The sequence below is a fragment of the Natrix helvetica genome (genome assembly GCF_964273705.1).
Source record: "Natrix helvetica genome assembly, chromosome: 2".
Taxonomy (NCBI): Eukaryota; Metazoa; Chordata; class Lepidosauria; order Squamata; family Natricidae; genus Natrix; species Natrix helvetica.
The window spans coordinates 136,983,411-137,055,499 of record NC_138552.1 but is presented as its reverse complement, the minus strand read 5'-3'; the positions used below and the strand labels follow the sequence as shown (position 1 = coordinate 137,055,499).

The 72,089-nt window shown below is 39.6% G+C and overlaps 2 protein-coding genes across 4 annotated transcripts in view; both read right to left on the bottom strand.

Annotated features, from left to right (window-relative positions):
* Nucleotides 1-4,162, bottom strand: part of RANBP17 (RAN binding protein 17) — a 195,032-nt gene extending 190,870 nt beyond the window's left edge. Inside the window, exon 1 of one of the 3 annotated variants that reach the window (XM_081944687.1) lies at nucleotides 3,980-4,162. Coding sequence is in view for 2 of the 3 variants with exons in the window: in XM_081944686.1 (XP_081800812.1) it covers nucleotides 3,628-3,645 (18 nt within the window). In the remaining variant the exon portion in view is untranslated. The other 2 variants (XM_081944686.1, XM_081944685.1) reach the window with 2 other exon arrangements.
* Nucleotides 4,163-22,051: 17,889 nt separating this feature from the next.
* Nucleotides 22,052-54,741, bottom strand: GABRP (gamma-aminobutyric acid type A receptor subunit pi). The gene is made up of 10 exons (XM_081943868.1): nucleotides 54,623-54,741; nucleotides 48,926-49,025; nucleotides 41,038-41,153; nucleotides 39,199-39,266; nucleotides 34,469-34,686; nucleotides 32,997-33,079; nucleotides 27,774-27,911; nucleotides 26,810-26,962; nucleotides 25,221-25,414; nucleotides 22,052-23,445 (listed from the first exon to the last, which is right to left on the bottom strand). Exons 2-10 carry the CDS (start codon nucleotides 48,979-48,981, stop codon nucleotides 23,140-23,142), a joined length of 1,332 nt encoding a protein of 443 aa, XP_081799994.1. The 5' UTR covers nucleotides 48,982-49,025; nucleotides 54,623-54,741; the 3' UTR covers nucleotides 22,052-23,139.
* Nucleotides 54,742-72,089: the final 17,348 nt, after the last annotated feature.

The window sequence follows — 72,089 nt, the reverse complement described above, 5'->3', positions numbered from 1 at the left end:
ATGCAGTATTTATGTAAATATTGATAATTAATGTAAATATTGATAATTAAGCACACCAAGGCATTAAGGCAAAACTAATTAATTGTAATTGCAATTGTTTCAACATAGTTAAAATTAAGTTACATTTACTAAGCTGCTCCTGACGAAAGACCTCCACTGCGGTTGTGAAGTTAGTGTAGTGATTAAAAGGATCTGGCTTCCGCGTTGACTATGGTTTTCAGAAAGTTGCAAAAGATGTTCACATGACCACAGGACAATACAATCATCATAAATACATGCCAGTTGCCAAGCATCCACATCTAACTGAACTTTTTAGGACAATAAAAATAAAAATGAACAATAACGTGGTTGCATAAGTGTGCGCACCCTTAAAACTTGGTTGAAACACCTTTTGTTTTTATGATAGCATTCTGTTTTTTGGGGTAGGAGCCTATCTGCATGGCACATCTTGCCTTGGGAATCTTTGCTCACTCTTCCTTTCAAAAGCGCTTCAAATCTGTCAGATTGCCAGGGCATCTCCTGTGATCAGCCTTCTTCAAGTCACCTCACAGATTTTCAATTGGATTCAGGTCTGGACTCCATCTGGGTTATTCAAAAACTTTAATTTTGTTGGTGAAGCCATTCTTTTGTTGTATGCTTTAGGACCGCCACACCTTGCAGTTTGGGCTTGTGCACGCACTTTGGGCACTTGGTGCCTAAAAGATTCGCCATCACTGCTTAGGGCTTTCTTGTGTTGAAAGGTGAAATTCCTCTTCATCGTCAGCATTTTCGCAGACTTTGTGCCAAAATTGATTGGTATTTGGAACTGTTCATAATTCCTTCCACCTTGACTAAAGCCCCAGTTGCATCTGAAGCAAAGCAGCCCCAAAGCATAATGCTGCCACTACCATGTTCCACTGTGAGTATGGTGTACTATTGGTGAAGCACAATGTTGTTTTTGCACCAAACATACTTTTTGGAATCATGGCCAAAAAATTCAACCTTGGTCTCTCATCAGACCGTAACACATTTTTCCACATGCTTTCATCAGACTTGATATAGGATTTTGCAAAATATAACCGAGCTTGGATGGTTTTCTTTGTAAGAAAGGCTTGCCACCTACCCCATAGCCCAGATATATGAATACAGGAGAGTGTTGTCACAAGTACTACACAGACAGTACTTGCCAGAAATTCCTGCAGCTCTTTTAATGTTGCTGTAGGCCTCTTTGCAGCCTTTCAGACCAATTTCCTTCTTGTTTTTTTCATCAATTTTGGAGGGTCCAGTCCAGACAATGTGCCATATTTTCTCCACTCGTTGATGACTGTCTTCACTGTGTTGCATGATATACCCAATGTCCTGGAAATTTATTTGTACCCTTCTCCTGGCTGATATCTTCCAACAATGAGATTGCTTTGTAAGCTCTTTGCAAACCATGGTTTTTGCTGTAAGGGGCAACTGAGTAAATGCCAGAAAAATCCTACAAGAACAGTTGAACTTAATATGAGCTTAATACTGATGGCAAGTGTATACTGACTATTTAAAATCAGATTTAATGATTAATTTTGAACAAAGTCTCATCCCTGCTTATAAGAGGGTATGCACATTTATTAAACCATATTATTGTACATTATTGTTATAGCCCCTTAAAAGGTTTCAGTTTCTTTTGCAATTAAATTGTACAGCTTATATGTTATATTAAAATGGGGGGGGACCCGAAATGATTTACCGTTGCCTGATTTTTTTACATCTCAAAACCCTTTTCACAGGGATGTGTAGATTTTTTTATAGCCACTGTACATTTTTATTTTGACCAAAATATCCATTTTTTCAAATAGAAAACTAGATTTTCTTTTATTGCTTGAAAATGTTCAGGATATTTTTTACCACTAATTATTTATATTGTGTAAAATGAACTCTCCTGAAAGTATGTAGAAAATTATGCCGTCTGAAAGACCCGATGTAATATGATCTGTCCTTTAGCAAATCTCAAATCCCAGATAAAATGGATTTCATCTCCTATCACAAATCTATACCAGAGAGCAGATGAAAGATAACATACACGTGAACATTTCATTTGACATATCAAATGCCTTCTTATGTCTCCTTCTTATGAATTTCCCTATTATTCTTATTTATTTAGCATAAAGAGCTTTTGCACCTTGGTCCTATAATATCAACCATTTAGTCTAATTCCTCTTTCAAAAAATTACCTACAATTTAAAAAAACACCTGGTTATATTACTAAAATTTCCTTACAGAATTCATAGGAAGCCATCAGACCCAACTTTTAAAGGGGGAAAAAACTTTTATTTCCGCTAAGGTAAAATAACAAGATGATCTATGGGCAATGGAAGAATAATTATTAACTGCTATGCTTCTTTCCATAAACTCGGATCAGATGGTCACCCTGAGTAACACAAACCAATCAACTACGTATATTTTAGCTTACTTTTTTGATGCATGCCCTGGCCATGTGGTCAACTGTCATGAAGAATCAGAAAGCCAGGCTAAGCACTAACAAAACATCTCTCACTTATACATGTGGTGCAAATCCAATTTGGGTTGTTGTGTTAGCCATACCATAAATCAACTAGCAGATATTAATTTATCTTCTTCCCCACCTATCATAGCATCCAAATCCTTGAAAAAAAAAGTCTAAATTTGACTACAAATTCAATAGATATTTATTCTCTGGATTATGTTCTCTATAGCAGATGACGGACACATGCTGTCTGTTCATGGCACTAAAAAATTGGAATTTTTTTTTTTTTTTTTAGGAATTCTTAACAATTTATTTCAGCATTTTGGGGAAGAAAAAAACACATAACCATCCATGGATGTTATGAACACAGCAATAGGTCCTCGAGGTTGCACTTATTCAGGAAAGAGGGATTATTTAAGAAATGGAGTTTTATCTAATCTAAGATGAAGAAGTCCCTCAGGCAGCTGAATCTCCACAAATATACTATAAAATCTTTTTCACCGTACATGGCACCTATATATTCACATTCTGCCTCAGTCACTCCCAGTTTCTACAACAAAATTTTCCACCTGCTCTACAGTGATGCAGAGCAAAAAGCCTTGCCTGGGTTTGAAGAAACCGTTTTGGGGGTTTGCAGGCAGGTTTTTGGGGTTGGTGTAGCTTGAACCTCTATAACTCCACTCTCCTCTTTTACTATTGCAGACATCCTCTACCTCTGGGACTGCTGCCCAAAAGCAAACACTTTCTTAAAGACCCATCACTTTTCTAAACACCTCCTCGGGTGATCACCACTACCACCCCACCTATTTTGCCACCTCTCAAAAACGAGAAAGAGGGATGGGGGGGGTGAGTGACCCCCGCCCAGTCCCCAAGGTCTGACTTCCCTCTGCTTCCACCCTCCTCTCTGCAAAGCCTCGATTGGAGGGAAGAGAGGCGGGGAGGTGGAGACGGCGGGGAGGGAGAGCCACTTCTCACCTCTCCTCCAAACACAGCCCCCCTGGAGGCACTGCCTGCCCAGGAGGAATGCGCTACCTACCCTCCCAACGCCCCGTTCCCCGGCCGCCTTTCCATCCCTTCCCGCCCTGTCTCTTCTCCCGGCCTATCCGCCCAACGGCCCGCCTAAGGCGCCCAACGCCCACCGCCCCGTTTCTAGGCACACCAACCTGGCCGCCCAGCGCCATCTTCCAGGCAGGAGGGTGACGCCGAGAGGAGCCGAAGCGGGGGAGGTGCAGGCTGCTGCGGTGCCCGGGCGGGCGGGCGAGCTGGGAGGAGCGAAGCGGAGGGCAGCGGGGCCCCGCCGGCAGGAAATGTTCGCGCCGGCAGCGGCTTGGGGCAAGCGGAGGAGGGAGGCAGGGCGCGAGCGAGTTTAGGCGGGAAAAGGGAAGCGATTGCAGGGGAGCCCGGTGAAAGGAGGAGGCCGAGCCGAACCTGCCCCGCCGCTTTCCTTCCGCTTTGTTTTAACTTTATGCGGAGGGAAGGTAGCGCGAAACCCGGTGCAAACGCTGCCCGACTTACGATGCCAGTGCACAAGGTGGTGGCCCGGGGTTGAGTGCAACGCCGTCAGAATCGGCCACAATTGCTTGCATCCCGCAACGCCGAGCAATAATGCATTGCTTGCAGTCGCGGCGGTTTGGTTCAAGTAAACGCTGCACCAAAATCCCATTATGGCTAAGCGCGGGGCATCAGACCAGTCTCAGCCATCGGAAGAAGCATATCCATAGGAAGAAGCAGGAATAGAAAGAGAGGGGAGGACGAAATACCTGGGCTTTTAGCAGTTTGCAGTAGCAAAGTACTCCTCGGAAGTAAGCAGTCTCAAAATAAATGCCATACGGGTGCACAGAGTTGGATTCTTCTTTCTTTACTATCTCCTGAATTGCTTTATGCCAGGGCCTCTGGAGACCTATTTATTTTTCTCCTGCCTTGATTTTTGAGTCAGGTCAAGGCCGCATACATACAGAACTTAGTGCTCCCTCCTATTATCCTCACAACAACAACTCTGAGAGGTGGATTTTGCTGAGAGAGACTGGCCCAAAGTCACTCACCCAGTTCTTGTGCATCAAACTGACATACACCTGTGTGGGCTCCGTATACCCCAACCAGGAGGTGATGGAGCATAGCAGTTAAGTGTTAAAGAGTATAGGAAGGGGGAGTAAGTTTAAGCCTCCCATCCCTAAGAAGCACCCTGGCGACTTAGAAGCTGTCACTTGCTCTCTGCTCAACCTACTTCGCAGGTTTGTTGGGAATAATTCAGAAGCTAGGAATGTGGGTGCTGCCTTGCACTGACCAAAGGCAAGTAGAAAATAAATAATTTTCTGAATTAACCTATTTTATATAACAAAGTAAACTCAAATAACCATAAATGCACGTCATACTAGAGTAAAATGTGGCTCACAAAGCGACACTTTTACTCCCACAACTCTGTAGGTACAGGTTAGACTAAAACCAGAGGCTGTCCCAAAGTCTCACTGTGAAATGAATGAAGGTTAAATCTGCATGTAACCCATCCTCATTAAAAAACTGCCCATTACTGTAGATCAAAGCTGCCTAGGTTACTTTGGCACATCAGGATAAAATCATGCAAGCACTTCTTCCTGTCAGGAAAAATACAGCAATTAATTACATGCTGCTCTTTCACTTAATTTCTGTTACCTGAAGTGAGGGCCTTAACGTCCTAGCAGATTCTGTTGCCTGCCTATAAGAATCCCTGTTGCTGATGTTGCATATGAAAAACATGAATGCCTGTACATTTTTATTTATTTTATTTAGCATATGGCATCTACAGTGGTCATACAGTCGCTGATATCGTGCGTGTGGACGCACACACACATACACTAAGATAAAACCATAATAAAATCATAATATGGAGCCATAGAATTGCAATGGGATAAATCTTACAATTCAATGTCTATGAAAGTTAAGTATCTAATTGTGGCTGCATCCTAGGTGCCCTGAAATTTCCCAAATAGACATTCATGAACTACACATGTTACAGTTTTTTTTCAGAGCACCAACGATTGCATTGCAGGTTCACAACCATTCCCCACTTAAAGAGCTTAATGCCTTTGCATGAGGGAGGGAGAAAATATGGTTGATTTTTGACTTGTATATTTCTTAATTTAAACCTGGGGGTCACCTGAAGATGGTAATTACTGTAAGAATGTGTTCATAAAAGGATGTTCATACTATCCTTAACAATTTAATGGATTTATTTATGTATTTATTTATTTGACATGTATGTTGCCCACCTCGTCTACGGGCAACTCTGGGCAGCTTACAAACATTCAAAGCCAATAAACAGTAAAAATAATAACAACAACAAATTTATAATTAGAAGATGGGGAGCAAAGGTGCAAGATGCATATAGATAAAGGTGGGTTCTTTTCTTAATCCAATAGCCACCTCCAAAGTGATGCACCTTCCCTTGGAGCCCCAGGCCAGCTGAAAGAGCCAGATCTTAAGCTCTTGCAGAAAGTCAGTAGGGTGGGTGAAGATCTGATCTCAGGGGGCACAAAGTCTTTTCTCCTGGACCCTGCCAGCTGAAATTCCTTGACCAATAGGATCCACAACATTAATTATCAATAATATTTCCTTTTAGTTCCTCCCGACATTAAAGCTGTTCCCATGAGCTATTAATCTTTTGTAATGCAGTCCCAGGATGCCAGTTTAAGAATGCTCAACCCAAAGAAAATTGCTTATTATTGCACTGACGGCCAATCAATCATGTTTAGCACCCTGTGTAAAGCCAATCAAGGGCATCCAAATCTTCCTAAATATAAGAAGGCATTATATTCTTTCAATCACAGACTGAGCTACAATTGGCATGGTTAACTAATGGTGATTTCTATTCCCTTATCAGTTCCAACTGAAGCTGATAGATTATTATGCCATTTGACATCAACATAGGAAGACTAAATTACATTGGCTTTCTAAAACCAGCCTTCTATTTTGGCATTGGACAAAGTCATGAAATTATTTGATGGAAAGATATGATAAAAAGGAAAGTGGCAAAAATGAGGACCAGAAAAATGAAGAATCAATGCCTTTGGGGGAAAATGGGAAAAGTAACAGAATGATGCTGTGTCCCAAAATACAAAGTATTTTGTATTTTGTAATAAGCTGAAATTGCAATATTGTAAGTTGTGGTATTAGAACAATAAACATACAAGGAGTAAATGTTAAGAAAATGTTGTGAAACAGAATTGAAAGGCATCATTCAGAGGTTTGTATGGAATAATTTCCTTGAGAGCATAAATACATTCTATTAAATTCAATATGTCCACACATCTCTATATCACCTGAAACTTAGATAGTCATGGCCTAATTGCTCTGTTATCAGAAAAAGCCAGCAAACATTTTTGGACAGCAAGAAAAAGGGGAGGGGGTAGGAGGGGAAATATATTGATTTAAGTGATTATATTGCTAGTGACAAACAATAACCTGTAGTTGGATGAAGCTAATATGGGAAGATCCTAAATATTTATAGTGGTGAAATGAAGTAAGCATAGCTCCTACAAAAACAATAAATGGTCCAGGATAAAAACTTTATAGAATTCAGTTATTGAGCCTAACATTAAATTTGGATCATATACCAAGGTAACTTCTCATCTTCTCTTCTTCAGAGTATAAAGACTTTTAAAAATAGATTAAAACATTTCTTGGATTCATTCCTGGGAGGCAGGTTGCATATAAATTTAATAAATTATTCCTTAAAATCAAGTAACTTTCTTTCCAGTTATCCTCTTTGCTTTGTCCCAAGTTGAGTCAAATCAATGCTTTCCGTAATTTGACAAATCCCAGAGTTTAAATATATAATTTAACTTGAGATCTTAATATGTAATATTTCACCACATAATTATACTATTTTTAATCTGAAACAATACAATGCAGAACAAGACCAAATCAAGTGAGTTAAAGAATCTTTGCATTTCTTCTGCTGCCAAGTTAAGAAACCTAATGTCCATCTGTTTTAAATATTCTCTGAGGAATCCAATAAACTCAAAATAATATTTTCAGATGAATTAGTAGCCACTACCCTTCCATCACTAACCTGCTTTCTGAGTATACCGTAATTTTCTGCTACAGTTTTAAAATATTCTTTTCAACCTTATATCATCTTTAGCATTCTTGTGTATTTTGGCTAGTGTGCTTTATTTTAGTACAGCCCCAACCTAGCACTTCATTGCTTACTTGACTGACTCATATTCAATCTTGCAATATTCTTAGAGATTCCTGAAAATGTTTTTTCCCTGTCGCTTGAAGTAGAAGATAGAAGTATTTCATACCCTCTCCCAAATGCGACCACTGTATCCTGTGAACCATGAATACAGAATCCTTGTCAGCTTCTTGTACATGTAGGAACCTTCCTGTACATATGAAGGCTTTCACATGAATTGAAATCCCAATGCTACTCAATTATAGCTTGTGAAGTTGGTCATGTGTACACCAAGGAAAGGCTCCTCATGTAGAATATGGTACTATACCCATGACTTACTAGGTACAGAAGTTCACTAATCTCACAAGCAAAGCTTGGAAACTGTTCCTCATCAGATAAACGTGACACTCAAAGGCATTTCCTAAATTGAGTTCCAGTGTCCCAACAAAGGTATAGTTTCTCCTATTGGCTCTGAAGAACCTATCAAGTGAAAATGTTCCATCTTTAATAAAAAAAAGCAAAAAGAAAGGAAGGTGAAGATTCCATTGAGCTATTTGATCCACAACCTCACTCGGCCTCTTTCTTTGAAGCAGGCCATTCTCCAAGACCAGAAAAGGAAGGGACTTGACTGTTCAGCAACTGTCTATTCAAAGAGAAGACAAGAAAAAAATGGGGACCCAGAAGAGGGTGCACATTTAACATTAACATAATTTATCTTTCCCCAATCTCGTTTAAGTAATGAGGCTTCTTTAATGCTTCAAAAAGAGTTCCTTCTTAAGCATTCCTTCTTGTAAGAGCTTTGTATTGCCTATTCTTCTTGTGTATGTGCAAATCTGTTAATTGTTATTAACTCAACCAGAAATAAAAATGTCTTAAGCAGATTCCAACAAAGTACCTTGTGGTGACTCCATCTGGGTAAAAGTGCACAGGCAAACAACAAGCTACAAGGCTCTTGTCACCTTTTATTTACAGCCTATACCCCAGAACTTATTTTTTGTGAAAGTATCATAAACAATTATATTATGGCAATTGTTATTTTAATAGCACAAGTTCTGGCTATGTAGCCTAAGCTCATCATGCCTTTTCTTTAAGGAACCCAGAATATAGGTAACCTCATAATATGTCTGTTGTGACTCAAACTGATGGATAATATGAGGGAGATGAGGATTTTGATATTCATGAATTGAGTTTGGAATCTGAAATGAAACTGAGTGTGCCATCAATTCAACATCCTTTTGCCACAGCATGACCAGCTTCATTTTTAAAAACTTTTTTTCCTCAGAAACATTGTTTTCGTTCTTGTTACCTCTGTTCTGCATAATGAAGCAAAACATCCCATCTGTTTCCAAGCATGCTTAGATCTTTTATTCTCCCCCCCCCCCCAAATGATGGCTGTTAATTTTGAACTCAGCATGAAGGACAGTTATAACTGTAAACTGTGTGATTTGCTGCAATTCCGCTTGGGCACTAAATTCTATTTTATAACTTTCATTTTGATCAAGCTATTAAAATCATTATGTTTGGGGAGGACACATTTTAATTTAATCACTATGCAGATTTCAATCACACTTTCAGATTAAATGTGTAAAAGACTGGGCCACTGCAATCGGGACTATGGAAAAATAAAAAGAATATTTTATAGGAATATTTTTCCTTTGAATATTTACAAAATCTATCCTCTAGGGCAAGACTGTCAAACTCTCGGCCCGCGGGCCGGGTGCGTCACACTCGCCATGCCCACGCCCGGTTTAGCAAAGGGGGGGGGAGTCACAATATTTTTTTATTGTTGTAAATTTAAGTTCATATTGATTAATGGAGGTCTCCAGATAAGTGCATAAAGAACATTCGTGACATGGCTTCAATATTTAAATGATATTTCCAGAGGATTGTCTATCTCATGCTGCAAGCAACTCGTGGTTTCTCCAAATATTTAGTAACTCCCGGTAGTGGTCCTTCAGGAGTAGAGATTAGAGACTATATGCCATGGAGAAAATCTGTATTTCTATTAAAATGTGACACCGATTTGATAGCATATAACCAGTCAACCAACCAATCAATCAATCAATCAATCAGTAAGTCAAGTCAGTCAGTCAACCAGAATATTGTTTCAAGAAATGGGTTCTCTGACAGGTATTTATTCTTTGTGGGGGAGGGTCATGTTAGGCTAAATAACCCACCCCCATGTATCCTGACAACCACTCCTCCAATTAACAAGTAATGAGATTCACTCTCAAGCATGTCATATATAAGATAGTTTCCAGAGTCTATTACTTGAATAACTTAGCTCTGTGAGGCTCACTGCTGCAGAAATGTGTATTTTCTTTGAACTGCTTTGGAATTGCTGGAATTTGAGAGCCTTGGGGGAAGGAAAGACATCTTTCCTTTTTTTTTTCTTGGACTCAGAATGAGGGAATATCATCCTGTATCTCTATGTCTAAGCAGGCGATAGAGGTAGAAAAAGTAGGACTATTCAGAAGCATTGGGGAGAGAGAGCAGGAGTGGTCTTCTCTGGAAATCTAACATGGGGTCTAGTCCCATTCTCCCCTTTGCCTTTTTTCTACTGAAGGCCAAAGTCAAACAGGTAAATGCTGTCTCTGGAACATTTTAGGGCTAAAAAAAAAGAATATTGGGTCTCTTCCTGCCCCGTAACTAGATTCACGCTATGATGAAGGAGAAGCTATTGGACCCCCATTTATGAAGGGGCCAATTCCTAAGCTATAATTAAGAAAATCAAAGGTTAGCATGCTGAGATAGCCAAGCTAAAAGAATAGGACAAAAGCCATGTGATGAATTGAGGCATTCCTTGCTAGGCCAATAACCATCTATAAACATATATGAAAATGTGTGTGTGTGTGTGTATGTTCCAGCATAACTCTGGAATGCCTCCAGCAATTTCAACCTAACTTGGTGCACAGATAACTTACTCTCTGGAAAAAATACTGTGGGAGTAAGGCACCCCTAACACCCCCGGGGTGTGTGTTCTGTTAAGATACAGCCTGTTGTGCCTTAAAATGGCTTCTACTATACAGCACAGTGGAGTTGCCATGGTAACGGCTTCAAAGTACTCACGGGGTGGGGCTCCCTCTGGTAAGGGGGGAAATTAGAAATTATATTTGGTCCGGACATTTCCCCCCTATAAATAAATACCCAGGCAACGCCAGGTTATCAGCTAGTACTAGATAAAACAAGAATGACTTTATTTGGTTAAAAGAAAAAAAAACCTTGCAAATCCTGGTGATCATATGCCATTGTGTGTGACTAATTATGTGATTGCTGCTGTTTCTGATTTTTTAAAATAATCCGATAAACTTACTGTTCATTGTCCTATGTATTGCCCAGGGTTCTCAAGCATAAGACTCCAAATGCTTCTGAGTCTGAGACCTTGTATAGTTATATCACCTTCTGTCCTAATAATTTTTTTTATAAAGAACATTGATGGAAGAAATTGGGCAAAACATTGGAAAATTAAAAATAGAAGGTAATATTCTCTATTCTGACAACTTTGGGCACTTCTACATAATTTGTTGGCTAGGTGACTTTGGGCTAGTCAGTCTCTTACAACCCAACCTATCTTACAGAGTGGCTATTGTAGGGAAAATAAAAGGAATAGGTATGTTCACTGCCTTTACTTATTTATAAAAACAATAAAAGCAGGACATAAATAAACAAACAAACAAATACACACACACACCACACACATACACACACACACACTGTTTTTTCCATTTCTACTCAGATTGATCAGGATGAGCTGAACTGTTTTAGTTGCTTGCAGAGAACTATAACCACTCACCCTTCTTAACCAAGGATAGCACAGGAGGCTGTCAATCAGTCATGGGTCTTCTTTTTGTGCCGTATCCGTCATCAGACATTGGCGATCATGTTGGCAATCCTATTTTTATCAACAGCCGACGAAAAAGTGCTGTTGAGTTTTGTCCAAATCAGTCCCTTAGATGTTGAAGCCATGATGTTCTTCTTCTGCCTGGACCTCATTTGTCTTCAATCATTCCTTGGAGGATTAAGTGAAGGATGCTGTATTTTTCTGGATGTCGCATCACATGTCCCAAATATTCTAACTTTCAGTTTTTTATGGGTTTAATCATTTCCCTTGGCTTTCCCAGGTGGCTTATCACCTCCTCATTTCTGATTTTGTCAACCCAACTTATACGTTACAGTCTCCTGTAAATTCACATTTCAAATGCTTCTAGTCTCTTCAAATCATGGTTGAGCCACTGGAATACTGTAACTAATGTTTCCTGCCTTCTCAGTGTTTCACTCAAGTGTCCTTTTCCTTGCTTTTTTTTTTTTTTTAAAGGTAATGAAATACGGGAAATGCTGATGTGGCCAGTTGTGTTCAAAACGCCTTATTCTGGCACAGCAGCTGTTTCTTGAACAAGCCATTGGGACTCCAGGAGCTGATTATAGATGCCCTTTGGAACTCCAAGCAGTGAAGCATTGACATTTGCCATAGCAGAAGATTTCTTCATTGGAAGCTAAATTGCAATTTGTCATGATTGTCTAAGCCCCACAATCTTTCTAAAACTTGCTTCTAAGTTACATTTTTCAGTTTACAGGAAGGGGAAAATATTAGTCTTGGGGTAACCATAGTAAATTGGTATTTATTTTTTTGCCCTGACCACACAATTTCTTCCAATGTAATCTCAAATGACCAAAGTCTAAGTGGGTTGTTTCTCTCAAAAGCTCATATACTTGTTACATCCTAAGAGAAATAGTGCAATTAAGTAAGATTTACTCTTTACAGTTTTTATCTGCATGAAGATAAGATCCTTTAGATAGTCTTGCTGCCTTTACTTACTTCAAAATGTGTGAAAGTAGCCGATCATTTTTACATTCCTCCTTCTCTTAAATCATGCTCTGGATGTTTGCTTAAAATCCAATTTTGAATATACAACTGATTAATTACATTGTTATATATCTGTATGTCTGAATGTATATATATTCAAGGACTTGTACTAGATATTTATTGCAGAGCGTCCTTACTTTATACAAAAACGCAACATAATTCTGAGCAGGTCAAGATATGGGATACACTGAAATCTAGCAAGACTTTATATGAGGTTTTCCAGGTGGTGTCACAATTTACATAATATGCAGTATTTTATAGCTAATTGCACCCCCAAATTATGTCTTTGTAAATGGCCTTAGTCACTAGACCTACCTGACAGGAAATTGTGGGTGTAGGAACATTGCGGTTTAAAACCTAACATTGCATGTTATCATATCAGGGTGCAGCATATGGTAGTGAGTAATTGTTATATATCAACTTTTCTGATCTGGAAGCTTCCAAGTATATTGGACCTTTGCCCCTACTGAACTAGGAAATAGCAGAGTTGAAGACCAACATACCTGGCCGTGATATGAAACAATTGTACCTTGCAACAAAGCCTACATTATTCCATAGTCGTTTATTTGTATGCCTCAGTGCAGAACTGTACTACATCCTCTTTGAGATACCTCCTGAAGAGCTTGTCAAATTATTTGGAATTCTGTGAAGAAATTCTGCTAGTTGCTAAAAAAAAAAATCATTTGTACATCAAGCTATAAAGTTGGCAGCGGATTAATAATTCATCTGTCCATTCAGTTATCGTTTTGTTTTTTCCCACATGCCATTAAGATGCATGCAGAGATTTTCTTCTGATATAATAAAATAAACTTCATCCCATTGCGTGGTGTAATTAATTCTGCCTAACACCATAAGGAACTTCAGAGATCTTATTTTGCAGAATTAATCAAACTATATACCATCCATCTGTCTGGGGCCTCAACCTTTCTACTTCAGAATTCTCCCTATGTGGCCCTTGAAAGGTAGTCGGACCATAATTGCTGAAAATTAGTGGTGTTGTTTCTTCCATTTTTAAAGTCAGAAATAGATGGAAACTAGGATATGTCCCAATAGAGATGTTATAACATTTAAAACAAAACTATCTGAGCCATCCAAAGCTTCCCTGTGGCCAGCTTTTTTAATATATACACTGATGTAACAATCTTCTTAAACTATTGCAAACATGTAAGATTTTGTATGACGGCCCTTGGTCCCATAACTAGTCTTCTGAAAGTTTGCCTACCCCAGCTTAAAATAATTTCTACCAAAAATGAATCATTACATACAGATAGTCCTCAACTTACAACCACAATTGAGCCCCACATTTTCATTGCTAAGTGAGGCAGTTGATAAGCTAGATTTGTCCCCTTTAGGATGTTTTTTTGCTACCTTCCTAAACAAATCACATCAGTTAAGTGACTCATGTGGTTCTTAAATTTAGTGAATCCAGCTTCCCCCATTGACTCTGCTTGTCAGAAGCCCACTGGGAAGGTTACAGAGAGTAGTCACATGACACAGGACAATACAATTGTCAGAAATACATGCCAGTTGCCAAGCACCTGAATTTTGATCATGTGATCATGGGGATGCTGCGAAGATTGTGTGAAAACCAGTCGTAAGTCACTTTTTTCTATGCTGCTATATTTTGAATGGTCACCAAACAAATGGTTGTAAGTCAAGAACTACCCGTACTTGCTTTCATATTTGCTTATATCTATCTTCTATTTTCTACAAATGGGGGAATATATAGAAACACTGATATTTATCCTCAGAATTAGATAAAATTAGCAAAACAAGTATGACCACCCATGTGATGTGGTTGTAAGGAAAGCTAATGCCCTTTTAAACTACATCAGAAGAAAAATAATTTCCAAATTAGTTATTAGGAAATAGTTGTTTCCACTCTATTCTGCTTTGGTCATATTGCACTTTATGTCCAATTCTAGGCCCTTCGTTTAAGTATTGGAGGAAGAAAATAATGAGATCAGAGAACTAGAAACTAAGCCCAGTGAAGATAGAGGGAAGAAACTGGCTGTGATTAGCCTTGCAAAAGGACAAAGGAAAAATATGATAGTACTTTTTCTTAAAAGACCTGAAAATATATTATATCAAACGCAGCTCTTTCACACTTGGATGACAGTAGGATAATGGATTTAAGTTACAGAAGGGCAAATGCTTATTTCCAAGTTGTAAGAGGAGCTTTACTGGAGCCAATTATCCCCAAAAATGTTGAACTCTTTTTCACTGGAAAAGCTAAATTTTAGGACTCCCTATTTCTAAAGAGCATCATGATATTTTTAAAATATTCCATGTCTTTAGACCTATGAATCATGATTGTTTCATTGTAAAGAAGTATCCTGTTAAAGTGACTATGTCCATATGTTACATGGTAGCAATATGTCATGGTGTGATGCAGTGGTGGGATTCAATTTTTTTTACTACCAGTTCTGGGGCCAGGCTGGGACTTCGTGGGCGTGACTTGGTGGGCGTGGGAGGGGAAGGATACTGCAAAATCCCCATTCCTTCCCCACCACAAGGCAAGGATACTGTAAAATCTCCATTTCCACCCCACTCCAGGGGTCATTTAGTGACCATATCCTTTCTGTATGGGAATCTCAAAACAGGAAGATGTTGCAAGGTTTTCCCTCAGATTCATAGGCGCTCAGCAGCAATTTACCCTTCCTTTTAAGGGTCATGGATCTCTCTAAATATGATGCTTCCCACATCCATTTTGAACAGTGGATACAGAAAGGATTCTCTTTGTCCAACTTGCAGACTGCTTTTCTGTGCTACATCATTCTGGACAGCAGCCAGACTGATTTAATATTGTCTCAGCTTGATAATTTGTAGGCCCAAAACATAATTTAAAACAGCATGGTCCATAGTTATCTTCTTAGCTACAATGACACCAGGTGGGAAAGGGTTGAATAGTTGCAGTAAATTACCAGGACAGCTATATCCAGTAGGGATTCATCCCTTTGGCTTGAAATCAGAAAGTGCAAAACAATGTCACATTCCAGGTTTTCTTTTAAACAGAGGTTGACAGAAGACCTATAGGCTTTTAGAATGATATTAGCACTAGGTTTCTCCTGGTTCCAAAGTGTGGGGATTGAGTTTGCACCCCACTGCCTCTTATTGGGATTGCCCATGCATACCAGCTTTGTAGCCCCATGGCATCAATATTGCAAGTAAATCACAGTTTCTGCTTTGTTGCATCTTTTCTTAGCTCTAGTCTGGAAAGGGAAGGATTCCCATTCATTCATGATTGGTTTGTTGTCCTTCATAACAGTGCTTTCAGTATATGCCATCAGCTACATATATGCCCATTAAAGAAATCTCATGGCTTGAAAGATGAAAATTGAATTAAATTGAATACTTTATTTGGCCAACTATGATTAGATACACAAGGAATTTGTCTCTGGTGCAGAAGCTCTCAAGTGTCCATGCAAAGCAACATCATGATCATACCAAAAGGGTAGTATAGAAGATAATGCGAAAGATAAATAATAATACTACAACCGTACTACATGGACAAATATACATAAGCTATGAGACAGCACTGTGAGAATTAGGTGTTCAGCAGTGATAGAATGAGGGAAGAAACTTTCCCTGTGTCTAGTTGTTTTGTCATGCAGTGACCTATAGTGGTGACCTCAAGGGAGGAGTAGAAACAGTTTATGTCCAGGATGTGAATGGTTTGTAGATACCTTCTCAGCCCTCATTTTGACCCACACAATATACAGGTCTTTTGGGGAAGGCAGGCTGGTTACAATTGTTCTTTTTCAGTCTTAATTTTCATTGAAGCCTGTATTTGTCCTGTTTGGCTGCTGTACCAAACCAGACAGTTACAGAAGTACAAATGACAGACTCAATAATTCCTCTGTAAAAATGTACTAACAGTCTGAACATTTTGAGTTGACACAGGAAGAACACTCTTTGTTGTGCCTTTTTAATGATGGTTCTAATGTTAGGTATCTATTTCAAGCCCTGGGAGCTTATAGAACCCCAAAACCTGAAGGATTCTAAATATTGTTTTATTTTCCCCACCAATAATTTTTGCAATTTGGAGTCACAGAGGAGTAAGATAATACTACATAGCACATGAAAGAGAAGACCAGAAAAAAATTATTCACAACATGTGACATTAATAGTCATAGTGAGTACATGATACATAAATCTCAACTTTTTTTCTTCATTGGTTCTTGCTTATATTTTGTGAAATAATCATAGATACCACAATGTGCATTTTATAGTACTGGATTTCCTCTCATTTATGTTTTTCAGTTCAAAAGATGGTCTTATTGATTCCAAGCAATGTTTTGTTTTTTGTTCTAGTCCGGTAAAATCTTTCTGTCAATCATTTCAACAGCCTATTACCTACGTCCAACCTAGACAACTAGTAATCTCAGGTAGAAGATAACAAAGTTTCTATACATTGGAACATTCTAGTTTAGCTAAAAGACAGAAAAATAAAATTATAGTTCTTTTCAATATTCTGTGGAAAACAATTAAAATATATAAAGTGGGTTATTAAAATATGTAAAATTTATAATTTAATTATAAGATTACAAAGCTTTATAGTCTAATAACTCTGGTGTATTTTGCATAACAGTGAACAATTGCTTCCTTAAAGCACACAGTAGAATCATTTACTTGATGCTGGAGATTAAGTTAATTATGGATCCCTTGGCTTTGACTAATGGTTTTAATAATCACATTACTGTAAAATTAACTTATTCCTTACTATGCTTATAGCACTAATGATGAGAATTATAAAATTTATGCATCTTCAAAGTAAAATTGGCATGGAAAGCTTCCTCTAAATACAGCAGCTCCTTGGAGAACATTTAATGGGTATCCAATCACTTCTGATTCTTCTCTCATTTATCCTCACCACTCGTTTACTAATTTCTTCTGCTTCTAAAATCTCATGGCAATTACTAGTTTGCAAGCTAAAGTATGGACTGTTTTCCTGAGAAGATATACAACACATTTTACCTGTAACCAAAATGCTTGGATTTGGGAAAGGTCATGCAGGGATAAAAGTAGGCATGATACTGATTCTCAAGTTATCATCAGGAAAGGAGAATGTGAGTCACGTTAAGACATTATAAAATGATAAGGGTTACTGCTTCCATTATTTTTCCAGGAATATTCATTGACAATTCAAGTTTCTAATAATTCTGTTAGTTTTCCCTGTCTTCATAATCATCCTTTCTTGGTACTCCACTCTGGGCACTACTTTTTTTAAAAAATAGGCAAGTATTATGAGTCTTCTTTGGAATGTTTGAAAGGATAATCTTTCCCCAATTTTTTAGAAGTTTCATTTAAAAAAAAACACGCCTTACAAACAATAGTGTTCCCCAAAACTGATGTCTTTCTGTCATGCACAAGATGATTTCATTGTGACTATAAAATCAATGACACTCCAACTTGATCACTGGAAATATCATTTTGGGAGGGAACCAGGGCTGGGTACCTGACAGTTCTAACCTCTTCTATAGAAGAGGTTCCACAAATCTACAGTGCCGTTTAGAACCGGTTCCAGCTCCCTCCCCCTGCTCATCATCAAGATGAAGAGCGAGAGGAGGAATTCTGGGAGTTGAAGTCCACAAGTCTTAAAGCTGTCAAATTTGAACACCCCTGGGTTTTTTTTTTCTAAAGGGTTAGGGATGCAAGGGTCTTGTAACTTGACAGCTTTAAGACTTGCACACTTTAATGCCAGAGTTTCTGAGCCAACATTTTGGTTGCTAAGCAAGAGTGTTGTTAAGTGAGTTTCACCACATTTTACAAGTTGGCCACACCCACCCAGTCATATGACTGCCAAGCCACTCCCATAAAGCAGGCCACACCTACAGAAGAGGTTCTAAAATTTTTTGAAACCCACCACTGGAGGGAACACAACTGGTGCAAAAAGACATAACACAAGGAATTTGTAGGGATAATTCCCATCACTATTGATTTTATTAATTTTACTGAAATTTCTTATTCTTCAATATTTGGATTATCGGACTTGGAATTTGTTTGATTAGTTATTTCAATAAAATGGGATGGGAACGAATACATGCATGAACATCTCATTGAATCTCATGTCATACCCACTTACCTGGTACAATCATTTCTACTCAAATGTAGGTACTAACATGTTATATAATATGCTTTTGGACATGAGTAGCAATATATTGTTAAATAACAGAATGGAAATAATAGCAAAATAGGTCACTTCCTGTTACACGTTACACTATGTTTGTGGAAAGAATGGGAAGTCATATCAATTATCAGTTTTGATTGTTCTTTGTTCCTCATATCCCCAATTGAAAATTTGATTAGGCCTTGAATTGATTAGGCCAACCTGCAGTCAGATTTTAAGGTACTTCCGGAAGGCCAATAGGATGGGAGTACACTTTACTTCCAGTAGAATGATGTCCCAAAGGGGCCATGGCAAAAAAGGCTACTTAGATTCTGCCAGCCAAAATTCCTTCACCAATGGTGTCTACAATATGTCCCTTCTGCCATGGCAAGTGAAGTAGGTTAATCCCATTGAGGTGAGACTTAGATAACCTGGTCCCATGCCATGAAGGGCTTTAAAGGTAGTAACCAACTTCTTGAATTGGACCTAGAAGCATACTGGCAACCAATGCAGCTCATGCAACAGCAGTATTATGTGTGCCACCCTCCACAACTCTTTGCTCTGCTTCATTTTACATCAATAGTAGCTTCCAAATACTCTTCAAGGGTAACCCCATGTAGAGTGCATTGCAGTACTCCCAAATTTGTAAGAGTTTAGTTATCCCTTCTAATGGATCTGGTCCTTGTGAAGAGCAATAGCAATAGCACCTAGACTTATATACCACTTCACAGTGATTTACCCTCTCTAAGCAGTTTACAGGGTCAGCATATTGCCCACAACAATCTGAGTCCTCATTTTACCCACCTCAGAAGGATGGAAGGCTGAGTCAACCTTGAACCTGGTGATACTCAAATTGTCGGACTGTTGGCAGCAGCAATCAGCAGAAGTAGCCTGCAGTACTACATTCTAACCACTGAGTCACCACAGCTCTGAATCTCTTATTGGAGGAACAAGCCAGTGCTCACAACCTCCCATATTCACAATACCTCGAAATAAATTTTGAATATTTTTTTTAAAAATATGTTGGAAAAAATTAAAATCTTGAGAGAGAATCTAATTTTGGGTGAATGGTAAATTTCAGATTACTTGAAGATTCCCTCCTTTTCAAAATTATTATTTTGTTATCACTCTACCATTGTATAAGATTGTGAAGTGGCACAAAATTGTTTAGATGGTGTACAGCAGCACTAATGGATCACAACATTTAATTCCATGTAAAGGCCATCCTGAATTATAAGCAAAAGGAACAAGATCTTGACAGAGGAATAAATCAGATTTGGATAAAAATATGTTTGTGTCTGTGTGCCAGACTTTGGGGAAATGATTTTGACTAATTGGCAGGTACATTTTAATTCCATGTTGCTATTTTCATGTTTAGCACTTAAATAAGAAACACCATTGCTTCAATTGCCCTGGGTGCTTACATTGTTCCAGAACATCATGATTTTGTTTTAGTTTCATGGAGAGGAATTATCTCATAGAGTAAATGAAATTTTTTATGACAACTCTCTGTAGAAGATGGAACAACAAATATCTCCAATAAAAGTCGATTCATATTGTTATCAGTAAAAGCGATGCTTCTCCATCAACACATTTGTGAAACACATTCCTCTAGAACTGCAGTGCCTTTACATGAATTGTTTAGGAAATTGCATTTGTATTCATTTCCTTCCTTCCACTCGTGGTATTATATTAAGCTGGAGATTCTATTGTGTCATGCTACATGACATGGTGACATTTGGCATGTGACTAATAAAACTATATTTTAACATTAAAAATTACTTTGATATATAAAGTAATGACAAGGTTTGTTGATTAATGACCAGGACACAGACACACACACACACACTGAAGTCTTGCTAAGTTTGAATAAACTTTGTCTAAATAAAAGTTGGACAATGAAACAAAAAATAGGTAGAGCTCCAAGCCAGTCCCTCATCTTGAAGAAGGTAAGATAGTATTAACTCAGGGTTGGATGGTCAGCCACCAATGAGAATGGCTCAAGTTGGCTGTCAGCTGTGTGTTATTACTGGACTTGTTTACTAGAGTCTTTCATATTGCGTGTCTACGACCTTCCATACTTGCCCTTTCTCTCAACTCCCCTGCCTTGGAAAGGATATGTATATATGTAGTATTCCAATTCACTTCTCATACTGAACATATTCCTCCACTTCTGGCTCTCAAACTCTGGTGGAGAGCCAGTACATTCTCAATATCCATAGCAATAGGAGAGAAATAATAATAATATTTTTTACAGTGAATCCAATAGTCAGCCAGATGATTAGACTGGATTTTTTATCCACCTGTCAAGTCCTTCCCAAGGATAAGCAGATGGTTTTAAATGTATCTTTACAGAATGTAAGCTGTTCCAAGTAAAGCTGCTTTTTGCAACCAACGGGTGATGATTTTGTCAATGCTTATATTTATTATTGTTGTTGTTGTTTGTAGTACTATTGGTTAAAGTAATATTACATTACTTTCATGTAATAAATATTTTGAGGTTGATGGACAATCTGAAACTTCATGAAGGGGTTGATCAGCTGAAGAGTTTGGGGACTGCTGATCTAGGAGCTTAAGTTCACCTTACATAGAACTCCCTCCTGCAGTTGTTCCCCACAACCACCACCCTGAAGTAGGATGGGTTCGTAGAGAAAGAAAGGGGGCATGCCCAAAGTCGAACAGTGAACTTCTATGGCTGAAATTCTCCCTGATCCTAGTTCTTAATCACTCAACCACCCCTGTAACTTTGGAGTAGACGGACCAATAGAAAATGGAAAGCTATGCTTTATATTCTGCTCATCTGGACATTGTTATCTCAATTACTCTGTGCTAGCAAGCTGGTAGGTTTGTATGGCAGTGATAACAGTGGGCTGGGGACTCAGAATGTTTTTTGTCCCCAAGTCTTTTTCTAACCAATCCAAAGACCTTTATAATGTACAAGATATTAAGCCAGTGACAGAACTTTAATGGTATTGTGATTGACACAGCTTTGATTTATGCAGATTAGGTCTTTGGAGTCTTTATTGACTCTTATGTATTCCCCCTGAATGCATGACATGGATGGATCTGCTGTTAGCGCAGGTTGTAGTTACCATAAAAATTGCATGAGTTTCACATTAGTAGGTGAAACCTTTCCATTTATCTGCTGCTTCCTTAGCTATAGAGAGTTGAATTTGATGGCCTTAGTAGTCCTTTCTATTTCCATGGTTCTATTATTAGGCATAGAACTGTTCAGCATTTTTTATTTTGGTCTGTTGTGTAGGGCGCCTTTCTGACAGTGTTTTGTATGGAGCCTTCCTGACAATGAAAAGTCAACTATTAGTATATAAATATGAAATGAACTATGCTGATAACATTTAAAGAGGTTTACTTTGGTGAACAAAGAAGAAAAATGGCATTTGAGTTTGGAAAGAAGCAATGTAAAGAACAAGTATTGTTGCTTTTTTAAAAAAAAAATCCACTTTACATTTTATATAACATAAATGACAGGGTATATACAAAGTCACTTGTCATTATTAGAACATGTGTTTAATCATCTTACTTAGCAACTCTATTTTGGGATGTTTTTCCTGAATGTTGCACTTTACGTAGTGGATGATTTTCAAATAGACACTTTTGATCTTCACAATGGATTGTAGAGAAATGATTCAATAAAATGTTATTATGAACCAATCACAGAGTAAACACCTGTTAGAGAAACTGATATACAACCAAACGTTCCCACAAGACCAAACTGGAAACTATATTTGGTCATTTCAGGAAATTAATAATCAGCCAACTTATTTCTAGTCACATTTGGAAATGTTTAATCTTACTACCTTATGGATATTAAAGACCTTCAAAACAGTGAGCTTAATTTGACTACTGGTGAGTTTATTTTCTTTGGATTTAATGAATTTTTAAACAGACTTATGAGCTTAAAATAATATACAACTGACAAAAGGAAAAATATAGATAAAAGTTAGGCCATTGGAAGAAATTGATTTTTTATTTGTAATTCTAAAAGATGGTGAAAAATTATATTAGATTATCTTCAGTGAAATTAAGTTTGAAAGCCATTTCTTTATTGTTGTCTTTGTTGCTTTTTTTTCTTTTCTTTTTTTCTTTCCTGTACCTCTCATTTGCTTTTAGCTTAGTTTGTATTAGGTTTTACTATGTTTGCTAAAACAATCCTATGACCTTTAATCCGAAACAAATCTTCATTGGTGCTTAACCTACATGTGGAGAGGAATATTTAAAAAGCTGTATTATTCCTGGCCCACAGTTTGTGGCTCTTGCTCTTCTCTACCTAAAGGTAAGGACATTATACTTTGGACCATATCCAAAATATGATAGTGCAGACACATTTTGGCATGTGGGAGGGGGGGAATCAAAACAGACAAGCCATCTACCCAAGCCTCTTGTTGACAGATTCTTTCATTTCCCTTTCATAACAAAATGCCAGCATTTGCTACATCAATGGAAACATCAACATAAATTGAAAGTAAAAACCTGAATCCATGGTGCTGACCCATTTTTCAGTTTCTCTTCTACAAAGAAAAGGCACTTTTCTAGAAAATCAAGTAATAGCCCCAGTAGAACAGATTGACTAGTATGAAAAAAAAAGGAAATAACCATTTCGAATAGCAATCAATTTTGCTTGGATTTTGAATTGCGAAATAGCTGGTGAGTCTCTGGAGTTTGTTCTTCAAGATGTATTGAATTTTATCCCTTGGGCTCAAGGGTAAGCTGTTGCAAGAGACATTATCAACAGAGACAAAATTTATTTTTTGATTGAAACTGGCAGTGAGTGACGTATTGAATATATCGATGGTGGTTTTATTTTCAGTTTCTCTGGTGGCATCTTTTACAAAAGCCTAGAATAGACCAAAGTTACAGTTAGATGACAGAGGTATGTTGTAACTTAGTAAATTAAAAATTAAAAATAGCAGTTGTAAAGAACAGACATTTAGTATGACTGCTGCCAACATAACCTTACTTTGGGATTTTAACAAACAATAGAAATCTTAGCAAAAGCCAAATTCTGATTTACCAGAACTAAGGCCAGAAGAGACTAAAAATAATAATAACAATAATAATAACAATAATAATAACAAATAAAAATAATAAATAATAATACTAATAATACTAATGATGATAATAACAAATAAAAATAACAACAACAACAACAACAACAACAACAACAATAATAATAATAATAATAATAATATCACGGTTGTAGAGGGCCAAAATGTACAGTTTATTGATATCACTGTTCCAGGAGATGCCAGAGTCGAAGAAAAAGGACTAGAAAAAATAATGAAATATCGCAACCTGGCCATCGAAACTACACAGCTATGGATGAAGCATGTAACACTGATACCCATTGTCATCGGGGCACTTGGCACCATGTCCAAGAATTTTACAAGATGCATCAACAAATTGCAACTTCCTGCAATAACACCAGCAGAACTGCAAAAAACTGCATTACTTGGAACATCTTATATTTTAAGAAAGTACTTGGTTGATACCTAGGACACTGGCAGCAAACCGTATCAACCATTAGCACCAGTCACTGGTATTTGTAATGCATTTTTGAATGTTCAGTTGGCTGAGTTTCATATTTAATGAATAAAGTAAATAATAATAATAATAATACCTGGTCTAGGTAGTCAATCACACTATTCTAAAAATAAACATATATTTGGGAATCTCCTTACCTGAATAAAATTAGTTCTCTCGTAATACCACAAGCAACATATTTTTTACTTGTTCTCATAAAAACATGTCATGATCCTCTCGCTAATTCTGCTTGGACTCTGGAACCAGACAGTAAAGAGGGGAGAGGAACCTTCGCTACTCTACTGAGCTTCACAATCCATGGGACTCCACTTCTAAGCCAGACTGCTCTGCTCATGAGCAAGGCTGAGGAATGATCCATCCAAAGCTTTGGAGTAAGATCCAGCTGCTAGTCTACTCAACTTGTATGGGGAAGGAATGGAAGGGCATTGAAGAGCCCTCTGGCTTCCAGATCCCAAAGGGAGATCACAGACTAAACTAAAGAGAGGAATCACATTTCTTCTACTCTGACTTGTTTCTTCAAGAACTGTTTCTGGGTATGGAACAGAGGTGGTATTCAGCAGGTTCTGGCTAGTTCTGGAGAACCGGTAGTGGAAATTTTGAGTAGTTCGGAGAACTGGTAAATACCACCTCTGACTGGCCCCACCCCTGATCTATTCTCTGCCTCCTGAGTCCCAGCTGATTGGGAGGAAATGGGGATTTGCAGTAATCTTCCCCTGGAGTGGAGAGAGAATGGAGATTTTACAGTATCCTTCCCATGCCACGCCCACCAAGCCACGCCCACCAAGCCACACCCACTGAACCGGTAGTAAAAAAAATTGAATCCCACCATTGGTTTGGAAGAAAGGAGAACCCAGGCTCTCCCCACCCCCCACCCCCCAGCAAACTACACAAATCCACTGTCTAATGTTAAAGCTTGAATGCAGCCTTTCCAGTTGTTTTAATGACATAACTCCTAGAGGGAACAAATCCATGTATAATTATTTATCTATATACCTCTCTAGCTATCCACACATTCATCCATTCAGTGAAAGTGCTTATTCACTACATAGTCTGATTGAACAAAGTTTACCTTTTGGGCCCCGTTAGCTGAATTTTTCTGTGATGTGATGTAATGAGCTACTGCATATTCCACCAACGCCCCAAATATAAAGCTGAAGCAGATGCCCAAATAAATGTCAATGGCTTTTATGAAACCATTGGCATTTGTCATTGACTTTCGGGACCCCATCATCAAAGTTGTCATTGAGAGCACTGTGGTTACACCTGGAAAATACAGTCGGTATTTTTTAACCACAAAAAAATGAACACCAAATGCATTTTGTTTTTGTCTGAAATTTGACACAACAGATGGTTCTCCCCTGGGTAACTTTTTGTAAGAAGCCATGGGTAATCATAAATACCCAGAAGTTTTTGATATGTGAGAATGCTTTCTGTTTTTTTTTTAAAGGGCCACATTGTTAAATCCTGAAAGCTTTTGATGAGATTATAGCAGAAAGCGTGTCCCCCATTTTTTTTCTCAAATGGATGAAGACCCAGAAAGAAAAAAATAAGGAAAAACAGGAATGTCCTGCATTTGGAAGAAGGGGACAGCTGTCCTATGGTTCTGCAAAACAGCCATATAACCAAATAGATTTTCCCCACAGCATTTACACTGGGGAAGTGGGATTGGATTAAAATCTCCATTCAAACTGTGACATTGTCAAGAAATAAAATATATTTTCTTTCTTTCTTCTTTCCTTTCCTTTCCTTTCCTTTCCTTTCCTTTCTTTCCTTTCTTTCTTTCCTCATTCTCTCTTTCTTTTTTCATGTTTCTATCATCTTTCTATCCATCTTCAGTCAGTCCTTTCTACCATCTAGCCTTCAAGGAACATTCAACTTGTTTTCAAATTTAATGCAAAGGGTCTTGGAATCTTACTCTTATATGAAGGAAAAGGATATCCTAGAACATTATTTTCTTTATATTACTGAAAACATTAATGGTGAGCAATAATGTAGTGATGGGCAGCACATCTTTTGTGAAATTCAAAATCTTTAAAGTTGACCTACTATTACTAATCCTCTGCTTGAGAAATATCTGGTGAATTTCTAAAACACTTGAACATCTCTAGAAGACAGTGTAAAATATAAATACATAATGTTCCATGTTTTGAGGTTGCTTCAAGGCTGACATGCAATATTTTAAAATTTTCATTTTATATTTTTTATCCAATACTGCTTTTTTAGATGCAATATTTTAAAATTTTCATTTTATATTTTTTATCCAATACTGCTTTTTTAGATGCAATATTTTAAAATTTTCATTTTATATTTTTATCCAACACTGCTTTTTTAGATACTATGTAATGATGTTGGATAAGCTTATGAGATTCTACATCTAAACCATGCCAAAATCAAAATAATCAGGTCATGCAATATCTATCATTTTTTACACTCCAGATACAAAGTCAAATAATAAATACATCTACAACTTTCCATCAATTTTTTTTTTAAAAATGGACACTTTCCAATGTGAAATTGTGGTGGCTATTCATTTAGTTTATTTTAGTAGCGTAATGTTTTAATTCTTACATTTAACACAATCCGTGATTTTATCTAAGCAAAGTTTCCCTCAGTCACTTTGCATCCATAAAACAAGTGTGTCTTTTTCATGTCACTCACCAATACATGTTCGTGCAGGAACTGAATCCAGGGTGATCCAGAAAGAAACCCAAGACAAAATGACAAGCAGACTGCTTGGCACATAAGTCTCCAGAATAAAATAAAGGATATTTCTCTTGAGCTCAAATTGCAGGACCAGTCTTGGATAAATGCCTGGTCCACGAAAGAAAGAAAATAGAATACATTCTTATACTGTTCTTCCAGAGAAGGAAATGATGTGCTACTTCTCACTAGGCACTAGATTACTCTAGTAATCCTTGTGACATGATAATAATATAAAGTAGTGTCAAGTGTAAAGGCTGAGCATATGATTTTGACAGGGTATCTTGCAGAAACAGAGGGAGCAGAGCAGAACTATTTCATATTCCTTGGCTTTGCTGGCACTGGATTTCTTCTTGTAAATGATGAGTAAAATGAGGGGAGAGTTTTGAAGAACATTCCACAAATCTCCCATTTATCCTCCAGAGGAACCCTTGGCTGTCACACTGAGATGTCCATGACAGCCAATTAACTTAGAAATAGCTAAGAGACTGTCATCATAACAGCCATGCAACCAGGCTAGAACAGAAGGCTTGAAGAAATGTTATGAGTTAAATCTTGAGTTAAGTCCTAGTGGTCCATGGTCATGGTCCATGGCCACCAAAAGTATTCAAAGGGCATCTGTAGCGAAGAAAAGCTTGAGACTACTGTAGTAAACCATGAAGCAAGATTATGAGATATGGCAATAAGGTGCCATCAACTACTCCTCAATGTTATAGCATTCTCAATTGTATTGTTGATATTGGGTATCTTTTCCTTCCAGTTTTTAAGGCTACTTTAGTCAGCAAATGCCTCATATAAACATTACTTGCAAAGCTCTCCTTGTCAGAGAAAGCATCAGGGGTGATCAGGGCACTGAAAATAGTTAGATCTGTCATAAAGTCTGCTCTCTACACCATTTTTACTTCCACTGCTGATTTGTTACCTGTTTCTTGACGCGACATGGTTACAAGCGTGTAAAAATGTTCCACTGTGTACTGTGAGAGTCGCACATTCTCAAGGCCATGGACAGAATCATTTCCCCTCAGCCACACGAAACGGACATCGTTTTCATCATATCCCCCTAGTGATAACATTAAAAAGGAGAGAAGTTCATTGAATAAGGAGCTGAACACCCGGTGAGGATCATCCCTGCTATTGGCAAAAAAAGAATACAAGCTAATTAGCAATTGTATGAGAAGAATGCTCTTGAAAACATGCAAGCATGCCCACAGTCTTTTCTCGAGTACCAAAGTGGAGAATATATGTGGCTCAAGATTGAGATGTTGGATTTTTGATGTTCTGTGAGATTGTTTGTCTTCCTGCAGATGTTTCATTATCAGGGCACTGCATTGATGGTGGTATCTAGCCAATTAACATCTGCAATAGAAGCATTTTCACAGAACATCAAAAATGCGACAAACTTAGATGCCTTTTAAATTGGATTCAGAAGAGCTGGGAGATGGGAAGCTCACTTCCACCAGCCCACCTCAGCTACTCCTACTTTTGGATGCTGCCTTTATCTTGAGAGGAATGGCGGTCAGCATTGCACTAGTGCAGCTAATTGATGTCAAGCCAGCTCATGGTAATTAATTCAGACTTATTATCCATTGGAAGGGAGAAATAATCAAGCCAATTATAGGTTTAAGATGTAATAATAACAATATTTGCATTTAGGGTGAAACTTACTTTCAAAGGTATAAACCAAGGGTGTCAAACTCGCGATGACATGTCATCCCATGACATATCACAACTTTTTCCCCCTTCACTAACCCGGAGGTGGGCGTGGCCAGCACATGACGCATCCGGCCTGCGGGCCACAATTCCTCAAAGCAAAAATTCTTCACTATTTCATAGAAAAAATGGAAAACACAAAATGCAGACAGATTTCATGCATTCAATCTGAGTCTTGGAATAACTCCTCCTTCAACCTCCTAGCTGATGGACTCTATGAGCTGTCGTGTTCTTTTAGCTCTTCTATATCTTTCCGTGATTCAAAAGTTTTAATTTATGATGGACTGTAGGGTAGCCAGCTAGAGTTTTCCCTGATTGCCAATCTCTTGCAGGATGATTCCTATATTTCCCTTGCCTCATTTAGCATGACACCTTTAATAGCTCCTCCAACCCTTGCTGTTTCAGAGCAAATAAACAGAAAGTTGCTCAGTTCTCATTTTCAGCTGTTACAGGAATGCACCTCTAAGGAATCACTTGGCTAGATTGCTGCCCATGAAAATTAGACTAGAACAACAAGGGAAGAAAGAGGACTGCCAGTTACCCTAGTCATGTGGATTTTCCTTCCTTCCTTCCTTCCTTCCTTCCTTCCTTCCTTCCTTCCTTCCTTCTTCTTTCCTTCCCCCCTCCCTCCCTCCCTCCTCCCCCTCTCTCTCCTTCTTAATAATGAAGATATATACTTTGAATGAGATTCCCAATCAATCTAAAAGAACTATTTCTATAGCAAACTAAATAAAGGTTTAGGATGCAACTGTCTAACCAATTCAGACATTGGGACAAGTCTGTCCCTTCCCTCATTCCTCAGAGATAAATCATTTCAAAATCCAAGAGGTACGCAGCTCGCCTAAAATCAAAGTGCAATAAACAAGCAAATATTTTAGCTTCTTGGTAATTTATGTATGGATCTGTCATTCAATAAAAAAGACAATATCATCAGTAAAAAAGCCCTGATGAATATCCCACAGTGAGAAACTATGTTTTACCCTAGGCAAACATGATTAAATCAAGTATCTAATACTACAGGAGGTTTTTATTCTCCCAGTACAATTTATCCAAATCTCTTTCTTTCAAAATTTCTGCCTACCTCATAATAGTGATAGCAGCAGTTACTTAGGGAAACTATGTAATAAATGATTTGTTTTTCATCTAGAGGTTGTTCATTTAGTATATTTAAATTGCATTAATTCTAGACATTTATCGTACTGGCTTCTCTTGTTGGCAATGAGCATATAGTTTAATAAGAATAATATTGCATGAAAGTTTGATACGGGAACCAATTATTTCTTCTCTTTTCTGTGCCAATCTTTTTTTTAATGCTAAAACCACCTACATATTAAAAAAAGAAAATTAATCATTACTATTTTCATTTTTTGCATTGTAAATAAAGTTAATCATGCAAACTAATAGGATTTTAATGTGAAAATAATAGTGACTTCCATTGGAACTTCACTCTAGTAGCTGAGAACTAAAAATTGGCCTTAATATAATGAGATTTAAGTAATTATTGAACTTGTTACCAAGGAGAAGAACAAAGAGTCTTCAAGTTCTTTAGGCTTCATATGTGTGTCTAAACAGCAAGCACAGAGAAAATGTCAGAAAGGAAAGAGAAGCAGTTTAGGTGGGTATATATTGTTGACTCCTTTAAAAAAAAATCTGATAAGAGGATGAGAAAATACTTCCATTCCATATGGGAAAGGCTGCAATAAATGCAAAATAAGAGAGGAAAATACCACCTCTTTTGGACATATTTAAAGCGGAAAAATTAGTGGCAAAGTCACAAAGATGCTAACAAAGTTGGAAAACTATACTACTTGGATGAAATGTGCTAAAAAAATGCCTTACGTGGAAAAGTGGCATGTAACAAGTAAAGCTACTAAGGATCAGGATAGATGGATGGATGGATGGATGGATGGATGGACGGACGGACGGACGGACGGACAGACGGACAGACAGACAGACAATAGACAGATGATATTCAAGCAAGTCTGTTTAAATTTAGCTGTAACATTGTTATCCAAAATGATATAAATAATACATGTAGAATCTAGACCAGCAGAAGAATAGGGTTGTTTAGGGGTCAGGAGCAATGGCCTCCTCTCGAGCAAAATTTGTGGCATAATGCTGTAATATATTTCAAGTGATTCCATTTCAGATTCAATCTAGTGGCAGAAAACCTGTCAGATAATAAGTCAGTTTAATAGTCACTGGTGCATATTTTCTGGATATTGATTGAGCTGATTAAGAGCCATGGTGGTGAAGTAGTTAGAATGCAGCATTTCAAGCTAATTCTGCCAACTGCTGGGGTTTGATCCTGACGGGGCTCAATGTTGACTCAGCCTTCCATCTTTCCGAGGTTGGTAACATGAGGACCCAGATTGTTGGGGACAATATGCTGATTCTGTAAACCTTAGAGAGGGCTGTAAAGCACTGTGATTAGTCTAAGTGCTATTGCTATTTCTTAAGATACTGTCACTCTCAGTTAGGCAGCTAGCTTCTAAGGAAATGTTCTTGCACATGCACCAAGTTTGAAATTTCAAAGGTTAAAGTAAAAGCTGACAAGATTTGCTCCATCTTCCTTGTTCAGTTTTTTAAAAATGCCATACTAAAGTGAGTTAAAGGATTTCGAAACTCCCCAAATCACGAGAGAAATTGCTTTAGATCAATGCTAACCAGTGTTCTGGTGACTAGAAGTTCTAATCTAGCTCTGACACTGAGTATGTACCACTTCTGTCAATAAAGGTCCTTCAGTACAGATCAAGTACAATAAATGGTGTGAATCTAGAAATACAGGTGTTAACAATAGAAAAGACCTCCAAATATCTTTGGTACACTTATATTTGATCCCAAAGGAAGTTAAATCTTTTTTAGAAGGATTTACCAGAAATAGATTTATCCTGTATCTCACCTGAGTCACAGGTCACAGAAATGTCCCAATCCATCACTGAAGTCACATTCCGAGTCCCTTGCGGAGAGTGTGCGGCTAACAAATTAAATTTCTATTTCTATTTCTACATCCAAATTACTGTCTGAGCTGAACCCTAATTGAACTACCAATTAACTATGTCAAAGTAAGAGGCCAATTGATAAATAGATATAGATGATGGTTTGAAGCCCCTCCAAGAATGGTGGCTGCTCATTTGCCTAACCTTCCTTTACCCTAACAATTGTTGAGTTATTTTGATGTGGAATGACAAAATTTCCTTCATTACACTTGAATTCCTTCGGATATTTCCTTACTTCCTTACATGCTGTTTTATTTCAATTGCAGATCCTACAATGGGTCATGAGTGTTACATTGATGCTGACCACATGAGGATTATTTGACCGAAATGGAAGACATTTTTCAAACCAGTATATTATAGAAGCAGAAGGCTTTTTAATTTTCCGCATCAATCAATGCTCTTCATTATATCCCAAAATGCTGTGGTGGCAATTCTTGAGAACTTGCTCCCATAATAGTAGCTCTGAACAGGGAAGAACTAGGGCTGTGTTTTGTAAAACTGTAACAATGATAGTAAAAGTGCATTGAATGCCCTCATCTAAAATCAAGAAATGTCACTCTGAAGATAGAAGTCTAGTGCCACATCTGTCACATTTTCTGAAGTAGGCTTTCAAGACCTCAAGAAGCTGAAAAATATGGAATGACATAAAACAAAAGAGGCACCCCCCCACCCAACCCCCATTCAGCTTGTTTTTAGGTAGAGATCAGCAAATGTCCCACTCTAACACTCTTCCAGAAGGCACTTAAAACCTGGTTCTGCCAGCAGGCCTGGGGAACCCAGAGCAAGATGGAGCCCATTAAAATGGCTTGTGTGATGTGTTGTTGCTGGGACAAGGGGTTTGGAGCTATTATATTATTTTATTATTTTCTTTGATTGGTTTCATTTTTTGTAGATGGTATTTTTATATCCCTGTTTTTATGTCTTGAGTTGCCATGTGCGAATAGTCGGTGATATAAATTTTCTAATAAATAAATAATTTTTAAAATGTAATGCTCAGGTACAATAAAGTTTGCATTAAAGAAAGAGACACTGTTTCCAGATGCTTACTTGATTATAGTTAAAAGAACTAAGATAATAAATTAGAAGTCATCTAGGCAGCTACAAAGAAAGGAAACCCTCTAGACATCCTAAAATTCAAGTCCACTAATCTAGACTATTCCAACACATAATCAGCCCATCCATGAATTTTGAATGCATAAAGATTGCTGTAAAGTTGAGATGTCGGACTGTCTAGCTGAATATGGCACTGTTCTTCCCATGTTTTTCCTGTAACATTAGCATGAATTAAATAATTCCATATTTAAAAGGATGAGTAGAAACCTTTACAGTCAAAAATACAAATGAGATGTTCAAATTGATGGTCTAATTATGCATTAACAAACTGAGACCAGATAGGAGGAAAAAATGTTCACTTTCCTCTTGAGTGACGTACTTACAGCTTTCCATCTGCAGCTTACAAGTCTGTGTATCCAGTGGATATTTGGACAGATCCATGTTACATGCAACAGTGGTGGTGATTCTGCAGAAGGAGAGAAGCCACATAGGTATTTATTATTATGGGCATCTGTATTCTTCATAGTAGTCCATAGGTGGCAATGTTTCTCCTTTAAAGATCAAGCAACTGTTTTAATACATACACTGGCTGCAAATTAAGCTTTGACGTTTATGGAGTTTCTCAATCATCCAGATCATGGTTGTCCCAAAGGTGCTTTTTCCAAAAGGCAACTGGACTTTCCTGGTTTTTCTTTGAACATATTTCACTTTTCATCCAAGAAGCTTCTTCAGTCCTAAGTTAGAACTGAAGAAACTTCTCAGATGAGAAGCAAAACATTTTCAAAGAAAAAAAAACAAGAGTCCAGTTGCCTTTTGGGAAAAGCACCTTTGGGATTTTCTTTTGGTGGTTAGGGTGCGTCTAGAATAGCTTCACTTACAAAAATAAGAGGACCCAGATATTACTCCATTAGACACAAACTGATTGAGGTTGTGTGAGAATGGAGTGTGCTCTAGCTCAGCCTTCACATAAGTGCCACACAACAGATCCTAGAGATCATACACATGGTTGGCCCATATTTTTATATAGAAATGAATATGAATTGCTTCTTTTTTTATTTGGAGGGTGTAGTGGATGGGTGAAAGAATCAAGTTAGGAGTTTTTGACATGCTGAGCCCCAAAAGGTTTGCCATCACTAGTATTGACTGCAGTAATCTAGATGAGAAGATGTAAGATCATGGAAATCAAGCCTTCATTACCCAGGTAGGACCTGGATGCCAACATGCCAGCCTGAGCTGTTGCAAAGCACTCCATGTAAAAGAACATTGTAGTTCTAATATCAAAGATGGAGCTTCAAACTTGATCCTTTAGGGGAAGATTAACCTCTTTGAAAGTTAGTTGAACCACATTTTTCCAACCAGCCCAACAGTGGTGGGATTCAAATTTTTTTTACTATGGTTCTGTAGACGTGGCCTGGCTTGGTGGGTGAGGCTTGGTGAGTGTGGCAGGGGAAGGATACTGCAAAATCCCCATTCCCTCCCCACTCCAAGGAAAGGATACTGTAAAATCTCCATTCCCTCTCCACCCCACTAACCTGCTTTCCAGCTCCGTTCTCCTGTGCAGGGCAACAAAAGAAGACCTAGCTGAGAAACTGATCAGCTGGGACTCGGGAGGCAGTGAGTCCCAAGACTCACTGCCTCCCGAGTCCCAGGAGGGCAGATAGGGGCAGAGTCAGTCAGATGTGGTATTTGCCGGTTTTCCGAACTACTCAAGATTTCCGTTACTGGTTTGCCAGAACCGGTCAGAACTGGCTGAATACCACCTCTGCAGCCCACCAGTTCTCCATCTTACTGGACTAAACATCAGTTTACTGACCCTTCTGCAAAACTGGTGTATCAGAAGGCAAGCAAGACTTACCGCAAAGCATACAAGACTGTCCCATTGGAGAACAACCGTATAAGCCGATTCTCTGCTGTAACTTCATGTAAGAAAGACCTTTTTGACTCCACAATATATGTGTCAGGTACCCACAGATATTTCACCAGCCGGGCATCCAGAGTAAAACTTCGGTTTCCCTGAAAAACCAGACGGGGATCTGTCCAGCGTTGTCGCAAATATATTGTGGCAGTATAGTCCTAGAAGGATGAGAATCAAGTCTATAATTTTTGTAATTTATATAAAATTTACCAAACAAGGTCTTTCAACAAATAATGGTTTCACCATTTTCTCCAAAATTAACACTTAATATTTAACTAATTCTGGCCCTTGTCTTAATAAGCAGTATTTATAAGTATCCATTAGTGGTGGGATTCGAAAATTTTTATTACCAGTTCTGTGGGCATGGCTTGGTGGGCGTGGTGTGTCTCGGTGAGCGTGGCGTGGCTTGGTGGGCGTGGTGTGGCTTGCTGGGTGTGGCAGGGAAGGATACTGTAAAATCTCCATTCCCTCCCCATTCCAGGGGAAGTTTATTGCAAAATCCCCATTTCCGCCCAATCAGCTGGGACTCGGTAGGCAGACAATAGATGGGGGCGGGGCTGATCAGAGGTAGAATTTACCGGTTCTCCGAACTACTCAAAATTTCCACTACTGGTTCTCCAGAACTGGTCAGAACCTGCTGAATACCACCTCTGGTACCCATGCTGAACCATGTAGTTCTCAAATTGCTCTATATTCTTTCTTTCTTTCTTTCTTTCTTTTTCTGTCCATAGGATTATTGAGTTGGAAGGGGCATAAGAGGTTAACTGCTTGCACTCTATAGGAATCATTGATAGATGATTCCTGATAGATAATTATGCAGATAGATAATTATGCAGATTCTGTTTAAAAAACAGGTTTTAGTGGGCTAAGAGTTTCACATGTACTGTTCCAGGCCATGAATACCATTCCATAACTACCCAAAATTGTTTAAATTCATACCTTTCAGGCAGATACAATCTGGGTGTGGGTGAATCTTTTTGTCTGCCTACATTTTTAGGTCATCATATATCAAGTCAAATATGAAACATTCAAATATCATTTTACGTCAGTACTGGCTGAAAAAATTCACTAGATTATTTTACAAGTTTATGATCTAGGGTCAAATTATTGTTCGAAAATGGAATTTTAATGATGTGTATGGATTACTTCGTATGAATTAAGGCTTTAAAATTGTAGAATACCTATGACAATTTGTTTTATATTTTTATATATTGATTTTTTTTGTTAAATCTTTTGTTTCTTTTGAATATATTAGTATTTTTCTTTTGTGTTTGGTTTGTGTTTGTTTACATATAGTTTTGTTATCTTTTTGCCTTTAATACTTTCCTTTGCTGTACAATTGTTTTTGTACAGATTTAATACAAAAATAATATTTATCTATGGTCAGAAACCAAAATTTCATACAATACCAAGTACCACAAAACATGAATAAAATATTAAAATGGTAGATCATTAGGTAATAGTCACAAATATTTACACATAAACCTGTAAATAACCATTACTGATTATAAGGATTTGGGGGGGGAAATCAATTATAATTTTTAAATGTCAATAAAATACACACTTATGCACACTCACATTATATGTATGTTTGCATAAAGAAAAAGCATTCAGCGTGTGGACTTTATCTTGGTGCTGTGAGAAAGAAAACCTGTTCACCTAAATGACTAAGAGGATTCACCGTTATGCATTTCAAAGCAATGAATTATTAAGCCTTGCAATGACGGTGAACCCCCCTCCCCCGAGCCATTTATACCTCAATTATTTATCTAGACCTAGAGCCCATTTATATAATGTTCCACATGAGACCTGGACAATACACATGATATACAATAAGAATCACTAGTGGATGCAGAAAACATTTGTTGATTAATAGCTTTGGTATATCAGAAAAGTTAGCTTCATGAAAGATTATGTCAAGCGATTTAATGTTACCAGGATGTTCAAAACCTCATTAGATCACACCTTTCTACTTGGCACTGTCTTTAGGCAGAAAAATGTGGTGTTTTAAGGGCAAGGCTATTGGCTCTAGATTCTTCCAATGTCTGTGTCAGCCTCATCTCCAGACCATTTGGCTTTGCGAACATACTTTTCAACATTTCAAATCTGAAAGTGTTGACCATTTTGCTTCATGGAACTGTTCTGCTCTGGATGTCACACACTCCAAACTAAATCATAAACAAATTAGCAATGAAATAATGGTAAAGCTGCAAACTAGTGACAATAACAGCCGCTTCATAAACAGATATAGAAGATGTAGGATGAAAGGTAACTCTAAGATACTCCCAGGAAAAAGACTTGGGGCAGAAAAAATACTTTCCTTCCCGAGTCTACATGTTGGTGCACAGATACACACAACAGGTGTCAATTAAGGTTTTCACTAAACAATGTAATGCTTTATGGATGAAGTTTTCATGATTGATTGTATATAATAAATTGGTATATGACTAAACAAGGGTTATGCAGGAAAAAAAAGAGTGGAAGAAGTCATATCCCCCAGGCTAAAGAAGCAAGTAGAGCACACCTTTTCTTACGAGGACAAACATTTGTTTTCCTCTGGTCCATGGGGCAGCAATAAATAGCACGAGCAATAGCACTTAGACTTATATACCGCTTTGTAGTGCTTTTACAGCCCTCTCTAAGCAGTTTACAGAGTCAGCCTATTGCCCCCAACAACCTGAGTCCTCGGAAGGATGGAAGGCTGAGTCAACCTTGAGCCTAGTGAGATTTGAACTGCCAAATTGGAGGCAACTAGCAGTCAGCTGAAGTAGCCTGCAATGCTGCACTCTAACCACTGCACCAACTCGGCAGTGGTTAGAGCAATAAAATATCTTTTCTCTATCCTCGAAGCCAATTTCTATTCTTTTTGTGAGCAGTGCTACCGTTAAAAATTTACAGAAAGTGATTGGTACATTTTCCAATCACATTCCTGTTGTGGGGGGGGGGGGAGGTTTGAGAGAGATAAAAAAATTAAACCATGAATAGATGGGAATCTCTGCCTAACTTGCTTTTCCCCCCCATTTGTGAATCAAGTGGTGCAATCCCCACCCACCTAATGCCTTTGTCTTAACAAATGCTCAACCTGTACTTAGCACCTGTTGCATCTGCTGCTGAAATTAAAACAAGTCATAGAGGGAAATCGCCAGCATGAGAGGGCGGAAGACTGCTTGTAACAGTCCAGGAGAGCTAAGGAGATGCCGACACCTGAATAATCACCCCCTAGTTATTACTAAACACACAGTAATGAACGTGGCAGGGTTTGTGGTAGAAAGTGAGAGAAGACAACACTTAACACTTAATCAGCGAAAGAGAAAGACGTGTGGCTTCAGTTGTGGGTTGGGGATGAGACAAAGGAGATGCAGATATGTCCCTCAAGAATGGCTAGTGAATCGCCATCGAGTTACAGCTAGAGGGGGCTTGATTGAGCCCTAAAGCAACACTGATATCCCATTGTTCCTCTATCATAAAAATAAATTTTCATGCATAATTAATATCAGAGTTTGTTGCAGCAATCACATCCAGAAACCAAACAGAGGTAACTGATTCAGCAGGATTTATTAACTTCTCTTTACATATAATATAACACATGAAGTAAATATACAATACCAAAAGCAGATTTTCCAATGTGGTAGTAAATACAAGCAAAACACAAGCAGAGGGAGAGAACAGATTCAGTTCAGAGCAGCAGATTAGCTCAGATTCAGAGCAGCAGATTACCTCAGCACAGACTCAGAGCTACAGAGCTAAGCCACACCCAGGTTCATTGATGTCTCCTTGTTGCTCACACAGCAAATACTGTTTCAGTTTCCAAACAGTCCCCATTGGCTGACCTGTTGCCATGTCTATCCAAACAGTCCCCATTGGCTTATCTGTTGCCTATTCCAGTCTATGAATATTCATACTCTGACAATTAATCAGTAGCAGTTCTTCAGACAATTGAGAGACTTTAGCCAACTGTTTTACCTGACCTGTTACATCACAAGAGGGGTGGGTTCCGGCAGGCACTACTGCCGGTTTGCTCGGGTGCGCCCCGTGCACACATGCTCAGTTGGTGCGATTAAAATTGTTCTATGTATGCGCAGAACCAAAAAACAAGATGGTGGCACCTGTAGCGCTGCCCGGAGAACCAGTTCAGGGTTCCAGCGAACCAGGCCACCAAACCACTACCATTTCACCCAAACTGGCCCAAACTGGTAGGAACCCACCACTGCATTACAATCTCCACTCTGAATATACATCAATTCCACTGAGATGTTGGGGGAAAAGGTTCCTCATGGTAGAATGAAGTGTGATTCACAAATCCAGAATGTGAAGCAAAACCTTGGATTAGAAGACCTTCAAAGTCCCTTCCAACTCTGTTATTCTATTCTAACCAAGTTCACTTAAATGCTCCCTCTACCAGTGATACAAATGCCCAATATTATTTTTTTTAAAAGGAGGGAATTTAAAAAATGTTATTAAAGCCATGAAATTACTTTCAAGCTGTACTTCTGCAGTGCTAAGTACACTTACTAGAGAGAGAGCATCAGTGAACACACACTGAAACTTAATTCTGGGTCAATCTGGATTGCAAAATGTTAGCAGTCTAAGGGACTTTATATTCTCAAAGCTGCAGTAGTATACTATACAGTTCTATTTCCTTATGTGCGCGGCAGGGATTATTTGCTTACCATATCACTTTCTGAAATGCTGGAAATACTTGCAACGTCAAGGGTCATTGCTATTGTCACAGGTTTCCCTAGGAAATGAAAAGCATTATAGTAGCAAAATTATATTTCTTGTTGCATACATAGAAACTCAGCAGATGTTTCTCACCCGTCTCCAATAACAGACACTGATTTCAGTGAGAAATCAGGGAACAAGAAGAACAATAAGGGAGCCCAAAAGCAGCATCCTAGCATATAGAAATGCCTTTAGGTAACCTAAACCAGTGGTGGGATTCAGCCATTTCGCACCACTTCAGAAGAACTGGCTATTAAGTTTCTGAGCAATTTGGTAAACTGATTGCTGGAAGAAATCATTAGGGCAGAGAACTGGTTGTTAAATTATTTGAATTCCACTACTGAACCATATCTATGATTTCACTTTCCCTGATAATCCCCTGCAGCACAGCAGAGGTCAACATATGGCTCCTTACATTGACCAAAGGTATATGTCCCTAATGCATGGATGTGTTTATCTGCGCACAGAACACCTGGAAGGATACATCCACAGAGCTATATTTTCATGAATAAATATCAGAATCTTATAGAAACATGTCTCTGACTCTACAGCTGAGAGTTGGGGAAATGAAATGAGAATTGGTGACTGGATTGAGCCCTAAATGTCAGGCAAAGATAAAGTTCTTCCCACCCCTAAAGAGCAATCATTAATAAAACTTCTGGTCCAATGGACCAGATTCTACATCCTGTATCCATTTGAGGACAAAAGGAACTTGTACTAAATGGGCATCATTTGTTCTTTTCTTTTTCTGAACCACTGAACCCAAATAATACATATGCCAGGGTTCCAAATAGCATCCAAAAGTAAATCAGAGTCCAAGGCAAAGTATTGCTCAAAGTTCCAATTTATTAAGAGAGCCATGTTGGCACATCTGGGAAAACCTGAATCTGAAAAATTCCCGGTTTTCCCCACCCAGTTGAAAGTTCAAGATCTTGCCCCCACACCCACAAGTCCATCACATGGTCCAATCTCCCACTGCCATGCTGGCAGTTCCACTCATCCAGTTCTGGTCAGGTGCAGAGGTGCAGAGACAAAGGATGACCTTAGCTTTCTAGAAAGAATTTTGTTATGGCTACATAGTATGTAACTCCTTACAATCCCCCCTCCCATTTTCCCACAATAGAAAATACATAGTAGAATAATAGAAAGTGTGGCAGGCCAAAGATCCAAAAGAAAAGATGGCTACAGGCCTGACAGCATAATCTGGTTATATGTGCACATTAAGAAAAATTGTCAGAATTATGGAAGATGGTTCTAAAAACTTTACCCAGCCTTCCCATACTATGTGACTAAACAGAAGTGCTGATGCCCCCATACCTAGCCCAGTTGTCTCCAGTCTGGGGCTATCCAGCTGTATGGCCTGGAAATTATGGCATTTGATGTCCAAACAATTTGAGAGCACCAGGGTTGCAAAAGTTGCAGTTGCCAATCAGTTCAAAGTACTTTTTAAGCGGAGAGGTGATCTAAGCATTAGACTGCAATACATTTTTCCGAATGTATTCTATATTAAGAATGTATTCAGAATCAAAATCTTCTCGCTAATATAAACATTCACTTCAACAACTTTTCCAGGTTCTTCCTTGACTTTAAAATTAGAATTGAGACAGAGTTGTTGAAATGAATCATATGGCACAGGAATGTGCAAGAATTAATAGCCTAGCTAGGAACAAATCACACCCCAAAGTCTAACATTAACGTTATTCTACTACAGAAAAGTAGGAAAATAATTTCTCTCTACAAAGACAAATAATTGTTTTGCTTGACTGAAAACAATGGGAATAACGTACCACCAAAATTTGGCCGTAGATATTTGTTGTATCCCTTAGTAAGGTTTCCAAATCCAGGGAGGTAGGATGCAACTGGATAGTCAGTGCTGTGAACTTTTTGACACAAAATAAACTTTCTGAAAAGGAAAAAATAATAATATAGTAGTAGCATAGCTTATCCGCTATGAAATTGTGCTGGCTATTAACCAAATAAAGATTTCTTTAAACGAAATGTGTATATCAGTGATTGCATGACCTCTGTAGATGCCATATGGTAAACAAAGAAATAAATAAAACCAAATAAAGATTATTTTTCTTGACTTGGCTATGAAGTTGCAATCCTAATTTAATTTAATAATAATTTATTAAATTTCTAGACCACCCCCTCTCCTCGGAGGGACTCGGGGCGGTGTACAGGAATAAATTTAAAACATACAAACAATCATACACATAGGTAAAAATCAGATTAAACAACCCCTGTACAATTTATAAAAATTAAAAAACAGACCTTAAAACCAATCTTAAAAATTTAGAAATAGAACTGAGGTGGGATAGGTGGAATTAGGCCAAGCCGGCTAGCTGGAATAGGTGGGTTTTAAGTTTCTGGCGGAAGGAGCAGAGATCCGTAGTCATTCTAATGTCGGGGGGAAGGTCATTCCAGAGGGTCGGGCCCACCACAGAGAAGGCCCTTCCCCTAGGCGTCGCCCGCTGGCACAGTCTAGTGGACGGCAACCGGAGGAGTCCCTCTCTGTGTGAGCGAATCGGCCGGAGGGATGTATGGGGCAGGATACGATCACGCAAATAACTAGGTCCTGTGCCATGGAGCGCCTTAAAAATGATGGTCAACACCTTGAAGTGCACCCGAAAAGCCACAGGTAGCCTGTGTAGCCCGCGCAGGAGAGGTGTTACGTGGGAGTAGCTAGAGACTTCCGAGACTGCCCGCGCGGCCGCATTCTGAACCAGCTGCAGCCTTCGGGTGCATCTCAAGGGGAGCCCCATGTAGAGAGCGTTACAGTAGTCTAGCCGGGACGTCACAAGCGCATGAGTGACTGTGCGAAGGGCGCTCCGGTCCAATAGGGGATGCAATTGGCGCACCAGGCGATCCTGCTTTTCACCTCCTGTCAAATACTAAATATAGACTGCAGCATTTATTGATTGGTCTCCAAAAGAGGGTATAAGAGGGTATGTTAAATTAGCCCTTGATAATATTAAAATAATTGATCCCCAAATTAGTGATGATGGTAGAAGAGAAAATAGAATGACCTTGATAAAATAAGTTATTTAACAATATCAACAACAAATTAGTGTATGACCAAAGGCAGCCATACATGGACCATGCAAAATTTAAATAATATCCCTTAAGTATTTTGCAGGGACTAAAAAAGGCCTGCTTTGTAAAAATGTGTATTGAAATAAAAAGGGTAATGTTTAGGGAAGGATGAAAAAGCATTTAAACTGTGGTCCTGACAGATTTGGATTGCCCACCAAACTGAATTCAGTAACAATAATTGATACTGACTCATCAGAATAGATAAGGGCTAATTAGATAGTACCACTTGAAAAAAAGATAAACAGGGCAGGGGGAGGAAGGTGATAACTGCAACAGAAGGAGCAATGAAATGAGGAACGAAGGCTATAAAAGCAGAGCAAAAAGCAATAACAAATATCGGATTAATTAGGAGAGAGGTTCAAGGTGTCACTTCCTTGGAATCATTAATTATGAAAATCTAGGGAAAGCATGGCTCAGAGTTCTTTTGTGAGAAGAATGCAGACAAAATAGTAATACCAAAGACTACTTTTGAACTTGGAACATCAAGCCATTGTGTCTGCACTGGGAGATACAGCTTCTTTTCTAATTGTAACCAGGGTAAAAATAATGGCTCAGTAAATAATGCAACATAACTAAGCACTTCAAATGTTCTTAATAAGGATATGAGTTACTTATCCCAACCAAGTAATAGTTATTGTTGAATGCCTCCCTTTTGTTGGAGTGTGGCCTGGAATGCATGACAGTGCTCATCTGCCATCAAAAATCAGTGTAAATCAGAAGGTGTCATTTTCAACAGGAGGAGGAAGATTTCCGACCAGAGTTTGAAATACACATCTAGTACTTAAATGATAAACTTGTTCACCTGCCCTCTCTGACAGCATAATTTTGGATAATAAGGACATGTGATTTTTAAAAATAATGCCTGCAGTCTTCTGCCAATTGCTACAAGAGATTTTGGAGCATAGCCTAGAAAGCATTGGACTGAAATATATCCTTCGTATTAGTACCCAAAGGATGCTTGCCCTTTATGAGATGAAGAATCAGAGTAGAAAATGGGATATTTCTATGGGTTTGTGTTCATTTGGGTGAGTATCAGAGGCGGTATTCTACCGGTTTGGGCTGGTTCGCCTGAACCGTTAGCAGAAATCACAGGTGGCGCCGCCCATCTGCCCCAGCTCTATGGTATCCCATTTAATCTTTTTTTTTTTTTTTTGCCAAAAGCACATGTGCAGAAGGCTGTGCGCATGTGTGGAGGTGAAGCATGCATGCTCACATTTGTGAACCAGTAAGGAAGGTAAGTCAATACCACCCCTGGTGAGTATGGAAGAGTAGTATAGGAAAGGCTGTCCACAATGAGAGAAACCTGCTACTTCTAGGAGTAACATGTATGCTCCCAAATCAGTGTCCCTGCAGTTTTGTTGGCAAAATTTCAGAAGTGGATTGCCATTGCCTCCTTCGTAGGATTGAGAGAGAGGGACTGGCCCAAAGTAATCCAGCTGGCTTTGTGCCTAATTTATAATCTCCTGGATTCTAGCTTGGTGCCTTACTGACTAAACAAAACTGGCTCTCAATATTGTATGGGAAAAACTGATATAAATCAGAACCCAAAGATAAACTACTGCAGTCCCCAGTACAAACCATTAGCTTCTTTTGGCTTTAGTTTTAATCTCTAATCGAACAGGAACAAAGCCCACATTGAAGCATTTTGATCTGAACAATAGAATATTTTCCTTGGGAATGTGGGAGAGATTTGCTCCACTTGCTGCTCGAGAATTAGCTGGTCTTATTGCCAACAAACACAATCCGAGAAGGATGTTGGACAAAGAAACTGTCCAGATTTTTTTGCATGAAAAAACACATGCCTCCCATGTTTTCCAATGGGAATAACTATTCAAATATATGCCTAACATAAGGTATCCTTTCAGAGTGGTCATCTCAGTGGTTCTACTCTCTAGGAATCCCATGGCTGGGATGAAGCACAAAATTCAGTTGTGCTCATTTATGTTCCAAAGTATATAGAACAATTGCTGTGGCAATATACCATGACCAGGGTTGGTATTCAGTTACTTTCCCTACCGGTTTGCAAATGTGAGTGCGCTCGCACACGCCCCATCCACCCATGCACTTCGCCTTCTGCGCATGCTCTTTGATTGCACGTGAGGCTTAAACACATGCACACGGCTTGAAAACATGCCTAAATAGGACGGCATAGAGCCCACCCATGATTTCCACTACTGGTTCTGGTTAACCAGTCCAAACTGGCTGAATACCACCTCTGGCCATGACTATTGAAAGCTATGGAGTTATCAGAACTCTTTCTTTCTGGGAAATGTTCAGTCTTCTTTCAAAACTTTTTAATTTGAATGACTGAGATATTTGTAGCTTAGAAGCTGGATCGCCAACAATCTGTGCCTTCCTCCAAATTGTTTTCTCAAGAAGAAGAGAAAACATCTTATCCCTGAAGAGAAGTTAGAAAAACAGAGACTTTAAAAAAAAAAATTCACTTGAAGCAAAATTCTTTTGACTAGGTGCAGAAGTCCAGGTCAACAACAACAGAAAATATTAACACAGAGTGCACATTAGAAAGGAGTCATCTTGGAAAGAGGTTTGCATCTTAAGAGAAAATAGGGAAATCATAAGCACAGAACATTACGTACACCTTTTTTTCTTATTATACTTCCTGCTCAGAAGAGAGAGAGATGAAATTGTAGTCAGACCAGTAAAATACTAGTTAGACAGCAACTTTAGAAAATAAATAGCTGTTTCCATTTCACAATTACAGGCCTGTACTTTACATTATAGTGTGAATGCATGACAGTAGTTTGGTTCAGGCCTTGCTGAAGCTGAAACGCAAGTAGGCCATGAGAATGTGACCTTTAACATAGTGCCTGCATAAGAATGTGACCTTTAACATAGTGCTTGCATAGGATGTTTGCTGACCACAATACTTAACTAACCGTTTATCTAGCTTAGCATAGCGTTTGCATAGGATGTTGGTTAACCGCTAATATCTAACTGTGTATACGGCGCATTATCAGGCAATGTTTTTGGAAACCCCCTAACTGCTACATACCTATTAATTGTTTTCTTGTGGAAAATTACTGAATGTACTTCCTTGTATGTGTCCACTCCCCCACCTTAAAGAAACTGCTTAATAAAAGGGTCTGTGCAGAACATGTCAAGAGGAATGTAGCCATACATCCTCCAGGCACTCTGTGCTTGCCTACCTCGAGCTAACTCTTTGTGTGGTGTCTTAATTTGCGGCCTTCGTCCACGTGTGGACCCTCCAAATTCCCGGTGAGGACCGGGGCTCGTTCTCCCACCCAAGGGAGAACCCAGAAGGCCCAGACAGGCGAATCCGGACTCGAGTGTGTCGCGACCCTTGCAGCGACATTATAGTGGTGATGCATTGGAATGAGATGACATTTATGCCCCTTGCTAAACCTGGGTTGCAAAAATAGGCATGACCACTAAGTGGCATCCTAGAATTATTTTATCTCTTTTTTGCCCTCTAGTGGTCATCTGGATATGGTAGCGTGAAACTTAAACCTTGGATCTAGAGAAAAAATTGGCCTTTTGTATGTTTGTGTCCAGCTAAAAGAAAGAATGACTAGCATATCTCTGTGGGAAGATATTATCGACTAACTCCTTATTAATATTCCATGACATCATATAGATCAATATACATTGAGAAGATTGATTCTTCCGTGAAATTTATTGCTAGGTAATAAACATAGAACTCCAGCCTGAAAATGGGCATTTGAATTGGGCAATCCTATGCTGCCTAGTCAGAAGTATGTGTCTCTAAATTACTACAAGGACTTAACTATAGAATTGCAGCCTCTCTCTGTCTGCATATCAGGAATTTACGTGAGTGATGGCTGTCAGTTTCCATGTGCAAAGGAGAGTGACCGGAGAAAATTAAGCTCAGCTTGTACATGACTGTTAACTGGCAGACAGAACCTGAGCAATGAGGTGGGTGTGTATGTGCCATTAGCTTGTCCAGGATCCTGATATTCATGCTGAGATGTACAATCATTGTCCTCTAAGTTGTCATCCCCATCCTTTGGAGGTATGATATTCCAAAATGTATATGTATGTGTAGAATTATAATTGCCGGAATACTTCATTTTTAGTCCTGCTGCTGGAACTTTTGATGAGCTGATACCTCCACCCCGATACAAAGAGCTGTTTTGAATCATCCTGAGCTGGGATATAGTAGTTGATTATCTTCCTATTAATGAAACAAATATCCCATGGGGAAAAAGAGTTTTACACATTGTTCTTACTCTGGAATGCTTCTGAATCTTTATCTATAATCTCTATAATCTGGAAATCTGACTTAAAACATTTTAAACTCCTCATATGTCAACCCCCGAAAACTGTTTGGGTTACATATTTCATACTAAGTCATCTTCCTGGGCTCTAAAATCAACCAAAGTGGTGACTGCAGCCCTGAGACCAGAAGGCATATAGCACTTCAAAGAACTGCATCATCTGGCATGAAGAACACCTGGAAGAGTAAAGGCATCAGCCTCTCCACCAAATACAGATTACTCAACACAATAATTTTTCCAATCGGTACTTATGGCTGCAAAATTTGGACTCTGAAAGAGGGAGATAGGAGAAGGGTGGATGACTTTGAACTGTAATGCTGGAGGCTACTATTACACATCCCATGGATTGCAAACACAACAAACAAACAAAGAAGTCCAAGACCGAACCTCACCAAAACTATCACTTGAAGCCAAGATTGTCAAACAGAGGCTGTCATTCTTTGGTCATGTCATGCGAGCTGACTCACTCGAAAAGTCAACCATGCTGGGAGTGGTCAGTGGAAAAAGAAGGGGCCACCTTAGTACCTGCTGACTAGACATTGTAAAGGAGGACACCGTGATGACTTCGCCACATCCAAACAGGTGGTGTGAGATAGATGGGCAAGGAAAGTGCTGATCCACGGAGTGCCAAAGGTTGGACATGACTGACAATGATTGTCATTTCTCCTGAACCCCAGCTATTTCAAAATTGATATAGAGTAGAGTAGAGTAGAGTAGAGTAGAGTAGAGTAGAGTAGTGTAGAATAGAATTGTTAAGTCTTCGAGGCTACGACGCCATTGACTATCATTGCCGGCTCCTGATTGGTTAAGACGCAAGCAGCCAGCTGGCAGGAGAATGCAGCCATTCTATTGGTTCAGCCTCTGACAGCTCTGGTATAAAAAGGGCTGTCAGCTGTCAAATGCTACTGTTTGCCGGTTCGAGGTTTGCCTTACATTTTGCCTTGTTAAACTGTTAATAAAGGTTGTGTTAGCTTCAACCTGTCTTGACTCAGTTCTTGCCTCCTGGTCCTCCCTACAGAACAAGAATAGAATAGAATAGGAGAGTTGGAAGGGACCTTGGAGATCTTCTAGTCCAGGGGTGTGAAACTCGCGGTCTGCGGGTCAAATGCATCATGTGCTGGCCCCGGGCAGTGCCCAGTTTGGTGAAGGGGAAAAAAGTCCTGATACGTCAGCTGACGCTGCCATGACGACACACATTTGACACCCATGTTTTAGTCCAACCTCCTGCAGGAAGCCTTACACCATTTCAGACAGGTGGCTTTCCAATGTCTTCTTAAAACCTTCCAGTGTTGGAGCATTCACAATTTCTGGAGGCAATTTGTTCCACTGATTAATTGTTCTAACTGTCAGGAAATTTCTCCTTCGTTCTAGGTTACTTCTCTCCTTGATTAGTTTCTATCCATTGCTTCTTGTCCTGCATTCAAATGCTTTGGAGAATAGCTTGATTCCCTCTTCTTTGGGGTAGCCCCTTAGATCTTTCAACACTGCTATCATGTCACCCAAGTCTTCCTTTTCATTAAACTAGACATAACCAATTTCAGCAATCGTTCTTTATATGTTTTAGCCTCCAGTCCCCTAATCATCTTTGTTGCTCTTCTCTGCACTCTTTCTAGAGTCTCCACATCTTTTCTACATCGTGGCGACCAAAACTGAATGCAGTATTCCAAGTGTGGCCTTACCAAGGCTTTATAAAGTGGTATTAACACTTCACGTGATCTTGATTCTATCCCTCTGTTGATGCAGCCTATCTGTGTTGGCTTTTTTGGCAGCTGCTGTATACTGCTGGCTCATATTTAAATGGTTGTCCACTAGGACTCCAATATCCCTCTCATAGTTACTACTAGTGAGCCAAGTACCACCTAAACTATACCTGTGTGTTTGGTTTTTCTTGCCTAAATGTAGAACCTGTAGTAAAAAAATGAAGAAATGTGCCAACTGTAGTTTCTCACAGTGTCTTATTTTTTCAGGCTAAACCCTCTGTCCTGCTTTTGCATAAATCTGCTCATTTTTCATAGTACAGACATAATATGCACATTTTAGCAGCAATTTCCCTAATATAATATATTTCTCTATGGGTATTTCACTGTCCCATGAATTTTTATATGTACTTCTCTCTATTCATTTATTTTAGATGCATGTTTTGATTGGAGAAGTGAATCACAACATTTAGAATAAAGTGAATTTCAAAAGGTCTCATGTTCAGGAACTGAAGATCAGGAAGATTTGCATTAAAGTATAAACTGAATAAATCTGAATAAACTGAATAAATATACTCTTGTGCTGAATGTATTTTTCAACTTACCCTTGACATAGAAGAAAGAGCCACACAAGGCTGGAGAAATAATAACTGCGGTACATTTGTGAAGATTATTTGGTGCTGGGTGTAATTCTTCACTTACAGTCTATGAAGAAAAGCAGAGAAATGCCAAATTTAATTTTGTAGCAAAATAGCAAAACAGGCCATTACATCAACTTACTAAAACTAAGAATTTTTACCTACTTTCACACTAGATAATTCTTAAAAAAAAAAAAAGCTAAAGCAGAGTTTCTCAATCTCGACAGCTTTAAAATGTGTGGGCTATGATAGCTAGGGAATTCTGGGAGTTGAAGTCCATACATTTTCAAGTTGCTAAGGTTCGGAAATACTGATATAGAATAACAATTCAGATCCTATCCAGTTTTGCTCATATAAAGATGATCTTAATCTGATTTCTCCTTTGTCTTTCAGCCAAGAGCTCTGCATACCGCACTACCCCATAAAATTCTGGGAGCATATATATAACCTTAGATGCAGGGGTGGGTTGCTGTCGGCATTACTTCCGGTTTGGTGCACACTAGACGCGTGCTTCCATGCGCGTGCACATTGGCACATAGTGTGTCGGCGCATGCGCAAAACATTAAAAAATGGGGGGGGGAGATTAAATTTGTGCAAAGAAAATTGTTCTGCGCATGCGCAGAACCGAAAATCAAGATGGCGCCGCTGTAGGAGAACCAGTTTGGGGCGTGACAGGCCTGAGTCGCTGCCAGTTCCAGCAACCCAAGCTGCCAAACTAGTACCAGTTCAGCCAAACCAGTCCGAACCGGTAGGAACCCACCTCTGCTTAGATGGGATGACATTAATTTGCATGTCTGAAAGATCCCCATAACTTCTGTTAACAAACATTGCACAATTAGATATATTCCCCACTATCAGCCTGAGCCTAATACCGCATTCTTAAAACTCCAAAGTTGCCTTTAATTTCATACAATTTGGCCTATTAAAATATTTCCTCTGTAGTTTTTGAATTTATTTTCTCTGTAAGTAAATATAGAACAGTCAATGCCCTTCAGGACTATATCAGCTTGTAATTATATGCATAATAATTTGCATTTTCCCATTAACCTGCAATATCTTTAACTAGCTAACATTTAATATACATTTAAATTTGTACTGAAATATTTGTTTTACAAGTTTTTTTTATATATCAATATCTATTTTAGTTTAAATTAATATTTGCAGAGAATGAATCTCGAAGTATTCATACAGCTGTGGCTATGGAAAACGATAAGATATTACAATACAATACAATACAATAGCAGAGTTGGAAGGGACCTTGGAGGTCTTCTAGTCCAACCCCCTGCCTAGGCAGGAAACCCTATACCATTTCAGACAAATGGCTATCCAACATCTTCTTAAAGACTTCCAGTGTTGGGGCATTCACAACTTCTGGAGGCAAGCTGTTCCACTGATTAATTGTTCTGTCAGGAAGTTTCTCCTCAGTTCTAAGTTGCTTCTCTCCTTGATTAGTTTCCACCCATTGCTGCTGCTTCTACCCTCAGGTGCCTTGGAAAATAGTTTGACTATTGACTATTGTTTGACTATTGACTATTAGAATGTATTCCAAATAATTGTCCATTTTAACTTCATGAAAAGTGTTTTTATTTTTGAGTGAAAAAATTTACAGTCCATCTCCAGACAAATTTAGTATGTAATATTGGATGCTGGTAATCTGACTCAAACGGTGTGGAGTAAAAATAAAACCAGACGCAGGGGTGGAAAGTCATCAACTCAAGTTATAGTAACCTCTGTCTCTAGGGCTGATTTTTGATGCTGCCACAGTCTGTTGGTTCATTTCTAAAGGTATTGTTATTTGGAACTAAAGTATGAAAATGCCATGGTTTTTTTAAGTGATTCTGTTGACTTTTCTGAGAGAGGGCATGGCCCCTTGGCTTTGGGCCTAGAAAACATAAAAAATTAAACTCATCCAACCATGAATGGTATACGATCACTTGGCATAGAGTTGTTGCCTTTGTTTTATGTTGTGCAGGGCCTTCTTGCTCCCAAAGAGAAAACAATGGAACAAGATTACCTCAGGGGATGAGTATTTCTCAGCCCTTCCAAAAGGTGTGTCCTTGGATAGTTTTCTGGGAGTGTATTTCTTTCATAAGAAGATCAAACATGGTGGACCAACTTCCCTGAAAGCCATCTGGCTGCATGATGGCTCACCATAGGAGCAAATCAAATGCTACTCGCAAATTACTGAGGACCAGAGCTAGAACAGCATGGATTTATTTGTGTCTTTCTTTAGTTTTTGTGGCATATTCTTAGCTGGATGGAAATCGCAAGTAGGGTTTCTGGGAACCTTACTCCTTGATATCTCACCTCATCTGACCTGTCTCGTTCTCTTTTTTCTACTTCCATTTGTTTTATTTTAAAAAAGAGATAATAATTTCAAAATAAAGTGTTAGATACTTGTGGTAACTACAGTGGTTTCCACCAAGGTCCTCTGTTCCGGCGGGAACGGAGGTTTAATCCTATTGGTCGAAGGGTCTGACAGCTCCCTATAAAAGGGCTGCTGTCAGACTCAGACTTCGTTGGATTGTTCTCACTTGTTGTACTTAATAAAGAGCTGCTGTTACCGTTAAGCCTGTGTGTGCCTATCCATTACCCAATCTAACATAAAGAATTAGATGCTTATACTTCCTTCTGTTTATGGTGATATTGTTACTCAATATTGATCAATGGGAAAGAAAAAAAGACCCATTCGGAACGTTGATGAAGATTCTCAGTCATCCAGGTAGAATTGTCTGGAAGTTGAGTCACAGTACCTGGATTTATTTTCTTGTTAGTTTGGAACATTTCACTAACCATCCAAAGATCCCATTAGGAATCCTTGTTTAAATATTCTGGCCAGTTTGGCAGACATTCTCTGCTTGGTTTATGAAAGTTGTTGTTGCTGCTGCTATTGTTAAAGGGAGGCCCGCGCCACTCTCCAAAACAAACATTTTATGACACCCCTCAAGTTCATCCTTAAATGCATTCCTGCTTTTAACAGACAAGACTCTGTGGCTGCATTGCCGATCATTCACAAAACTATACGCAGATAGCAATTGGATCACGTGTGTGTGTGTGTTGCTGCCGGCATTACTGCTGGTTCGGTGCGTGCACAATTTTGTGTGTGTGCAGTTGCCCATAAATAGGTCTGCGCATGCGCACAACATTTAAAAATGGGGGAAAGCATGCCGTGCCAACCGGGGAACCAGTTTGGAGGCATGGCGGGCCCTGGTCGCTGCCAGTTCTGGTGACCCACAATGGCAAACCACTACCGGTTTAGCCGAACCAATCCAATCAGGTGGAACCCACCTCTGAATTGGATTCAGAAGACCATTCCAGTTTTATTTAAGCATTTAAATTTATTAACCAATTTGGGTTGTTTTTTTTTTTAACCCATGAGAACTAGAATGGAACAGAAGACACACGCTCTGGATGTGTTAGGCCATAGCTTCCACAACTAAGACTGAGTTGGTTGTCCAGGCTGTTTACTAAACATTATGGGATTTGTAGTAGAGCTTCTGTACGAAAGGCTACAAAAATTTGCAGTGCAGCAGTGTAGAAATAGAAGAGAACTTTTTGTTTGCAGCTGAGTAGCGATTGGCCAGATTTTTTTTAACCCAGACACTTAAGACAGTGATAGTCTTAATTTGTATTCAGACCCATCTGGAGAGTGAGAAGCTATGGAATGCTATATGGGAATGCAGTATTAATTTAGCATGCCGTTGAAATGATACATTTTTCTTTTTCAGTAAATTTGCTTATGTTTGCACCATGTGTTATTTCTGATTACACGAGATTAATACCTTACACAATGAAGAAAGCAGCTTGCTACCACAAACTTTCATTAAAAACATACTACAATTTGTACTTATTCAGCATAACAAAATGTATTTTAACTATATGCCATGAACTATGCAAAGACATTACAAGAAAAAAGTTGGGGAAATATATGCAGATGCTAATTCAGGAGCACAGAGTCTCCTTGGAGGGGACATAGGTGGCACAGAAAATAGATAGATGATAGATTAGATAGATTAGATAGGTAAATAGGTAGGCAGACAAGCAGATAATCGGATCAGAGGCGTGAGCTACAATATAATCAGAACACATTTTTTTAAAGAAATACATCAACATTCCAGAAATCAATGCGATCAACCAATCTGCAAGTGTTCTTTTCTTGGTTAATTCAGAAGTTGAAACTATCACAATTCTTTCTTTTAAAAAAAATCACCATAAGAATAATTATAGCTTTTTTTTTTTTCAACCAGATTTCACATCGTGGCATGGAAAAGCTAGTGCATGCCAGGCAGACTTTCAAATCATGTGGCCTCCTGTCTTCTCTACCTTCCAGACAACAGGTAATTTAATCAGTGTTTAATTTCATCCTGACATGATATCAGTTTGTTGTTTTGTATGAATCAAAGGTTGTGCTTCAAAAAAAATCCCTGATTAATGAATCGGGACAGCTTTATGCTCTTTGTTTCAAGTTGTTTAGCTTTGAAATTGTTAGCCCTTCATGGTGAGCCAAATCAGGAAACGAGCTCTGAGTCTGAAGCTGTGTATAGTAGGGCTAGAATTGTGTGAAACCATTTGAAAAGCAAAAGAGCCCAAAACTAAGCTAAAGAATTATTTGCTCATGGAAATTAGCCAGGTCTCTGCTTTCTCCCAAATGCAAGAAGTCATGGGAAATAGTCTTGCAAGGGATTTGGAGATCAATATGACTTATGACCAGTCCTCACACTTACAACCTTGCAGCATCCCTACAGTCACATGGTTAGAATTCAGGTGCTTAGCAACCAGCATGTATCTACAAAGGTTGCAGTATCCCAGGGCTGGGTGATGGCCATTTGTGACCTCACGAGCCAGCTTCCAAAAAGCAAAGTCAATGGGAGGAAGAGGAGGAAGGAGAGGAGGAGGATTCACTTAACAACCATGTGATTCACTTAACAACTGCAGTGATTTGCTTAAGAACCATGTTCATAAAGATTGTAAAATCATGTAACTCACTTAGCAACAGAAATTCTGGTCCCAATTGTGGTCATAAGTCGAGAACCACTTGTATTTATGGTATCTTTATGGTCTGTCTTATTTATTCCTATCTTGCCCTATTTCATCTTGCTTCATCTATTTCATATCCACCTTTAATTAGACAATATGAATCAATGGCAAAGAATGACTGGCCAAGACCATCTTTTCAACTTTGATCTACAATAATGAGAATACAGATACATATTCAAGAGATTCCTCCACACACACACCAGTTACTACAATCAGTGACAGCAAGACCATGCTAATCTTCAAACAAATCGAGACAGGAGAAATAAGACTCACTAGATCTTCCTCTCCAACTATAATTTTCATTCCTCCCCCTTCTCTTTCAGCCAGCAGCAATGAGGTATAGCAGCAAGTTGGGAGCCACTCTTTCCCATTCAATATGTGTGAATTGGATTACAGCTCCTAACATTGGCAGCCAACATGACCAATGATCAAAGCCGGTGCATCTAAAACATCTGGAAAACACCAGGCTGGAGAGGGCTGCTGTTGTGTCTATGAGAAGCCCTTTAAAAAATGGACAGAAGTCTCAGAACAATACATTAGCTCTTGCAGGGTGATGTGCTCGAAACAAAAGCAGCTAAATTAAACCACCCAAGAAGACAGATGAAAGGAAGAAAAAAAAATACTTACTTTAAGTTCATCCTTCTCCTGAAAATCATCTACTTATCTTCCTGAGCTGTCAGTCCATGTATTTGTACGCTTCAGCCAAACTAAAAGTCTATGTACTTATATCTCTGCTTTTTAAGCTCTTACATAAACTGGATTCTTTCAGTAAAATTCTCACAAACAAATTGTCATTTTCTTTGGTTTCAACTAATTTGCTTCCAGTTCACTTCAGTTTGAGATCAATCAACTGCTAAACGTTCTTTAAAATAGTTTTTGGTACTTTCGTTGCCATCCAGTCAAGTGAAGCCCCTTTCTGCAGAGGGGCACAAACTGCAGTCCGAGTAGCAATCTGCAGACTTGCTTAGGACTTAACCTGTCAGGTTATTTTCATGGCCCCACCTCTTCCCTCGGCTGTTGTCCGTACCCATTCATCATTTATGTCCCAACATTTTTACCCAAACAATTTTTCCCTCTTAGATCATCAGAAACTCCTCGCAGGTGGATTTAAGTTCTGTTCTTAGGCATAAGTCTGCTGCACTTTTATAGTATCATTTGCACACTGTGGTGTATATTAAGTCCTTTGTCATTCTGAAGCTTTCCTCCACATATGGTGATCGGAGGCATATAGGACCAGTGGTGGTATTCAGCAGGTTCTGATCAGTTCTGGAGAACCGATAGCGGAAATTTTGAGTACTTTGGAAAACCGGTAAATACCACCTCTGACTGGCCCCGTCCCATCTATTCTCTGCCTCCCAAATCCCAGCTGATCAGGAGGGAATGGAGATTTTGCAGTAAACTTCCCCTGGAGTGGGGAGGGAATGGAGATTTTACAGTATCCTTCCCCTGCCACGCCCACCAAGCCACGCCCACAGAACCGGTAGTAAAAAAAATTGAATCCCACCATTGCAAAGGACCATCTCTCAACATCCTCAGACAGCTTCTAGGAGTCACAATCAGCACATAATCAACTGGAAGTGCGGCTAGTAAACATCCTATGGAACTCTTGTCTGTAACTAACTTTAACACTCCATTCAGCTACTGTTATCTTGTGCCGTTGATAGGTTTACAATATGAGTGGCTATGCACATTTACCCATTAGAGGAGTGGGTCTACCCCTCTACCCAAAAAGGCATTGAATTGTACTCGTAAGAGTAAATAAATATTAGCTTCACACATAGAATACCCGCTTTAGTTAAAAAAAATGGCCCACCATTGCCACTCACCGTTGAAAACAGTGAGTGGGTTACTTACCGTGAGTGAGTTATTGGTATTTCAGTTGCCATATCCCCAGTGAGCTATATTCTGAAGGGGGAAAATTCTGATCCTCCCCCGTTTGTATCACACACACACACACTGTACAAATAACCCCTTTGAAATGGGCTCATAATAGGGCAGAATTGGGACTCGACACACAGAGTGCCTTGTGCTTTATCCCAATGATGCTTAACTCTTTGAGGTTTTGCCATCTTACCCATTTTTGATCATCTTACATGCTGCTGTCAGAATGAGGACGGCTAGGTTGTTGTTGATGATGACAAAGAACCCAATGGCAAACTGTTATTGGCAAGAAAATGACAGGGAGTGTAGTTGCCATGAGTGAAGTTTGACTCAAGGGTGTTTTTACTACTGACACTAATACTACTGCTGTTACTGTCATAATGATGAAGACCATCAGTCCAATTGTTCTTGTCATGGCCTTCTAAATTGAAGCGACTGTGTATTTCTGAAAAGATTAAAGAGAACAAAGGAACACTGATATAAAAAGCCTTCACTTTATATCAGGGATATCTATTCTCCATAGAAAGAGTGTAGGTCCATGGTGGCGAACCTATAGCATGCATGCCGGAAGTGGCACGCAGAGCCATCTCTCTGGGCAAGCAAGCCATCGCCCGTTCCTCTTCCGGGTTCTGGCACCCCGGCCAGTTGGTCTTCATGTGCGCGGGAGTGCCAGAAACCAGAAGTTCAGTTGCCTAGTGTGCATGCACACGCCAGGAAGATGATTGTTCCGCTTTCCAGCATGCACATGTGCACTGGCCAGCTGGTCTTCATGGACGCATGAGCGCCAGAAACCAGAAGACCAACTGGCCAATGTGTGTGCCAGAAACAGGAAGATCATGTTCCTGGCACATGCATGCGCACCAGGCAGCTGCTCTTCCAGTTTCCAGCATGCGCATCAGCCAGCTGGTCTTCGTGCATGCATGTGCACCAGAAGACCAGCTGATCGATGTGCATGCGCACGCCAGAAACCGGAAGAACAGCCGCCCGGCATGCACATGTGCACACGCACTGAGCAACTGCTCTTCTGGTTTCTGGCAAGTGTGCACACTCGGTGCCAAAAAAAATTACCAACACTTGGTAGGTCTTTAAGCAGAGAACACTGAACAGCCTTAAATGAGGAGGGGGAAGGCGAGCTCTGGACTATTTGCATTGAAAACGCAATGTTAACTTCAAAGGCCCTTGCACTTCTACAGTTCTCAAGGCAGTCCCCAGTAGCTGCTGAGAGCAATATTTATTTCCTGCTTAGAATTACAGCCATGGGTGAATCTATTAGTCTAGGGCTTTAGCATACTTGAATAAGGAAGATCTTTTTGAAGTGCAGAGCTGTTAGTTATGATAAGAGTGTTGGGAACAAATGCATATATTCAGTTTTAATGGTAGCCATGTGACCCACATATCATCTCCCAGCCTGGCTTCCACAGTAATATACATGACTGCAAGCTTCTGATTTGTGATAACTGTTCACATGCTGCATGAAACAATTTTGCACATTACAATGCACAACTTATGCTTGCAATGAGTTTGTATTTGTCCTATATGTCTATCCTGGTATTTAACAGTGGCTCTCAGGTTTTAAAAAAATTAAGAATAGAACAAGACCAGCAATGTGATGTTTACAAATAGAATATTAATATGAAATCAATGTTGAATATTCCAATTAAATACATTCAAGAGGATTTCTCTATCACAAAGAGAGGAGAGTTTCCATAGATAAGCATTAACCCTTTTAATTTAATTTAATTTAATCAGACTGATTTCTCCCATTTTAAGGTTGGGGACATAACTGACTGCCTAGAATAGCAATCTAACAATATATGCTTGATTTTCTGTAGCTATGCTGGGTGAAAAATGATTTTCCTGAAAGTCAAACTTCTCCCATGTTTTTGAATGTCAACTCAGCAAAACTGAGCCGTTGGCCAAACAATCTCTATTGTTTAATCCCCATCATTTACTCTTGAGTATTTGCAGTTCAACTTCAAAATGAGAGAGGGAATTATTCCTATAGGTTCAAAAGTTTCCCATGTCTTTCTATTTATTTATTTTTCATACATGGGAATTAATGAGTCCAAAGATGTATATAACATTCTTCAGTGAAGGATAGAAAGCAGAAAGGAGCACAGAGAGGAGAGAGGAGCTGCTTCATTCTTCGGGGGGAGGGGGGGAATATATTTGTGCATTAACAGATGTGAATTAATATCCCCATCTGTAATATAGTTTATGTATTTACCGGTGATTTGAATAATAACAACCTAAAATCCAGTTTTTGACATCTCCACCAATAGTAATAGCAATAGCATTTAGACTTATATACCGCTTCACAGTGCTTTACAATCAGTGGTGGATTCCTAACCGGTTAACTACCAGTTCGCTGAGAGGGCACTTTTGTGCACACGCTGCTCGCTTCGCTCGGGTGCGCATCCATCACATATGCACAGTTGACTGAAAACTGGAACCGGTTCGGGGGCGTGACAGGCCTGGATCGCTGCCGCTTCCAGTGACCCAGGCCGCCATACCACTACCAGTTTGGGCAAACCGGGGCAAACCGGTAGGAATCCACCACTGTTTACACTCTCTCTAAGCGGTTTTACAGAGTCAGCCTATTGCCCACAACAATCTGGCTTCTCATTTTACCCACCTCGGAAGGATGGAAGGCTGAGTCAACCTTGAGCCTGGTGAGATTCGATCTGCCAAATTGCAGGCAGCCAGCAGTCAGCAGAAGTAGTCTGCAGTACTGCACTCTAACCATTGTACCACCACGGCACAAAAAATACTCATATTGCTACAAAGATAGATTTTCCCAATGATTTTAAGATTTTAAAAAAATCAGCTGATACATACTGGTTTCTCAGTTGCAATTAGACAGCAAAATATACTGATTTACCAATACTAAGGAATTTCTTCAGGTGTCATTCAATAGCAATAAACTATTGCTTTCAGTGAAATATGCAAGACTGTTTTGGAAGATTCCTCCTTGTAATGAAGTAATCCATTAATTGAAATGGTAGGAAACACTTGCATTTACCACGGAAACTGTCGCATCCAAAAGTGTATGAAGTCTAATTTTACCTTAGTGATTTCTTTAAATTGCTACATCTTTAAAAATATGTGGTAGAGGAAACAGGTTGATATGCTGATTTTGGCCAACTGCACAGATGATTGGATCCAGAAGGAATGGAAGGCTGTTTTCCATCCTGCACTATGGTAAAATAATGGTAGCCACACTGGTGCTCTGAAAATATTTTGTGCTACACACTCCACAAACCCTAGCCAGTATTTTCAGCCAATGGTAATTGTGGGAACTATAATTCTGAATATCTGTTGAGCACCAGATGGTTCTCCTTTCGCTGGAGTATTACAAAAGAACAGTTCAAGACTAAATCTGTGGAGATTCTTATGAAGGAGAACCATGAGAAAAACAAGAAATTGTTGGAACTGTAGTGGAAAAGTTTTAGAGAATATAAACTGCTTTCCCCAGCCTACCAACTTGCAGAATAGCACAATGGCTGTTTTTAGACAACATTCTTTATTTGAAATTCACTTAAATACTGTAATATATGCAAATAAAAATGAGAAGGGGCAATATTTGCTCTATGTATATGCAACATCAAGTCAAAGTTTCTTCAGTTTTTATCAAATACTAGCTGATAATCTGGTGTTGCCCAGGTATTTATTTATCCTAATCCTGTATTAGACAAGGTTTCTAATGTTGGATTTTCCCCCTTACCAGAGGGAGCCCCCTTGTGGAGTACTGTGAAGCTGTTACCATGGTAACTCCACTGTGCTGTACAGTAGAAGACATTTTACAGGAGTATAGTAGAATCCATTTTAAGGCACAACAGGCTGTATCTTAACAGAACACACATCCCAAGGGGTGCTAGGGGTGTCTTACCCCTACAGTGTTTGCACCAAGTTTGCTTGAAATTGCTCGAAGCATTCCAGAGTTATGCTGGAACATAGACACACACACATACAGAGCGGGGTGGAATAGAATAGAATAGAATAAATGAGGAAATATTCAGTAGGAGAGGAAAATAACTGAGAATTGCTCCTGAGCTGATATTTTAGAAAGAAAGATACCCGCATATCATTGTGCTTCTTCTCAGAGAACCTCACTGTTTATCGTTCCAATTTCATGAGGAAATGGTTCTCCGCTACTATTGAGGCTGTGTTCTCACTTGCAGTTTACTCAAGTACAAATGTTCTTCGATACCAGCAATTTCCTCCTCTGTCCTCATGTTTCTTTCATTTCATCTCTACTTCAGGAGATGGGCAAAAATAACCCTTAGCATTATTGGTGTTAAAATAGTCCCCCTGCCCACCCCTGCATTTTAACACCATTGAGCAATAGTCTCAAAAATCTATAAAATCTGTTACTCTTCATTACCACTGGTGGCAAAAGAAGGCCATGGGACCAGTAGTGGAGATGATCAGGGAGCACCTACTGTACATATCAGGGTGATGTGGACATGTTCCTTTCCTTCTCATTCTTAGTCAGCTTCTTCTGCTCCTATTCTATTCTTAGCCCCCCAAAAGCCCCCAAAGCCTATTCCATTTTCATGCTATTACAAAGAAACTGCAGGTAGCCCTTATGACCTCAACTGACCCCAAAATTTATTTTGTTAAGTGAGAAATTTGTTGAGTTTTGCCCAGTGGTGGGTTACGGCTGGTACGCCCTGGTACGGGTGTACCGGTGCCTGCTGGGAGCAGCAGGCACCGTTCCGGTACAGTGCTGCAGAGGGCCCACCTGCCTGCCCGCCCGCCCTCCTTACCTGTATTTGACCCAACTGGGTCATTTGCACACGTGCATGCAGCATACAGCGCCTGTGTGATACTCTGCCAAGCAGCTGGAGCATCGCAGGGCAGTGGTGCACATGCGTGTGCAACACATGTGTACGTGGTGGATGCCTGGCCCCGTCGCAGCATACCGGTTGTGACTGGATCTGGAACCCACCACTGGTTTCGCCCCATTTTATGACTTTTCTTGCCACATTTGTTAAGTGAATCCCAGCAGTTGTTAAATTAGTAACACAGTTGTTAAGTGAATCTGGCTTCCCCATTGTCTTTGCTTCTCAGAAGGTCGCAAAAGGGGATCCATGACCCCGGGACATTGCAACCATCATAAATATGAATCAGTTGCTCACTGTCTGAATTTTGATCATCTGACCATAGGGATGCTGCAATGGTTGTAAGTGTGAAAAATGGTCGTAAGTCACTTTTTGCAGTGCTGTTGTAACTTTGAATGGTCACTAAATGAATTGTTGCAAATACACGGACCTTGTTTGCTAGCACCAGTGGGAGGATTAGACTGAAAGGAGACTTTGTGTTATTTTGGGGAACCTATTTTGGGGCTAGGCACAGGGTCTATTGGGTGGAATTTTTTTTTGCTATAGCCCAGCTGGTATTGTAGGGAATACTTTTTTCTATTGCTGTTTCCAGTTTCACTGCAATAATGAACAGTGAAATGATGGGACCAAATACCGCTCTTGGGAAAGGTCACAAGAGACTCAGTTCCCTTTATGAGTCCCATCTGGTTTTTCAAAACACTCTATTAAACTCGTGTTAGACCAGAATGGAGATAAAGGCTGGGGCCAGCAAAGAAGTCTAAAGAGGCCACCAGAGTCCTGGTGGTCAGATGCTCCCTGATCCTGCTGCAACATCATGATTGGCAAATGTTAAAGAGGACAAGAAACAAAACTGGAGAATATGATCAACACTTTGTCAAATTGGTTCTGTACATACCTAATCAGGATGGCATCGTTCGGTGGTGACTCAGAACTAACTTTTATAGAGACAGATTATTTATTTAGTTAGTTAGTTAGTTAGTCAAACATATACAAGATAACAGGTATAGGTTTAAACATGGACATGAACAAGGGAAATGGGTACAAATAAATGGGGACAGTAGGACAGGGACGGTAGACACGCTTATGCACGCCCCCTTCCCCTCTTAGGAATGGGATGAGGTCCACGGTAGACAGTTTAAGGTTGAAGTTATGTGGGTTTGAGGATGTAACAACAGAGTCAGGTAGTGCATTCCAGGCATTGACCACTCTGTTGCTGAAGTCTGGTGGCATAAGGTATTCTATTGATGATTAGGGATCATCAATGAAAGCAAATAAATTGCATGGCAACGTTTTCGGCAAATAAGGGTGGAAGTGCATCTCAGTTGAGAAATTAAGAAGAACTGTTGAAGCACTTCAGCATGCTCCCCTTCCCCTTTTAAATGAGCTTTTTACTTCAAAATAATTTTGGACATTACAATCTGAGTAGCTGTAGAAACAACTGGGTTTCTAAGGTTGAATATCATATTTTACTTCCACAGTTTTCACTGTGGAAGTTAGTTGAGTCTGGGATCCTTTTGTCGGCTTTCAGATCAAAACTATTTTAGTGGTATGACCAATTTATATTGTTTAGAGAAGTGAATAGTTTACCCAACTAACCAATGCATCCATTTCTTAACACCCATGGTGGTGTTTTTTTTTTTTTTTTACTGCTGGGGGCCATACATTTAGAGATGACATATGACCTTTGACAGAATATTTACAGTACTTCCCATGTTAGTAAAAAGGGACAGGAACACAGAAACACTTTTCTCAGGACAAGTACCCATTTTCCTTAAGAGGGGAGCAACTGCCGTTTCCTCCTATAAAAAGAAGCACACAAATAAAGGGAAATAAAACATGGCCATAACCATTTAAAGAATTAACATCTATAAGATCCAAAATTCTTCACAGAATGAAGCAGCCTTAGCGATTACAAGATGCGCCCTTTTTCACAAAACATGCCTCTTATTTTAAAAATGTTTAAGGGCGTGAGAAACGAAGGTTAGAAAAATTTCAGAAAGGATCACATTGCAACACTTTAATTATAGAGTGCTTCAGATGCTTCCTAAGACGAGATGGGCATATTTTCCAGGATCACTTAAAATGAAAGCTGCTATTTCAAATTTTCTTTTACATTTTGAGAATTGAGATAAACATTGCTTTCAGTGTAAAGACACCCAACAGTTCCGTGGTATAGTGGTAAGATTTTGCTATCAGCTTGACTTAGCAGGTATAGCACTGAGGAACAGGAGAAGTAAGCTCTTTCCATCATACAACATCAGTATTATGTTTAACAATGCAAGCAGAATACTGTATTAAAGTAAAATTTATTTAGTTAGTTAGCTAGCTAGCTGTCTAATTAGTTAGTTAGTTAGTTAGCTATCCAATTTTTATACCTGTGTGACTCTGTGTAGTCACATTGAACCAATACTTCCTTCCCATATTGCTATCAACTACATCCATAACACAGGGGTGGGTTCCTATACCGGTCAGTACTGGTTCACTGCTCATGCACGCACCGGCTGCACGTTGCTGGCATATACACGGTTGAGTAAAAATTATTCTGCGCATGTGCAGAAACATACCGACAACGACATAAGAGATTGGGGAATCAGTTCAGGGGCGTGGCCAGCCTGAGTCACTGCCGGTTCTGTGACCCAGGCCACAATTCTACTACTGGTTCGGCCGAACTGGGCCAAACCGGGAGCAACCCACCTCTGCCGTAACATATAAATGTATTGGGAAGATTACAGGAAGAAGATTCGTGATGAGCGATGGTGCAAACATTTGAACTCCTGCGTCATAAACATGAATCCTTCAAACTTATTACATACTGTCTGGAAATTAGAATGTCTCAGGCCCAGCAATAAATCTCCTCTCTTCAGCAACTCAACCCACCCCCTCCATTCAGAATCTACAAGGACATGCTAGCATAAGTAGCTTTTATGCTGGCTGCAGAGAGGTCATATAATCACAGAAGATTAACTTGTTTTGAGTCAGCAGATGCTTAGCTATTTGCTTCTCAGACTTAAAGGCCAACCTTTTTTTTCATGTTAACATAATGATTCTTAATTCCCACCAAGTAAGCTCCAGCCCTCACATTGTGCCCTAAACGTTCGGACTTGAGTTTCCTTTATTCTAAACATGTGGTATATAAGCTCCAACTTAATGTTTACTTCATCCTATTAAATCCGTCTTTTCCAATAAAATCTGCTTCCAAAATAACTTAAAGTGAACCTCTATCTAGAGGTCAAATAATTGAGGATATATTGAGAAGGGAGGAACAGGGCAGATCCAACTCAAATTCCATTTGCGATTTTTAGTTGCTGGTGATTTTGTCCAAAAGAAATAAGCCATTAAATACTAAGCAGTCTAGTACTATACATTTATCTATTTTTTCCCAATATTCCAAAAATATTTCTTGCCATAGAATCAAATTAGGCTTTTTCTACTAATGAGAAGGGGTTAATTCTCATCCATTTCTCTTCTTTCCTTTACCCCTCTACAACCCCCTTTCCCCAATCCTTCCCAAAAGATTCCTGATAAATCTGAATAATGTAGGGAGGAGATAATTAAAAATTGCATCCTTTATTTTATTGAGAAGACTGTTCACCTTTGGATGAAAAGTAGTTTCTCTCCAATAGAAGACCTAGCAGCTAAAATTAGAAAGAATATATCTAATTTCTGAGTCTCTTACCTGAAAACGATAAACAGTTGTGATCATTTTATGCTTGAGAGACTGCTGATTTGTCTACTTGAACTTTCAGAGGTTCCTCTCAGACATGGTGCAGGTTTAGCCTCAGGAAATATTGATATACTTGCCAAAGTTTAAGTGTGTGAAGGGACTCAAGGTGTCATGGCCAACATGGATATTGTGGTGGCATTCTGATAGATCACCTAGGACTAACTCATGTCACATGTCCAGAGGAATCAACAGGTTCTTAAGTTTTCCTCAAAATGATGAAAATAATATTCCGCTATCACAGTGCTGCTTTCATTATTTGTCCTCTTTTGGCCTCCTTATAGACGCCTCTGGACATGACACACCTCAATCTGCTTTGTGATCTTTTGCTTGTGCAAATTGGGCAGGATATGGTGGACGTTCTGAACATCTTGTGATAAGAGTATTACTCAGTGGGGTTTATTCACAGTTGCTCGTACACCTCTTGACCTTCTAAGAAAAAGCCAGATAAAAATCTAACAAAGAAATCAGACGTTCAGCCAGAGTAGGGACACTGCCCTCAGTGGCTGATGGCTTTGGACGTATTCCTGAGAGCTTTGGGGGATTTTTCTCCAGACAAAATTTATTTTAGCTATTGACTAACATTTCAGAATTAGAAAACAAATCCCAAGGTGGTAAACAATTGCAAGCAATGCGTAATGATAATAAAATTATACTACACAATAATTCCATAAGAGAGAGACAAAGCGAGCTGAAAGTTGCCATCTTGTTTTTTCAGCACCTTCGTTTTGATAGAAACCCAATATTTTCCTTCATTTGCCATCATTCTTCCAGCCCTTCATATTATAAGGCAGGAATGGCTAACCTTTTTGTTGTCGCGTGCCAAAATTGCATGCACGCACCCATAATGCAATGTGTGTGCGATACCCCGTGTGCCCCACCCCCCGCACCTGCACATGTTCCCCACACACTCCCCTGCTCCCGCGCATGTGCACTTCCCCGACACCCCCACATGCATATGTGACCCCTGCATGCACCCTGCCTCCACCACAGGCACGCACGACCTCCCTGCATGCATGTGTGACTACCCCTGATCCCCCCACACATGCACACATGACTCCTGCATGCACCTCACACCCTGCACATATGCGGCAGAGGCCCTAAAACCAGCTGGCCAGTGGGAGGCGAGTGAGCATGCATGGTAAAGCTGAGCTGGGGCAACGGCTCACGTGCCTGCAGAGAGGGATCTGCGTGCCATCTGCGGCATGTGTGCCATAGGTTCGCCATCACGGTTATAAGGTGAACTGTCTCTAAGTCTGGAGGTTATGGATAGGCCTATGTTAGAAAACAGATGTTGACTGATCTTTCCCTTTCTGTCCAAGGTAAGCATATGACTCATCTACTGTCCCTGGATGACATGTTCACAATGTTGGTATGTTTGCTGTATCTGGAAATGGGCCAAACCACCACATGCAGAGGACATAGTGCCTGAGGGGAACCTAGGCAAGACTTCAAGGAGACCACGTAGTAAACACCATAGAAACCACAAAACTCTGAGACAACAATCTTGAAGACGGATGTCCAAAATAAATCTTCATAAGCCCCCAAACATCAATAGAGAGTTTTGTTATGTGACATTTTGGTTACTAAGATTGAAAAGTAAAACGCATCTCTCACATTATGTTGAGTGTGGGAAAGCTGAAAACAATTTCCCCTACTATTTTCACTCATCACAGAGCTTTTGCTTTCTCTCAAAATGTCCATTTCAAGGAAGGAGATGCTTTGTCTTCCAAAACAGACCAGATTTCTACGGTGACATTTACTATAATTGTTTATAAGAGGGTGAGCCTTTCTCTTCCACAGCACTGAAAGATCAATTCTGTGTATCATTTCACAGAAGGAACACTTCCTGGATGCAAGTGGGAAGAGAAGTAAGGTGATATTTCAAATCATAGTTGGGGGAAGAAGGGAGAATTAAAAGACAAAATAGCCTCTAGGAAAAGCTCCAAAACATTCAGACTTACTAATCCTGATGACCCATCATCCCCAGCCAGGCATTTCCAAAGCATATCCATGATGTGGTGTCTATCCTTTTCTTTCTGAGATGGATACCCCCTACACTAGGCTAAAATATAATTGCTTAGTTTATAGGTAAATATATGTAAACTGAGACAACTGAGTTAAATTAGTAAACCATAGTTTGGTGAGCAATGGGCAAACATGTGCTGTGATCTTTTTGTTTTTTGGTAATTTCTAACTTAATTATGATTTCAGCATACATAAATTTCGGCACAAACCCTTACAGACTCCACCTTTCCTGCCTCTGCCATCCTGACTCATACCCCAACATACTCCACCTTTCACCTATACACAGAAACTTACTCACATGTCATGCTGCTTTCCATTTCTCCAATTGTGGCTGTTGCAGTTTCTCTTCCTACTGCATGCCTCAAATGACAAGAAAGGCCTACAAAAGTGTAGAGGATTTTCGGAAAAAAATACATATTTGAGAAGGACTTGAAGGACTTCACGGTCATCAGCTAGAACCTAGAACTGGTTTTTAATCTAACAGTAATCACACAAGCAGTGGCAACCCAGCTTATTCCCTTCCACCTGCAGTGGGAGGTGGAGCAATACTTAATAATACCTTCCCAGGACTGCTCTTCTCCTACATTTTCCAGCCACTGAATGGTTAGGATCTGCTGGAGTAGAAAGCAAGACAGGAGACAAGAGGCCCCATCTCATCTATGGTGAGAGCAGCCTGGTGTTGAAGCCCAGCTGTCCAGATGCCAATGGGAGGATGTCTGGGAGGCAGAGAGCCATCTTTGTCCCATTATGAGCCACGGTGGCGCAGTGGCTAGAATGCAGTACTGCAGACTACTTCTGCTGCCTGCTGGCTGCCTGTAGTTCCGCAGTTCGATTCTCACTGCTCAAGGTCGACTCAGCCTTCCATTCTTCCAAGATCGGTAAAATGAGAACCCAGATTGTTGTGGGCAATAGGCTGACTCAGTAAACAGCTTAGAGACAGCTGTAAAAGCACTGTGAAGCAGTATATAAGTCTAAGTGCTATTGCTATTACATCAGCCCATCCCACCGTGTCAGGCAGAGAGGGTACGTTGCAGATCCCATCAGTTAAAACCTCAACTGGCAGATTCTAGCAGATGTCTTCTCTGTCCGAAGACATCTCTGTGGTTATGTGGCCAGCATGACTAAATGCTGAAGGCGCACTACTTACATTTTTACATGCTTTCAAACTGCTAGGTTGGCAAAATCTGGGACAAGTAACAGGAGCTCACTCCGTTACGTGGAGCTAGGGATTCGAACCGCCAACCTTTCTGATCGACAAGCTCAGCGTCTTAGCCACTGTGCCACCATGTCCCTTAATCCTGTATTAGACATTCACAAATGTCCGGACCAAACGTAATTTCTAATGTTGGATTTTTCCCCTTACCAAAGGGACCCCCTTGTGGAGTATTGTGAAGCCATTACTATGGCAACTCTAGTGTGCTGTACAGTAGAATCCATTTTAAGGCAGTACAGTAGAATCCATTTTAAGGCACAACAGGCTGTATCTTAACAGAACACACACCCTGAGGGCTGTTAGGGGTGTCTTACCACCCCCACACAGTATTTGTTTCCAGAAAGTAAGTCATGTATGTACCAAGTTTGGTTGAAATTGCTCAAGGCGTTCCAGTGTTATGCTGGAACACACACACACACACATTTATATATGTGTGTGTGTGTGTATGTATATGTGTATGTATGTATGTATGTGTGTGTGTATTTGTGTTACAACCCCTAGTATGCCCAAATATGGGAGGGAGCTCACTACTCCCCCTTTATTTATTTATCAGCACAAATACAACACAAACATACCAAAGGCAACATTAAAAATAAAAATATGGTTTTCTGCCTGGATGGTCTTCTGTAATGAGCTGAAGGACAGAAAGGGGGAGTAGTGAGCTCCCTCCCATATTTGGGCACACTAGGGGTTGTAACACAAATACATACCTATTTCCCTGGCTCAGCTGATAAGGAGGAGAGCCTGTGGCTTAGTGGCTATCTGCCTAATATGTAATACAGCCCAGGCTCAAATCCCAGTAAAGGTATGGCTAGCTGATGAGAGCTAAATAGCTTGAAATAGATCTACACTAGTCTCCCTTTATTTATTTATCAGCACAATACAACACACACACACACACATATATCAGCACAAATACAACACACACACACACACACACACACACACACACACACACACACACACACACACATATATATATATATATATATATATATATATATATAAAATAAGGCCACTTTTGCTCCCAACTGGTGATAGATGAGGCATATACTGTATTATTGAAACCTGCCTGAGAGAAGGCAATGAACGCTACCTTGTGGGAAATCTGTCCAGTTCATTTTTGGATTCTTTAGCCAAAGTTGAAATGGTGGTGTTTTCAATTGTGACTGGAACTTTGCCTGTAATTAGCAATTCTGTTCCTGTGATACCAGGATGGGAGTGCCTGTGTGTTGGGCTGGGCCATAGAAACAAGCTTGGGATCATGTTGTAAAGGTCATGACCTTGGGAGGCAGAGGGAAGAGTCAGATAAGAGACAGCTTAACCTGCAAAAGATTCGTGGGCATGGCAAATTCCTCTATAGTTTCTTTGGCAGTAAAGGGGGATAAACATACTTTCAGACTTGCAGGATTGTGTTAATGTAACCTTATAATAAAGTAGAATTAGTCCATCTGGGTGTGCTTCCTGCCTGGACTATCTCTCAAGACTGACACCTGTTACCTTGATACACCTTACCTGCCGGAGCATTTCCAATTGCCAGAATTAGTATCTGGGCTAGCAATGAAGAACCACCTGTCTTTTGATGCTGGGAGACTTTAATCTCCATGCCCTGAGAGCCAGCTCAAGTAACATCTGGGAGCTAATGGACCACCATACATAGATAGTCATACTTTAGATCTTGTTTTCATCTCAGAACAAATTATATGTGTTATATACTTGTATTTTTACACAAATTATGAAATCCTGGTTGTTGCAATGGGCAGGTGGAGACACTGCCATCTGGGTTCAGGAGACAGCACCTCTTAATGAGAGGGGGAGCTACCAGCAGAAATAAATTGTGTTGTGAAATTGTAAAACCACTTTGATGACCTTGCAGAAAAGAATATGATGGTCCAGCAAAATGGAATTTAAGATGGAACATTAGAAAGAAACTTAAAACAAGATTCATCTGACTTTTCTTTAGTAGAAGAGGCAGGGAAGGAACACGTGATCAGATTTTCAGGATTCTCTTACTAAGGTAAAGGTTCCCCTCGCACATATGTGCTAGTCGTTCCTGACTCTAGGGGGCAGTGCTTATCTCCATTTCAAAGCCGAAGAGCCAGCGCTGTCTGAAGACGTCTCCGTGGTCATGTGGCCAGCATGACTAAATGCTGAAGGCATACAGAACGCTGTTACCTTCCCAACAAAGGTAGTTCCCATTTTTCTACTTGCATTTTTACATGCTTTCGAAGTGCTAGTTTGGTAGAAACTGGGACAAGTAACGGGAGCTCTCCATTACGCGGCACTAAGGATTCACACCGCTGAACTGCCGACCTTTCTGATCAACAAGCTCAGAGTCTTAGCCACTGAGCCACCATGTCCTTACTATATCAATAAAGTAGTTTATTCCACAATCAAAACTGTGGAATCTGTTTCCTAACCTTGTCTATTTTAAGATCCTCGTAGATGTTCTTTCAGGCTCTTCCCTAGATGCAATAATATCCAATATTCTTCTTTTAGAGAAAGTTGTTGGGTTGGAGTGTATCAACAACTCTTCAACTCCCTCGGCATCCTAGAAGAATCACATTATTTGGGCTCTTATTCAGGTCCAGGTAGGGAATTGAGATGTAACTGGATGAACTGCATTGGGGCTTGGATAGGGGTAGTGTTGCTTCCCCAATGTCTTCTTGGACCTCTCGCCAGCTTTCAACCATTGTATCTTGCTGGATCACTTGTGGGATTGGGGATGATTCAGCAGTGGTTCCGTTCTTTTCTCAATGGGCAGTTTTGGTTCGCTCTGGTGAGGAATGAGAGGTGACCTAGTTGACCTTGACTTGTGGGAAGTTACAGGATTGCACTTTTCCTTGTACTTTTCAATGCCTACATGAAAGCATTGGGACAGGCCATCCAGCAATTTGAGTGTTGTATCATCGGCATGTATCTGGATGTATACTGTATCTTCTGCCAACCTAGCAGTTCTAAAGCATGTAGAAATGCGAGTAGAAAAATAGGGACCAGCTTTGGTGGGAAGGTAACAGCGTTCTGTGCACCTTCAGCCTTTAGTCATGCGGGCCACATGACCATGGAGACGTCTTCAGACAACGCTGGCTCTTTGGTTTTGAAGCGGAGATGAGCACTTCCTAAAGGCAGGAATGCCAAGCACACAGTATGTGCGAGTGGAACCTTTACCTTACCTTACTATCATCAGTGTTGTGGCCCAGCAGCGGCCGGCTGAGCTGTTAGTGGACTCTGACAGCGATGACCATTAAGGGACTGCTCTGAAGGATGAGGAAGACTCTGGAAGGTGTTTGGAGTCAGAGCAGGAACTAGAGAGGCCTGTTAGCCACCAGGTGGCATCTAAGTCAGGGAGCAGTGAAGTGGAACAGAGGGAGGTTGTTCATGATATGCATGTGCGTAGAGCTGAGAGGAGAAAGGAACAGCTGTGGAGATGATGTCATAGAAGGAAGTAGGGACAGCTGGCTAAGGTTGTGGCCCCTCCCAAAGAGTTTATAGGTGGAGCGACAGGAGGGGAATCTTTGCAGGAAACAACAGTCCATTTTACTAGCCTTTGAGAAAGCATTCCGTAAGTCTAATCTTGGTTTCTTGAAGATAGCGTTCTAGGCTCCTAGCCAAGGGGTGACTTTATCTATGTAATTAGTCGTGGCAGACAGCCAAGCCTGTATCTGCATATTCATTAGAATCACGGGACAGAACACATCCGTATACCAATTATCCATTGTTGAAGAAGGGGTGCCATCAATATTTAGCCTGCTGCTTTGAGGCTGCAAGTGTCTGGATGGAAGTCTCAAAGGTGTTTTTTCAAGAGGCAACTGGACTTTCTGGTTTTTCTTTGAAGACGTTTCACTTCTCATCCAAGAAGCTTCTTCAGCTCTGACTGGATGGTGGGGAATGGAAGGATTTATACTCCTTGCAGACAGCTGGTGAGAATAGCCATAGACATGTCTGGATGGGACGGAACAGGCTGACTCTGACCCAGGTAAGGAGGTGTCATTTGTTCATCGGGGTATCTGCATTGGTATCAGCATTATCTCTGGACAGCAAGTACTACCTGTACAAGAGTGAGTCTTAAGCAGAAGTTGGGGCTAGAGGGATCTTCGTTTAGCTTCATCTACTATGACAGTTGTAGCCTTATGTAGTGCAAGGGGATCTGCCACCTTATTCCCTCATTACCATCTGGATAGACTATTGCAATGAGTTCCACATAGGGCTGACTTTATCTTTAAATAGATTACAGACACAAATTCAGCAAGTTCAACTGCTTCAGGCTTGGTATGGCAATGAATGAGCAACAGGACAGGATGAATTGCTTGTTACTGAAGACTTCAGATGCTAGTGATGCTGGAGCCAATCAAATTGCTATTTGTTGCAAGGGCACTCTATTTCCTAGAGATCAGCCAAGCTCAAGAA

What these genes read in the sequence shown, in the direction of transcription:
- GABRP (XM_081943868.1), bottom strand. Translation starts at nt 48,981, where the DNA reads ATGTACCGCAGTTATTATTTCTCCAGCCTTGTGTGGCTCTTTCTTCTA. An exon ending in ACAGTCTTGTATGCTTTGCG is followed by an intron (nt 33,080 to 34,468) that starts GTAAGTCTTGCT and finishes CTCCTTCTGCAG; the next exon opens with AATCACCACCACTGTTGCAT. An exon ending in CAGCTAACGGGGCCCAAAAG is followed by an intron (nt 23,446 to 25,220) that starts GTAAACTTTGTT and finishes GGTCTATTCTAG; the next exon opens with GCTTTTGTAAAAGATGCCAC.